General features: G+C 35.6%; 3 protein-coding genes, 1 long non-coding RNA gene and 6 other non-coding genes across 12 annotated transcripts; 3 read left to right on the top strand and 7 right to left on the bottom strand.

Annotated features, from left to right (window-relative positions):
- Positions 1–20985: 20985 nt before the first annotated feature.
- LOC111907357 (probable serine/threonine-protein kinase PBL7) lies at positions 20986–23137 on the top strand. Of its 3 annotated transcripts, none has more exons than XM_052769188.1 (6): positions 20986–21346; positions 21578–21819; positions 21904–22039; positions 22148–22406; positions 22491–22623; positions 22703–23137. In XM_052769188.1, exons 1-6 carry the CDS (start codon positions 21199–21201, stop codon positions 22943–22945), a joined length of 1161 nt encoding a protein of 386 aa, XP_052625148.1. In that variant the 5' UTR covers positions 20986–21198; the 3' UTR covers positions 22946–23137. The 3 variants fall into 3 exon arrangements, with proteins under 3 accessions (XP_052625148.1, XP_023758896.1, XP_023758894.1); XM_023903128.3 differs by having other exon boundaries at positions 21575–21819; positions 22175–22406; XM_023903126.3 differs by having other exon boundaries at positions 20988–21346; positions 21575–21819.
- Positions 23138–33143: 10006 nt separating this feature from the next.
- LOC111907404 (small nucleolar RNA R71) lies at positions 33144–33250 on the top strand. The gene has a single exon (XR_002855562.1). It is a non-coding gene; the product is annotated as a small nucleolar RNA R71 (small nucleolar RNA).
- A 6338-nt stretch (positions 33251–39588) lies between these two features.
- On the top strand, positions 39589–40200 carry LOC111907318 (uncharacterized). The gene has a single exon (XM_023903087.1). It carries the CDS (start codon positions 39589–39591, stop codon positions 40198–40200), a length of 612 nt encoding a protein of 203 aa, XP_023758855.1.
- An 8819-nt stretch (positions 40201–49019) lies between these two features.
- On the bottom strand, positions 49020–55629 carry LOC128132581 (uncharacterized). The gene is made up of 2 exons (XR_008230667.1): positions 55191–55629; positions 49020–49177 (listed from the first exon to the last, which is right to left on the bottom strand). It is a non-coding gene; the product is annotated as an uncharacterized LOC128132581 (long non-coding RNA).
- LOC111907407 (small nucleolar RNA Z101) lies at positions 54428–54522 on the bottom strand. The gene has a single exon (XR_002855565.1). It is a non-coding gene; the product is annotated as a small nucleolar RNA Z101 (small nucleolar RNA).
- LOC111907406 (small nucleolar RNA Z159/U59) lies at positions 54716–54804 on the bottom strand. The gene has a single exon (XR_002855564.1). It is a non-coding gene; the product is annotated as a small nucleolar RNA Z159/U59 (small nucleolar RNA).
- Positions 54949–55043, bottom strand: LOC111907408 (small nucleolar RNA Z101). The gene has a single exon (XR_002855566.1). It is a non-coding gene; the product is annotated as a small nucleolar RNA Z101 (small nucleolar RNA).
- Positions 55180–55267, bottom strand: LOC111907410 (small nucleolar RNA snoR14). The gene has a single exon (XR_002855568.1). It is a non-coding gene; the product is annotated as a small nucleolar RNA snoR14 (small nucleolar RNA).
- On the bottom strand, positions 55344–55427 carry LOC111907409 (small nucleolar RNA U61). The gene has a single exon (XR_002855567.1). It is a non-coding gene; the product is annotated as a small nucleolar RNA U61 (small nucleolar RNA).
- Positions 55630–63801: 8172 nt separating the features above from the next.
- Positions 63802–67097, bottom strand: LOC111907358 (ribose-phosphate pyrophosphokinase 1). Its single transcript, XM_023903130.3, has 8 exons — positions 66808–67097; positions 65550–65708; positions 65175–65423; positions 64959–65102; positions 64721–64888; positions 64516–64585; positions 64364–64445; positions 63802–64223 (listed from the first exon to the last, which is right to left on the bottom strand). Exons 1-8 carry the CDS (start codon positions 66937–66939, stop codon positions 64043–64045), a joined length of 1185 nt encoding a protein of 394 aa, XP_023758898.1. The 5' UTR covers positions 66940–67097; the 3' UTR covers positions 63802–64042.
- Between the last annotated feature and the right edge of the window lie 4992 nt (positions 67098–72089).

The raw sequence follows: 72089 nt of genomic DNA, 5'->3' as shown, positions 1-72089 counted from the left end.
GGTCAGTAGATATCAAGGGAACCTTGGCAAGGCACACTAGACAGCGGTAAAGAACATTCTCAAGTATTTGCGGAGGACTAAGGACTGGGTCCTTACCCTCGGAGGCAGTGATGACTTAAGAGTGGAAGGATATAGTGATGCTAGATTTCAAACTGATAGGGATAATTTCCGCTCTAAGTCAGGATGGGTCTTTATCCTAAATGGAGGAGCAATTACTTGGAAAAGTTCCAAGCAGGAGACGGTAGCTGATTCAACTTGTGAATCAGAGTACATAGCAGCAAGCGAGGCAGCAAAAGAGGCGATATGGCTAAAGAACTTCATCGGAGACCTTGGAGTTGTACCAGCTATAAAGGAGCCAATGGAAATTTTCTATGACAGTGAAAGTGCGGTTGCTTTGGCTAAAGAACCAAGAGATCATGGGAGATCTAGGCACATTGACAGAAAATACCATTTCATCAGACATAGAATAGAAGAAGGACTCCTCGTGGCAAAGAGGGTATCATCAGATGAGAACCCGACAGATCCCCTCACAAAGGGACTGAGCAGGGTTAAGCATTTACAGCATGCGAGGCGCATTGGGCTGAAGGATGATATTAGTTTCAATAATTAAATTCCTGAAACTTGTAAAATGTAATTGACATTTGATGATAAATAAAAGTTGTTATTTATTTATGAGTAAGGTGTTACTATATTGTGTTGATTGTTTACTATGTTTCAATTTTGCATGTTTTTACTTCCAGAATAATCATGTTATTATTCAAACCGTCCACAGTCAGTCAAACTTTGGAAGTAAGTATTGATTTAAGACTGTCATGAATCTGGCTTGTATGATTTGTCTAAAGTGCTTTAGACAATGCAAGGGTTGCTACAACATTCATGAGTAGTCATAAGGGCAGAGTATTGGATTCAACCCACGCTCACTTGCATCACTTCATGGAATTTATCTCGAGTGATCGTGAGACGGTAATATCATGTAAATCTTTAAACCTAGAGATATGAGTTGTTGACTATGAGTTGGTTATTCATTGATTGTACGAAAACGCATTGGTATCTCGATGTTATAAAACGTGCCTTTGTGAATAATTCAACAAGTAGTTAGTACAAGCATATCAGTTGAAGTTTATCTGTTCCTTCTAGAAATAGAAGTGATATTTGGGCCCCTCGATGATTTGGTTTTGACCTATGTACCGGGCCCGGTCAGAACCTAATTGATGTGTTCAATTTAGTTCTATGTCGAAACAAATCGAAGATCGAGAAACAAATTCTGGACAATAAGTAAGACCATGTTCCATGTGTTTGTCCAGCTGATATCATGAGAGCAGAGGATTATATGATCACTTATCTTAAATGGCGTATCATCATCATCTCAGTTCTGAGAGACTTTGAAAGAGCTACGATTGCTAGTCGGATTTTGAAGTCATATTTGCAAATATAGTTATTAGACTTATCCAAGTGGGAGACTATTGGATATAGTGTCTAAGTCCATAAATTTATTTGGTATGTACTTGACCCGACTCGGCATGGTCCATTTGGGTTGCATGGCATTGCAATACTTGGATAGACTAAATGAGAGAATAAGGGACTTATGATTATTAATATATTATAAGTTCTAATATATTAATAAGAAGTATTATTTGATTAGTATTGATCAAGTGTTAATCTAGTATTAATTTGGTGATCAAAGTGAGACTAATTAAATATATAGGGTTGATTATGACAATCATCAATTCTTTTATGGTGGATTAACGATCCATGGTTTATGGGTTATGGATGTAACCACTTGGAGCTCCATGGATAGTCCATGGGAGTTACAAACCCATGGGTCATGAGAAATGACGAGTCATGACAATTATGGGTCTTCATGATGAAACCCTAATTGTGACACCACTATAAAAGGGACCATTTGGCTAGCAAAATCGGGACTTAGTGTTACTAGAGAGGGCATAACCGATTTTTGAGTGTAAAAAGTATTCTCTCAAGTTATTCCAAGTTTTGTGGTGTTGTGTGAAGCATTTGAGGCACAACATTTGGGGTGCTAGGCTCACAAAGTCTTGAAGGAATCCAAGCAACAACAAGGTATGTATTTCTACTAGTTTTTATGTTTCATATATTCCCCATGCCATGCTAGTTAGGAAATAACCTTGAAAAAGAAATTTGCATGTATATAGAGAAAACATAGATTCAAGGTTATTAGGGTTGCATGTACACTTAGGAAGTGTTAGAATGCTTAAAACTCATCACTTTTATCACTCACTTTTTCAGTGTCACGTCAGTTTTCCACTCATTCGTCTTTCACTCACCCAAAGACAAGAAATCATTACCTTTCATTGTCTTTCACTTTTATTTTTAAAAAATAAAAATAAGTTAATTTTAAATTTTATAATTCAAAAAGAAAATAAAACTAATTAAAATGATTAATAATCATAAAAATTAATTAAAATATAATTATTGCACTACTTAAAAATAAAAATTACATAATATCCGAAACTAGAAAAAAAAGCACTTCACTCTGAATCGCCGTCCTCGTCATCGTCATCTGAATCCACGTTCGCGTCCTTGACGAATATATCTGAATCTTCATCTGATTTGTCGAATAAATCATCGTACTAATACTCTGCCTAGGGTTGCATGTGAGCCCTGTAAATGTGCACCTGCAAATCCGCACGAAGGGAGTAATGAATGTTGCGCTCATGTACTTCTCTTTTATTTTCCCTATACAGTTGTATGGTCTTTGAAGATTTGAAGGGTTCACGGCCCGATTTACGAAGATTCGAAGGGTCTGCGGCTGTGAACTCAAGAACAACAACTACGGATTTGGCGAAAAACGGATGTTTTGATGCTCCAAAACGTTTTCCAAGGTGGATAGAGTGATAGATGAAGATAAATATTGAGTTTTCATAGGTTTTCGGGTGAGGGTTCTTAGAGAGAGAGAGAAAGAGAGGGTGTTAGCAGCCAGAAAAGCATAAATGAGGGATTGGGGCACATATTTATAGACTGGGAGTATGGTCGGTGGTGGGGTCCAGCCGTGAACACCACTTGGGCCGTAAACTGCTGATTTTTTGAAGAAAATTCGGGTTTTCGCGTTAACTTGGTTTCGAATCTTATAATAAATTAAATTATATAACTTAATGATTTTATAAACCATAAGAATTTGACGGAACTAAATAAAACTTCAAAATTTAATTAACGGGAATCGGTTAACGCTAACGGAAAAAGTTTCAGGTTGTCACATCATCCCCCCGATAGAGGGAATTTCGTCCCGAAATTCAAACATAAAATACAAATCATGGACACGGAAAAAAATGAGGATACTTTTGTTGCATTGAATCTTCTCGCTCCCAAGTGAATTCAGGTCCCCGCTTGGCATTCCAACGGACCCTCACTATCGGTATGCGACTTTTTTTCGTTCGTTTGACTTCCCGATTCATGATTTCGACTGGTTCTTCCACGGAATTAAGGTTCTTGTTGATCTCGATCTCATGAAGAGGGATCCGAAGGATTCATCAGATAAACACTTTTTAAGGTTTGACACGTGGAAGACAGGATGAATGTTGCTAAGTTCTTGGGGTAAACGAAGTTTGTATGCTACGGGACCGATCCTAGAGAGAATCTCGAACGGCCCAATGTATCTCAGATTCAACTTTCCACGCTTTCCAAAGTGTATCATGCCTTGCCAGGGTGTGACCTTCAATAGAACATGGTCACCAACCTGGAACTCCAAAGGTTTTCGTCTCTTATCGACGTAGCTCTTTTGTCTATCTCTTGAAGCTTTTAGTCGATTTCGAATTTGTACGATCTTTTCTCTGGTTTCACGGATGATTTTCGGGCCTGTGAGAGTGTTGTCGGGGACTTGACCCTTATCTAGCTGCGTGTCGCCCACCTCAGACCAGCACAGAGGGGATCTGCATTTACGACCATAGAGGGCTTCAAATGGCGCAACCTTGATACTAGTGTGATAGCTGTTATTGTAGGAGAACTCGACCAAAGGCAAATGGGTGTCCCGCGACTTACCAAAGTCCATAACACATGCTCTCAACATGTCTTCCAAGGTCTGAATAGTTCTCCCACTCTGCCTATCGGTTTGTGGATGATAAGCTGTGCTCATATCCATCTTAGTTCCCAGAACCTTCTGCAATGAATGCCAAAATCTCGAGGTGAATCTGCTATCCCGATCAAAGATAATGTACACATGCACACCATGCAGACGAACTATCTATTAGATGTAGATTCGTGTAAGTCTCTTTGATTGGCAGAAAGTGGGCGGATTTAGTCAATCGATCGACAATTACCCAGATGGTATCGTACCCATTCAGAGACTTGGACAACTTAGTGATGAAATCCATCACAATCCTTTCCCACTTCCACTCAGGTATTTCGGGCTATTGAAGTAGACCCAGGGGATTTTGAGATTTTGATATTCTACCTTTGCCTTGGCACAAGTCAGACACTTGCCCACGAAGATAGCGATCTCTGCTTTCATGTTTGGCCACCAATAAATCTTTTGGAGATCCAGGTACATCTTATCCGAACTTGGGTGAATGGAGTATCTAGTCTTGTAAGCTTCGTTCGTGACAACCTCCCTGTAACCACCGAGCTTTAGGGTCCAGATCCGGTTCATGAAATAATAAATTTCGTCTCCCTTGATCTCTAAGTTCTTCTCCATTCCCCTCAAAGCTTCATCCATCATGTTCTCTGGTTTTAAGGCTTCCAGTTGAGCCTCTCTGATTTGTGCGGACAGATGAGAATGGATGGTCATTGTAAGCGCCTTCACTCTATGACCTGAATAGTGAATACTCTTTCCAGCTGAGGGCATCTGCTACCGCATTGGCCTTGCCGGGATGATAGCGTATTTCGCACTCATAATCAATGAGTAGCTCTACCCATCACCGTTGCCTCATGTTCAACTTTTTCTGTTCGAAAATGTGTTGTAGGCTTTTATGGTCGGTGAAGATGATACACTTGGTTGCGTATAGATAATGTCTCCATATCTTTAATGCGAAGACCACTGGTCCCAACTCCAGATCGTGAGTTGTATAATTAACTTCGTGTGCTTTCAGCTGTCTCGAGCCATAAGCAATGACTTTCCCCCGCTGCATGAGCATACAGCCAAAGCCCTGGTTAGACGCATTGTAATAGACAACAAATTCATCTATCCCTTCAGGCAGAGACAGGATAGGTGCGCTGCATAGGGTCTGCTTCAATGTTTGGAACGCAGTGTCTTGAATTTCTCCCCAACTAAAGGTTACACCTTTCTGAGTCAGGTCGGTTAAAGGCTTAGCAATCCAGGAGAAATTATGGATAAACTTACGATAGTAGCCAGCGAGACCCAAGAATTGACCAATTCTCAATCGCCTTGATTTTAGAATGGTCCACATGTATGTCTTCCTTGCTAACCATGTGACTAAGGAAAGTTACTTTTCTGATCCAGAATTCACACTTAGAGAATTTTGCATACAGTTTCTCCGCCCATAAAGTTTCTAGCACTAGCCTCAAGTGTTGTATGTGATCTTCCTCACTCCAAGAGTAGACAAGTATATCATCAATGAATACTATCATGAACTTGTTTAGGAAGGGGCGGCACACCCGATTCATCATATCCATGAATACCGCCGAAGCGTTGGTCAGACCAAAGGGCATCACTACAAAATCGTAGTGACTATATCGAGTTTGAAATGTTGTCTTAGGAAAATCACTTTCATGGACTCGCAACTAATGGTACCTTGATCTCAAGTCTATCTTTGAGAAGTAGCTGGCTCCATGAAGTTGATTGAAGAGGTCGTCGATTCGGGGATGAGGGTAATGATTTTTGATGGTAATCTTGTTCAGTTTGCGATAATCGATGCACATCCGAAAGGACCCATCTTTCTTTTTCAAAAACAAGACCGGGGCTCCCAGGGTGAGGAACTTGGTCTGATGAATCCCTTGTTGAGTAGTTCATTGAGTTGGCTGGATAACTCTTGCATTTCTTCCGGCGCTAGACGGTAAGGGGATTTGGCTATGGGGTAGCTCCGGGGATTAAGTCGATTCAGAACTCGACTTGGCACTCGGGAGGGACTCCGGGAAGGTCTTCGGGGAAGACATCAGGAAAGTTGCAGACCTCGGGGATGCTCTCGAGATCCTTAACTTCCTGTTTTTCATTAATGACATGGGCTATGAATGATTGGCACTCTTTCTCTAAAAGATACAATGGAAAAGTGACGATAAGTCACCTACATTGATCATGAATCGGATATTTTCGAGCAAGATATATCTTAATCCTACGGAAATAACAGAGATCTACAATAAAGGCTTACTAACATAAACAAGGAATTGCAGCTCTTTCATTTGTGAGGATTAGTACTACTTGTAATAATTATGTGCAGTGTTATAGAGCCATAAAATACCCCTATAGTATTTTAACTATGTGCTTCATTAGTACAGGATTTGGTGAGTTTTAGATTTTTCGCAACACCACAGTCACTCCCAAATACATGTTGGTCATATCTCGGAAAAATATAGTTGATCATGTTATATTGGCCCCACATATGACTACATAATTATCCAAGTTTAACCATAGTGTCCAACTCGCCCTAAATACTTTATGTATACTCGTATTCTTCTTATAAAATACTAATATTTTAAAGTATACTTTTAGTTTCAGAGCGCTTCGGCCCCTTTAGTGTTTATAGTTGTATACCATGTAAGGTTTGGTATACTTAGTTCACTATAAACAAGAGCTCTGATACCAATCTGCCACACCCCAAACCAAAACGGCGGAAACGTTTGGGGGTGGAGGACATCATGTATAGTATCAAAACAATTGCATCAGTAATCAAAGTAAGCAAAACCATTACATTGAATAAGTAAAATATTTACATTTTTTTATTCATATTTATATACATCAAAAGTATAACAAAATATAAAAGACGTGACTCTATACGCTCTGTCTTCTCAAAAGCTGCATCAGTACCTGTCTACTGATTTCCTGAGAATACAAGCGTTTTGAAAGAGTTTCAGCATTAAAGTTGGTGAGTTCATAAGTGTGTTTTTGAAGACGAAACATGTTTGTGATCTGTAAAAAAATGTTTACATGACCTCAAGAAAATCCAATATTCTCTTTAGTTTCGGAAAAAGTAGTCTTAACCCTAAGACCGAAGTGTAGGTTCGTTACTGTATACTATAAAACTATATGAAGTATTAGTTTGTATATCTGGATACCACCAGTTGTATTGTATAGTTTTATTTTACATGAAAACTATATTGTGAAAACCCTGGAATCATCCGGTATGTATAGTAGTTTTATTACTTTAAAATAAAACTAATTGAAATTGTTACCATTCATACATTAATCGTATTAATTAGTACCAAATTTATGAGTTGTTATAACCATACTTGACCATTGAATTTCCTGAACGACGTTCTTTAGGCGTTGGAATCGAAATGACTTTGTCACCCAGGCCTGCCGGCCTAACTGTAACTAACAATTATGGTGCGGGATTGTCAATCCCATATAGATCTATACACAAACTCGCATTCTCCCTTGAGGATACTCTGGTTATAATCTCGGGGCTTTTGTTAGTACTTAAGTAACTACGCGAAGATGCTCACTCATAACATGCTATACTAACGATTAGGTGTAGAATAAAATGAATCCACTGAATTTAAATTACTATTTATATGACTCATAAACTATTGTAACATCTGGATTTCCAAGGACATTATTATGTATGTTAATCTTGATATTGAAGGAGAGACTCGACGAGTTGAGGGACCAACTCGCCGAGTCGAGTCGAGTTGCTCCCGTAGATTTAATGAGTGGACTCGACGAGTCAGAGGAGGGACTCGCCGAGTAGGTGTTGGGCAAAGAAACCCTAATTGTCCGGGTTTGTGACCTATTTAAAGGCCCTTATGGCCTTCATTTGCAGCCACACTTTCCCTTGAGAGACCCTAATTGATCCAGAGAGCATAAAGAAAAAGAGGGAGCTAATTTTCATCATCTTGGTGCATTCTTGCAAGGAAGAAGGAGAGGGTTCAAGAGAAGCTAATTTTAGGGGCTCAAATCCTCTGCTATTTCATTCAAGGTTGTTGTTTAAGGTATGAATCCATACCTGTTTTCATATGAATAGTAGATCTCATGAATTTAGGGTTTCTTTACCCTCTTTTAAGTTGAGTTATGAAATATGTGAAGTCCCTTTGTGGCTTAGACATCAGATCTGGACCTTGAGAGGTGCAGAGAGTCCCAAGAACCCAACTTTATGCAGCCACATAAGAGTATTGAGCCTAAGACACCATTTTGGGGGTCATTTTATCAAATAGAGCTAGATGTGTGAGTCATGGACATAAAGATCGGACCTTTACGTGATTAATGAGCCTTGTGAGCATAGATCTGAAGTTTGGGAAAGTATCTTGCACTAAAATGGTCTGAATGCAAAAGATTCTGAATAGACTTGTTGAGTTGAGTCGCTGACTCGGCGAGTAGCCATGGTAGAATGATCTTTTACCCATCTGAGAGAGAGAGAGCATAGGAAGGGAATTGTCTAGCCTTTGAGAGCCATTGTTAATTAGAGGTAATTTCTGTATGTAATTAGGCGGAGGCTATATCGGTGTTTCGAGTTCGAGAACATCCGAGTTACCCGAGGTGAGTCTTCTCACTATACGTTACCCTGAGTGGTAGTTATGTGTGATCGGAAGGTCTTATGTGCTTACATTGAGTATTATGGCATCCTGCCTTATGTTTTATGTTGTGCATGATTTCTTTGTTATTTATGCCATGCGGAGCTTTACAGACCGGGCCAGAGGGTCCAACGATTTATGAGGCCAGAGGGTCCTCAACCAGACCGGACCGGAGGGTCCAACGAGCTAGACCGGACCAGAGGATCCAACGAGCTAAGGGATTGGAGGGTCCCGCTGAGACACATTGACCGGAGGGTCTTGCAGAGTATAGCCTCGAGTGGCGAATTTGTTGTATGTGGTATTTTGGGTAACTCACTAAGCTTTGTGCTTACCGTGTTATGTGATATGGCATCTTGCCTTATGTTTTACGTTGTGCATGATTTCTTTTTGATTTATGCCATGCGGAGCTTTACAGACCGGACCAGAGGGTCCAACGATTTATGAGGCCAGAGGGTCCTCAACCAGACCGGATAGGAGGGTCCAACGAGCTAGACCGGACTAGAGGGTCCAACGAGCTAAGGGATTGGAGGATCCCGCTGAGACACATTGACCGGAGGGTCTTGCAGAGTATAGCCTCGAGTGGCGAATTTGTTGTATGTGGTATTTTGGGGAACTCACTAAGTTTTGTGCTTACAGTGTTATGTGTTTCAGGTTTTCTCAGGATCGCGGGACAGCACCGGATTGATTGTACACACCAGAGAAGGAATTATGTTTTGAGGATCCTGGATTATTAATTAATTAAACATGGAGTGCATTTTGTAAATTAAACAAATGAGATTTATGAAATGTGTTATGAAGATTATATGATTTAAAATGAAAATTTTGTTTTAAAATTTTACTTCGTTACAACTATACTATATATAGCTTATATGTTCGATCGCATTGATTCTATGTTTCATACATTGATAAGGTAATTGTTCCATAAAATATACCTATTATAGCTTATATGTTCGTTAATGTATTCAATTTATGATTTACATTGAAAACTCTATAACTATGTTGAAATCTTCCTTTATGCTCAGCATATTACAAAAGGGATAAAATATCCAAATATTTTATAAAATGTGGGAACCATTCGATTGTATCAATTGCATCAGTTTTAAACATGTCGAAATTCTTTTGTATAAGTTCACAAAACTATTTGTGTTTGGCTTGTATTCCCCCCCCCCCTCCTGAAAACGTTAAAAATAGTAAAAGCATAGGGGTATGAACTCACAGATGGTAGCGTGAAAGTGTCGGACAACAAGACTGGAAATGAAGACCCTCGGGTTGATGTACGTGGCACTTAACGGGATCCGGGACTCGATCGGAGTGGAAAAGTGGGTCTGCATCCAAGATTCACGGCGTAGGGCTGTTTACGGCCGTGAACTGTTCTCAGCTATGAACGGTTTACTGCCCTTGAATGGTTCACGGTCTTTGAAGGTTTGAAGGGTTCACGGCCCCATTTATGAAGATTTGAAGGGTTTGCGGCCGTGAACTCAAGAACAACAACACCGGATTTGACGAAAAACGGATGTTTTGATGCTCCAAAACGTTTTCCAAGGCGGATAAAGTGATAGATGAAGAGAAATATTGAGTTTTCTTAGGATTTTGGGTGAGGGTTTTTAGAGAGAGAGAGAGAGGGTGTTTGCGGCCATAAAAGCATAAATAAGGGGTTGGGGCACATATTTATAGACTGGGAGTATGGTCGGTGGTGGGGTCCAGTCGTGAATGATTCACGGCCGTGAACAGTTCACGGCCGTGAACAGTTCACGGCCGTGAACAGTTCACGGCCGTGAACAGTTCACGGCCATGATCGGGTTCATGACCGTGAACACGACTTGGACCGGAAACCGCTGATTTTTTGAAGAAAAATCGGGTTTTCGCGTTAACTTGGTGCCGACTCTTATAATCAATTAAATCATATAACTTAATGATTTTACAAACCATAAGAATTTGATGGAGCTAAATAAAACTTCAAAATTTAAGTAACGGGTTTCGGCTAACGCTAATGGAAAAAGCTTCAAGTTGTCACATCTAGTTAATACTCCCTCCGTCCCAATATTATTGTCCACAGACAAAAAACACACAGATTAAGAAAAACATTAATTACCACTAAATTTATATAATAAAATGACAGTTTTGTCCTTACTTTGCATTTAATGTTCTATTAAATGCTTAGTTGGTTAAGTAATAATGAGAGGGTATTTTGGTAAAAATGTTCTTTATTTTTAGAAGTGAACTATTATTTTGGGACAAACCAAAAAGGAAAGATAGACTATAATTTTGGGACCGAGGGAGTAGTATAATCATATATACATATGTCGACATATTTTATGGTGAGTTGAGGCGGACCAACTTTGTACAGAAGGCCAAGATAATCAGACAAACAACTTAATGTTGAAGGTCGGGGAGTTGATGACAATACCAGCTAAAGTTTTGTAAGTCTAGATACTTGTTTCTAAGAGTTAATTGTAAGACCAACTAAAGTGTTGTTAGCCTAGATACTCGATGCTTGTTTGGGCGGATCGGTCTTGGTGCCGAGAGCCTTGTTTTTATACTTGTACGCTTATTGATGTATATGACATTGTGGGGAACTCACTAAGGTCCCGTTTGATAGTTTCTGACTGATAAATTGTTGACTGGGAAAGATCTGTCTGGGTAAGAAATCTTGAGTAGGTAAGAAACAATGTTGTTTGATTGTACATCCGACTGAATGCGCTGACTAATAAAAAATGACCATTTTACCCTTCCACAACTAATCACATACTACATATGAACATTTGACCCAAAAACAAAAGAGATTCTTCAATTTGCAAAATATACAACCCAAATTTGTAACGACCAAAAATTTATCAAGAAAATTTTCATTTTTAATTAATCAAACAAATCCCATAATCCATAGATTTTCAAGCCAATTGTTTTTCCAATTCACATTTATTACAATTTCATTGTACTTTTGAAAACATCAGAGAGTCCCAAGCACACAAAAAGAGAGGTAGAGTGCGCGCCACGTCATCACGCCTTGCCCTTGCCCTTAGGCTCCGAAGTACCTGAAACAATCAACAACCTGTAAGCGAAATGCTTAGTGAGTTTCCCAAAGCATACCACACACACACAACCACATATCACAAATCATGTTAGCTATAAAAGCTACACACATATCACGTAAGCCATCCATACATGAAACCTGAGAGAATGCCATGGGCTACCCCACATGGTCTTTACCTAGGAATGCCATGGGCTCCCCCACATGATCTTACATCCAATGGAATGGGCTACCCCACATGGTCTTCACCTAGGACTGCCATGGGCTACCCCGCATGGTCTTACATCCAATGTCACAGGCTTCCCCCGGGGTCTTCATACAAAACATGAAATCACATCACGACACAAAATGTCTATCACATATATCATAATCACATAATGGGCCGGCCTTGGTGCCTTAGACCCATAGGTATGGTGAGAAGACTCACCTGTCACGAATGCTGAACTGACACTTTGCGACCAAATATACCCCACAAGCTGCTCCACTCAACTGCCTAAAAAGTGTCATACAATATCCCGTCATTTCCTCAAAGCCAATCCTGGTCAACTACAGCCAAGATCAAGTCAACAGTCCATGTTGACCCTAACTCGCCGAGTGCAACTAGTGCCTCGACGAGTTTCCCGGGATAACGTCTACTCGCCGAGTCATCAAGGTAACTCGTCGAGTTCACACAATCTTAATTGATAATCTAAGATCATTCGTCGAGTTTCCTTGCTTGCCACTCGACACGACTATGAACATCCAATAATTGGGGAAATCTTACTCGACTCGCCGAGTTGTTCCTTCAACTCGTCGAGTTCTAGGTAATCTTCATCCGACTCACCGAGTTGTTCCTTCAACTCGTCGAGTCTAAGACGATATTCATCGGGCTCGCCGAGTCGTTCATCCAACTCGCCAAGTCCATGCCTGCCTTCATATGACTCGCCGAATCACCCCCTGTGACTCGCTGAGTCCTATCAGATCTTAGGCCATACAGACTCTTTTGATCCATGCAATGCTTCCAAACTACAGATCTAAGCTTCTGAGGCATGCTTTCCACGTAAAGTTGCAAACTTTACGTGCATGCAAGGCTTTAAGGCCCTAAAATTGCAAATCTAAGCTTGGAATGGAGTCATACACTAGAGGGGAGGCACAAGCTAGGCACAACTGATAACTTTATGCATCTAAAGACCAAAAGGAGTCCAGATCTGAAGTTACAACTTCAAATCTTGGCTTAAACACAAAATCCATTTCATAGAATCCATGCATAAGAGGGTTTTGGGTGGATATGAGCCAAGGAACAGCTTAATACCTTCAGAAAGTGCACCACAGAAGTAGATCTTGAATCCCCACGAGTCCTTTGCTTCCTCAAGTGTTTCCTTCACCAAATCCCTCCTTCAAGCTTAAAATCACCAAGAAACACACTCACACTCAAATCAGGGTTTTTGGGAGGTAAGGAGTTGTAAAGGGGGCTAGGGGAGGCTAATGAGCCTTTAAATAGGGTGCAAGGCCCCGAAATCTAGGGTTTCATCTGCCAGCATCTACTTGTCGAGTACCATAATGGACTCGGCGAGTAGATCATTAAACTTCGCGGATAAACCCGCTACTACTCGACGAGTAGGGAGGCCAACTCGACGAGTAGGTTCTCAAAAACCAAACCAAAATATCATTATTAATAGCTGAGGATCAGGGTGTTACAAAATTGTTCAAAAATATCATTTCCAACAAACACCAGCTTGTTTTCCAACATTTCCATTCGATTAATATAATCAATTTCCCAACTTTTATTCTCTTCACAAGTGTTCATATTTACTAAATACAAATTTCAAGTTAGAAATCATGCATAACTGAATAAATAGACTTGATGTAAGAGTGTTAAAACTGTAGAAAGATGATTCATCATATGAATATAAGATATAACTCGTATATAACAACGTTTAACAGCATAACAAACATATTAAAACCATGGTAAAATCATAGATTATCATCTGTCATTTTACACATACAAAACCTACAAAACACCTAACCCAAATTTTACAATGAAAACCTAGTATCCGACATCAGGCTCTAACATTTGAGATTTGTTGTTCCCCTTCAAACCAGATAAAGATGATAATGAAACAACATTGTAGATGCCAATTATTATGCAGGTTCCCTTTACTTCTGTATGGAATTGCTATCCATTATATGAACATGAATTCAAGAACAAGAACACTTTTTTATTTCAAAACCAAATTCAGATTTATGATTTCACAAATCATACACAAAGGAGAAGGAAAAACAATATTTTGATTTCATAGAAAAAAACGAGGAGAAAGGCAATTTTCTGATTTCACAGGAAAAAAACGAGGACGTACCTGTTTTGATGTCTTTCTCACGAGAGCTCGAATCGGAGGGAAGAGTGAGGCCGGTAGTCGAACTGAGGGAGGGACGACGACGATTGAGGGAGTTGTCGATGACGGCCAATACCTTTGTTGTTTCTCTTCTAGGTCACGATGGGAAGAAAGAAAAGAGAGGGTATGAAGGTCATTTTTTCAGTCAGCAACATCTCAATGTCTGACTGAGAAATCATATGGGCCAAATGTTTCTGACTGAGAAAGCGATTATCAAACACATTTCCGTCTGACCGAGTCACCTAAATCGCCGACTCGGTCCCAGTCAGACTATAACAAACAGACCCTAAGTTTTGGCTTACAGTTACTGATTAAATATTTTTCAGGAATTTCATCAGATTGTGGGGGAGGCGAAGGCTTGACTGTGCACACACATCATTGAGTAATATTTGTGGAATTCTGATTTTTTATTATGGTTTATGAACAAATAGTTTGTCTTAAATATATTTTCATGAAAATGAGTGTTTACTCTATTTTAAAAATGAAAATTATATTCTGAAATTGAGACGTTACAACCAAGACAATATTTCTTAAAATATATCATATTGATCTTTCGTTCATCATGCTTATTTACTTTATGATTTGGTCTTTCATTATTATTCTTCAATTGTTAAGTTTATTATTCTACACTTAAACTTTGGTCATTGAGTAATATTTTAGTTTATCACAATTTAATCGAGTTTTAGTTTATTTGATTCATTTTAATTAACTCTTCGACAATTTTAATTTTTACCAAACTAAACAATATTCGGTTTAATTATTTTTGGAGTATATCTTTTCAAACTATTTGGTTTGGTTTATTAGGTAAACCAAATGGGGTTCTATATGTTTATTTCATTCCCAAACTAGGAAATTGAAATAGTTTTTTGTTCACCCTACAGTTTTTTTTTGTCATTATTCCAACATAAAAGTAATAAAAGTAGTCATCAATGTAGTGATAAATGTTAACCAAGCAGATCATAGCAAGAAGCTATCAGAATTATAGTAACAATGGACATATTATACACAAATATGATAGATATTAAATCATTACATTAGTATAAAAAGAATAGAAGTACTTGTGGAAGTGAATTCCAATGATAAATATTAACTAGACAAAGGTTTGACATAACGAAGAGTGCAAATAATGAACTTTGTACATTAGATTTGGAAACACATTTAAGTTGCTAAGTTGGTTGTCTATCTAAATCAATGTATTTGGTTCAACTTTCGACTTGTTATTTAATAAGAAATAAATAAGATAAATCAAATCGAAATAATATACAAGTTTGATTTTCAAAATAATTAATCTATTAAAGAAATAAAATAGTATAATTTAATATCTTATTCATGTTATTCGATTAATAAATTGAAATACTTGAAATATTGATACTTGAACCAAATAACTCAAACCTTATTCAATTCATGTGAGTTATTCGGTTTTTGTTTTTGTGACAAGTTTAAAATTGTGTTTTCAAATGTATATCATGGCCATTTGTTGTCTATGTTTGCTCATGAATTAATGAGCAAAACTTGGGAAAGAAAATATTCAAAAAGAAAACAAATGATTTTTTTTGGAAGACATTGTAAACAACGATTTATTTCTAACAAGCTTTGCTAGGCTACATCATACAATTTCATACTCACTGTGCCTCACTAGATGTTATTAGTTAGGAAATTGGATTAGGAAGAAATGATGTGTGTTATATTGTAATGAACTACAACAATATTGTCACACCCCCAAACCGAAACGTAGGGGCGGACGCAAGATTTCACAGTAGGGGGTGAACGGGAAAGTCAGGGGTTGCACAATAGTAGAAAAAATAAAAATTTTAAAAATTTTCGAAAATTTTTCCACTGCATCTGGAAAAGTTAGGGGTTGCCGGTGCCACCGGTGACCCACCCTAAATCCACCCCTGCCGAAACGGCGGAAACGTTCAGGGGTGGAGGACGTCATGTACAGTATCACAACAATTGCATCATAGTAATCAATGTAAACATAACCATTACATTGAATAAGTAAAACATTTACATTTGTTTGATACATAGTTTGTATACACCAAAAGTATAACAAAATATAAAAGACGTGACTCTATACGCACCGTCCTCTCAAAAGCTACGGGAGTACCTGTCTACTGATTTCCTGAGAATACAAGCGGTTTTGAAAAGAGTATCAACATTAAGCTGGTGAGTTCATAAGAATGTTTTTGTAAAGAAAACCTGTCATTAAATTTGTAAAAAAATGTTTGCATGCTTCCCAAGAAAATCCAATATTTTCTAACATATGTGTTTGTTACTGTGTTCTGTAGTAAGGTAAAATGTACTAGTTCATATGTCTGGTTACCACCTGTTGTATGGTGTATCGTTGTTTTGAATGAAAACCCTTTTGTATGAAAACTCTTGTTATCACCAGTAATGTATAGTAGTTTCATTACTTAAAATATAACCATGTATTGTATCCTTTGGAATCCTCTAGTAATGTATAGTAGTTCTATTAATTAAAATAAAACTAATGAAGAATGAAATCCCGTCAACAAAGGTTATTTTATACTATTGTGAGTCGTATAACAATGCTTGATGTGACTGCTGACCTCTATGACGTTCTTCAGGCGTCGGACGGTATGATATTTGTCACCCCAGGCATGCCTGCCTAACTGTAGCTAGCAGTTTAGGTGTGGGATTGTCAGTCCCGAATAGATCTATTCACAAATCTCACGTTCTCCCTCCAGGAGACTCTGGTTACACTAAAAGATAGGATTTAGCCTGTACCCCGAAAGATACAATATAAGAGTTGTCTCACAATCTTGTATTAACTAGTTTACATATAGTTATCTATTGCTCTATTGTATTTGAATCAGTTTGTATACTTTGTAGAGTAATAACTATACTTAAATAATTATTTAGTAATGTATTCTTGTTGCCCGAGAATTTTCATTGAATGTCATAAACTAAGTCTATCATAGTTTATACGCTCGTAAATGTAAAACCGTGAATTGAAATCCCAAACTATACCTATTATAATTTGTATGTATGTTGTGTACTTGATTTATGTATTGATCAGAAAACAATGCAATTATGCTTGTAAGTTGTAAACGTCCCTTCTTCTCAAATGTTACAAAAGGGATAAAATATCTAAATATTTTATAAAAATGTGGAAACCGTATGGTTATATCAATTGCATCGATTTTAAGTGTGTTGAAATCCTTTTGTATAAATTCACAAAATCATTTATGTTTGGCTTATATCCCCCTCCCCCCCTGAAACGTTAAAATAGTAAAAGCATAGGGGTATGAACTCAATGTCAGTTGCATTAAGTGTCGGGAAACGAAACTGGAAATGAAGACCCTCGAGTTGATGTATACGGAACTTAACGGGATCCTAATAACAGTTAAATACATATACACATTTTATTAGCGAAACCATTAATTATAGTGTTGGAAAAACACTTGCTTTTGGTTTAGGAATGTTACTAGGACTCGATTGAATCGGAAAAAGTGGGTTTGCAGCCAAGATTCACGTTGTAGGGTAGTTTGTGGCCGTGAAGGGTTACCGGCCGTGAACTGTTTGCTGCCTTTAAAGAGTTTACGGTCTTTGAAGGTTTGAAGGGTTCACGACCTGTTCTTGGTGAAATATGAAGATTTGAAGGGTTCACGAACGTGGACTCAAGAACAGCAAATGCTCGATTTGATGAAAACGGATGTTTTGATGCTCCAAAACGAGTTCCAAGGCGGATAGAGTGATAGATGAAGAGAAATCTTGTGTTTTCGGGTGGTGATTTTTAGAGAGAGAGAGAGAAAGGGTGTTTGCTGCCAGAAAATATAAATGAGGGTAGCACACACATATATATAGAGGGTTCATGGTCGGTGGTGGGGTCCACCAGCTGTGAATGGTTTATGGCCGTGAACACCACTCAGGCCGGAATCTGCTGATTTTCGAAGGAAATTCGGATTTTCGTGCGATTTTGGTTCCGACTCTTATATAAAATTTAATTATATAAATTAATGATTTTCCAAGCTATAAGAATTTGACGGAACAAAATAAAATTCAAAATTTATTTAACGGAATCGGCTAACGTTAACGGAAAAAGGTTCGGGTTGTCACAAATATAGAGTAAACAGTTTCTACCAAATAACATTGCACATTGAGCGCTTCCATTGCACGATGCAACTATGTATTTTAAGCATTGTAATATCGTGGGTAAATATATAAACATCTACAAATATAAATACATTTTTAGCATTGCATGAAGAAAAAATTATTTTCTTTTATACGGGAACTTTAGGAGCCTATTACCTTTTATGCTAAGTAGGTGATTGAAATGAGGATGCTTAAGTGTGCACATTGATAGGTATATAGGTTCGAAAACAACATATTTGAACTACATGATTACAAGTAGAATGACATCATCAACCTACAAGAAAAGACATATACATGTACGAAATGACATTTTTGTGGTATATCATCTAGTCATACGATCATGGATTTTAGATCTAAGATACATAAAGGGCATGCATCATGTGCCATATCCCACTGAATGGGAATATCCAGATGAAGTGATGGAAGTTAAACCATCCCTAATGTATTGATGAACTCTATATTACGGATCATAGTTTGCATTTGTTCTGTTTTGCAAAGAAAAGCATATGATACAATGGTGATTACTTTTGGTGGCCACTGCAGAAATTTTGGAATTCCTTAATTTTTAGAAAGGTAAAGTCGAGAAAAGATAGGTTGTTTGATGACATAATTGATTAAAGGGTCTTTGAATTGGGTTGATTGATTGAAAAATCAATTGACTTCTACTTTAGTGATACCAAGTGTTTCCTCTCATCCTAGAGGTCGGGGATTTAAGTACCATGTAGTACATGTGGAAGTAGGAGTAGTAGAAGTGAACTACATTTGTTGTTTCAAAAAGAAAATGGTTGAAAATCCAACCCTAGCTTGTATGACTTTGTAGTTTTTGCTAATTTTTAATAATATATGTTGTTCAAATAAATAAATAAATAAATAAAAAACTCCAATTTGGATGTCCATGAAACCATAATAGTGTTCCACCATTAATGGTATATTTAGTCGCTTCCAAAATAAGGGCACACACATCTTACATGCCTATCTTAATTTTTGGACGAACTTACAACTCAATATCATCAAATAGGAATAAGTATAAGTCTATGATGAATGGTAGTCGAATACAAAGTTAAAGTTATTTCATATTTTATTTTCTTAACATGTGTATGTTTATCGAAGTGAATGTTATTTGGTGTTCACAAAGTTAACAATGTCATATTATTCATCTAAACGTGTACAATACTTAAAACATCATACTCATCATATAAATTAGGAGTAACACAATAAATGAATAAGGAAAATTAAATACTTTCATTGATATGTAAAGAAATACAATAGTCTAATCCAATTAAACGAAATACACTACATTCAATTAAATGCAACGAAAACCTCAATGAAACGTGACAAACTTGATGAGTTGGTGCCTTTATTACTAATGAAATAAATATGGAACCATTAGAACAAAATTTAACCCTAAACCCATGTGATGTTCCTCACAGATACACTAAGGTCTACAGGTCATAAGTAGTGTGAAAATCACCATTGATACAATGGAATTTTCATATACATTTTTGGTACGCGGTAACTTATGCTTCAATTTTACTACCATGTATCATTAATGCAAAAGACAAAGAGAGTAAAATTTTGAAACTTCTTATAAAACATGATTAAACTACTATAAAATTATGCTAAAAATTAATATGTAATACACCTGGAAACACTAATATGAATACTAACAACTCGATACATTTCTACATTGCATTTAACAAACAAGACGAGTTTGAAAATATGAAAATCTAAAGACTTGAACAAGTTTTAAATAAATATTTCATACTTTTCAAAAGCACTTCATACATTGGGATCGACCCCATGGATCATAACAATTAGACAAACAGATACAACGTTTCTTATATAAAAATATAAAGAAAAAAAAAGACATTAAAAGTATGAAATGTCAGATTTCGTCCTAAATCTAATAACAAGGTACAGAACAACTAAAATAGAATAGAAAAACTAAAATAGAATATAATCCATCATAAAATATGTCATTTACTTAAAGACCAGAGAGTTCATTAAAAGATTCCAAGCTTTTTATATAATTGAAAAATATACATTTTAAAAAACAATAAACGTATCATTTAAAAGATTCATGTTAACCTGTCACAAGGGTTATGTAAGAGTTTAATCGCAAAATACTAACAATATTTTATATTTTAAATGTATCAAAATTTAAACATAAAAACCTATATTGTGAAATTCCAGATTGGGGATATGTGCAGGCTTATGAGTTTAATCGCAAAATACTAACAATATTTTATATTTTAAATGTATCAAAATTTAAACATAAAAACCTATATTGTGAAATTCCAGATTTCAAAACCACTAGGTTCTCTTCATTGACGGATATTCATTTTATATATGAAAGTATTATAAAATAGTCCATTTCAGAATTATGACCATTTTGGTAAATATAAAAATATAGTCATTTGTATTATATTTATAATAATCATTTGGTATTTTTTGAATATCATTTAACAAAATAATAATATTAATTAATTAATATTTATAATAATACTTAATAAAATAAAAATATAAATTAAGGACAAAATGATGATTTAGCAATTTGAACACGAAGACAAATGCATGTTACCAAAACCACAGATGCCGTTCAAAAAAGAAGAGGAAAAAAAACCAAAACCACAAATAATCTTGAAAAAAAAAAAAAACTATACTTGAATTTGAAAACGATTTAAACTAAATCCAAAAACCTAAAATAAACGCCTATAGACTATAGACCATTATGTTGTTTTCTCATTTATTAAATTGTGAATAAACTAAAAAAAAAAAAAAAAAAAGTAAGCGGGCCAGGAATACGAGAGTGAATTTGCAAGAATCTTTTCTGTTTCCCGCGACTGTAGTAGTAGTGTAGAGTGTAGACAACGCAAACCGAGGCTTGAAGCTCTTCTCTTCTCTTCTCTTGTCCTTTCTAGTTTCCATTTCTCCTTTCATCAATGGCTTCCCCATTATTCACCTACACCAGAATAAGTCTTCGCTGAAAGTTTTAGGGCTTGAAACTAGTCTATTGCTAAATCAAATCTGATGGACTCCGACTACAAGAACAAGGCCAGAACAGCGCTCTTCACAATAATGGCATTTGCTTCTTTTACTGTCGTTTTATTGCTCCTCTCCTTCAGCTACTACTGCTATTTACGCAACAAAGTGTCCAATTTCTTGAAAAGCCCAAAAGGTTAATCCTTCCTCGCTTTCTATTTTGACCAATACATAGATAGATCTACATTTGCGTTTATGTACTTTTTACTTGTATGCTAGTACACATCACCATTATACCCACCATAGTCTTTTGAGCATCGACTTCCAACTTTTCAAATTTCAATAGAAAAATGCATTCCATTTTGTGATGCCCAATGTTAATTGTTTATGCTCCACATGACATTTGACATATTTCTCTGTTCAGAAGGAATCGATTCTGTCGAAAAGGGCAATGGAGACGCAAAAAATCAAGTTATTACCGAAAACGGAATCCAAGTTTTCACCTTTAAGCAGCTGCTTTCGGCAACTGGTGGGTTTGGGAAATCAAATGTAATTGGACAGGGTGGGTTTGGGTTAGTTTACCGAGGAGTTCTTCATGATGGGAGAAAGATAGCTGTGAAGCTTATGGATCAGACTGGAAAACAGGGAGAAGAGGAATTTAGAGTGGAGGTTTGGCCACAGATAACAACATACTATTTCTTGCATATTTAGCCCTAAATCGAAATGAACTGAATTCTATTGTGAATTGTTCAGGTGGAAATGCGGAGTAGGCTGCGTTCACCCTATTTAGTTGGTTTGATTGGTTACTGTTCAGAGAGTCATCACAGGGTGTTGGTATATGATTTTATGGCCAATGGAGGTCTCCAAGAACATTTATATCCAATCAGAGGTATGTATGATGTATGCTTTGCTTAATAAAAAAAAAAAAAAGAATTCGCCTTCTTTGATCTGATAAACCATAATCGAAATTCCAAATCGATGTAAAAAATCGCTGCAGGATCTAATGCGATTCCTTCCAATTTAGATTGGGAAACACGATTGAGAATAGGTCTCGAAGCAGCAAAAGGTTTGGAGTACCTTCATGAACATGTTAGCCCTCCTGTAATTCACAGAGATTTCAAAAGCAGCAACATCCTTCTTGACAAATCCTTTCATGCCAAAGTTTCTGATTTTGGATTGGCCAAACTCGGGTCTTATAGAGCCGGTGGTCATGTTTCAACTCGCGTATTGGGCACTCAAGGATACGTTGCACCTGAGTAACAACTAACAACTATTATTAATTAATATATAATAATAATTTATAATAAATAATAATATTTTTGATTAACTTATTGTTGAAGGTATGCTCTGACTGGGCATTTGACGACAAAATCAGACGTGTATAGTTATGGTGTTGTCCTTCTGGAGTTGCTGACTGGTAGAGTTCCTGTTGATATGAAGAGGTCTCCTGGAGAAGCTGTTCTTGTATCTTGGGTCAGTTTTTTTTTTTTTTTTTTTTTTTTTTTGATCTGTAAGATTGGTATATATGAGTTGTGTTGATTTGTGGAAACAGGCTTTGCCACGTTTGACTGATAGGGAAAAAGTTATTGAGATTATGGATCCAAGTTTAGAAGGTCAATATTCGATGAAGGAAATCGTCCAGGTGGCGGCAATAGCAGCAATGTGTGTTCAATCGGAGGCGGATTATCGGCCATTAATGGCGGATGTGGTGCAGTCTTTAGTCCCTCTGGTGAAGCAGCATCAGAGGATGTATTCTTCAAAGGTAAGTAGTGCTACGCAGTCTCCTAGACTATAACAACCTCAATCCATCAAATCATGACTTTCAATTAGTGACATGAAATCAAATTTCTACCAAATGTATTATTGTTGTCTATCTAATTAATTTAATGTAAAGATTGATGCATGATGATTATGTTCACAAAACTGATATTGTAATAGATATGTTGGATGTGGTATTAGAGTATGGTTAATAATGTGTTTGATTTCATGATCATGCTTGTCATTGTAAAGACAACTTCAACCGAATGTCATACACCAGTTTGTTCTAACCATGCAACAAAAACACTAAAATTTTGGTGTTACAAAAATACTAACGCACCAAATTTTGTATTATATTATTTGGACGTGTTTTGCAAAACTAACAGGTAGAGGGTAGCTAGCTGATACCATTTTGTTAAATGCTAAGTGAGATAACTTTTAGATTTGCAGTGTTATGTTTAAACTAAATGCTAAAAGTTTATACTGTCAAATCACAAATGAGACTTTTTGCTCAAAAGAGAGGGTTTTGTCATATATTATAACTATTAAGTTCTTAGAAATATATTTTGTAAGAATAAGTCCCTGATATAAATATATTTTTAGATCTATTTTATTTTGCTTTTGAATGTAACCCAAAAGGAAACTCCTATTTATAATAATATTATCGGTTTGTTATGGCTATACTTATTAGGAACAGCAGTGAGTGTCAAGAAAAGTCCTATTTATAATAAAATTACTCTAAGAGTATGACTGACTGTGGAAGTTTGAATAAAATATTATTCTTGAAGTATTTCTAAACATGCAAAAGAAGGAACACAGATAATATGAACAAACATTGAACTTATTATTAATAATCACCAAATCAGCAATATCTAATATGTTCCATAAGATCAAACTACAAAATTATGTAATTAAACTAGTTCACTAGCAAATCTAATTCCATTAGATCTAGTATGAGCATCATGCTTAATCTGTGACAATGGTTTGGTGAGCGGATCTAGGGGTGTTCTTTTGGATGGATTGGTTTAATCCAATCCAATCAAGTGAATCCAAATTGATTTCGGTTTTCAAAATGTGAATCCGAATAGTCCAAACTAAATTCAAATCCGATCCGATCCGATCCAATTACGATTCGGTTGGATCGGTTTTTATAATTCGGTTTTTAAAAACTAAAACATTTTAAAATGACATATAATTATAATATTACTGAGTTTTACACATGAAGCAAAACAAATTATTTAGTTACGATTTGAAATTTTGTAAACAACTATTAAGAAGATATATTATATTTTAATATTTTATAGATAAAAAAAATTAAGAGAAAATGCATATTAATATTTTTTATTAGATGAAAATTTTCAAACTTATTTCAAAAAATAAATTACAAAATGAATAAATAATTATCGATATATATTAAAAATAAATAAATAATAAACTGTTATTCGGTTTTTTTGGACTATTCGGTTCTTATTTTATAAACCATAACTAATCCAAAATCTAAAATAATAATTCGGTTTTGTCGAAAACCAATCCAAATATCCAAATATCCGAACCAAATAGTCCAATCCAAATTGTCCAATTGGACGATTCGGTTTTATCCAAATACTGAACAGCCCTAAGCGGATCAACTTGATTATCTTCTGATGGTACTCTGCTCACAATGATGTCTCAGTCTTCAACTAGCTTCCTTATATAGTGGAATTTTCTCTGTACATGTCTTGTGTGCTTGTGATCTCGAGGTTCTTTAGCTAAAGCAACTGCACTCTCGTTATCATAGTCGGTTCGTTCGGTTATGCTTGGAACAACACCCAAATCGTTGATGAACTTCTTCAACCACATTGCTTCCTTGGCCGCTTCGTTGGCCGTAATATACTCTGATTCTGTAGTTGGGTCTGTTATAGTCTCTTGCTTGGAACTCCTCCAAGTCACTGCTCATTCATTAAACATGACTACAAAACTAGACTGCGGTCTAAAATTATCTCTATCGGTTTGGAAACTTGCATCCACATATCCTTTGACACTTAGCTCTTCTTTACCACCATAAACCAAGAACATGTCTTTAGTCCTCCTAAGATACTTTAGAATGTTCTTGACTGTGATCCAATGACTTTCACCAACATCTAATAAAAAGTTATAAGCTCCGAGGAATCGATGTGAAAAAAAATTATGAAGAACCATTCCACGGAGCTACCTCCGAGGAATGGTTCTTCGGAATTTTTTTTTTTGCCACATCGATTCCTCGGAGCTTATACTCATTTCGCGGATTCGTCGGAGCTCACCTTCGTTGAATCTTGAATCCATGTCTATACCTGGAAAGTTTTTGTTGTGTTTATTTTTTGGAATTTAACCACAAAGAACGTCAATATTCAGCAAAATCCCTTAAATAAGAGAAGTTCAAGAGTTGTGGTGATTTCAAATGTATATAGTTCAAGATAAAAAATTTATCTTGAAACATATTTATTTGGATGACTTCTTTTATAAAGAAATTTGAATGAAAAAGATTTGACTATAAATTAAAACCGAGAAAATCACCTAGATAGTTTTTAGGCTTTCAAAACCTTGATTATCATATTCACCTTTAGTTTTCCCAACATATTTTATCATTTTCCTTTTTCTTTCATTTTGAGTAACCAAACATAAAATAAAATTCTTATATATGCAAACATTTCAATTAATAATATAAATAATTAACATAAGTTGCACGGTTAGGAGTTTAAAATGAATATGATTCAAGATATATGATTTATCTTAAATCATATTGATTTGGATGACCTCCTTTATAAGAGTAATAAAGATATCTAACATATTTCTTTGAATTTATTTTACATAATTAAATATTTTAACATTATTAGAAAGAATAAGAAAAGTCCTAAGTTTCGAATCATTATGTTGCAACTAATTTTTGCTTGTTTTAATATATATATATATATATATATATATATATATATATATATATATATATATATATATATATATAAAGTAGTATAAAAATAAAAGTATTTTCATTATTTTAAATAATGTTTTATAATACGATCTTGTTAACGTCTTAGTGCCAATGTGGGATTAGCCAATTTGGTAGAGCCTTTGCCTATTAAATTAAAGGTCTCTGAGTTCTAATCCAGACATATTTCTACTAACTTGGTGATACTAACTTTTAACCACTAATCAACCATTCAAAAAAAATAAAAAATATTAATGCCTTAATAGGTTGTTTGAATCTGAGAAATCAGTGTTGATTTTTTTTCGATGTTAAGGTTAAGAGGTGGCCCAAGTACGTTACAACAACAATATCCAAGTCTCGTGTATTAGAGATAAACCTTAATTATAGATAAAATTTATCTCTTCTCATTTAAACATGTATAATTTGTTATTAATTTGTATTCCTCATGTATTATATCTAGTAATGAAATACATAGAATCATTCAAGTTGAATATTAACTTCGTATATGGTATCAGACTAGGTTTTCCCCTCTTATCTTCTCATCATGGTTGGCGGCTCCTCATCCTCCGATTCTTCTCTTTCCCTAAACACAATCCTTCACATGATTTCTCGAAGTTCCAACTTAGCAGTATGCAGCCCAAAGTTTGAATATGAGATCGAGTGGTTTCTAGCCGAAACAATCTAAACGAGAATTGAAGATCTCGTCAACAGTAGTGCAACAGTGAAAGAAAGACGAAAACGGACGTCAGATGAAGAAGTTATGAATTTCTAACGGAGTTTTCCTGTCCTGGCCTAATAAAAATAATATAATAAAAATAAAGTCAAAATTAGCCGACGGAGTCTAAACGAGAGTTGTAGAGCATAATCTCACCTATGCGTGTATATAAAAAACGTTTAAAACAGAGCTCGTATGCGAAAGATATGAATTTTAGAAGTTCGGGGCACGAACCCCGACACTGTGTCAGAGTTCACGACGTGAACTCAGTAATAACGTCTCCTGGAGCCTGTCAGACTCAAGTTGCGATGACACACCTGATGATGACTGAACTCATGACGTGAATATTTGAGATTCACGACGTGAACCCAGAAAAATGGCCCTATAAATAGAAATCGAAGGGCAACCGATTTTGGTTGCTAATTCCTTCACTCTCTCACTCCTGATACCCTCTCTAGCCCTTTTGAAGCTTCCTTGAAGCCCCGGTATCATCCCGACACCCGAAGCAAGTCCCGACGCTCCGAAGATCCCGAGAAGAAAAGAGTTTTCGAGCCGAAGCTCTGCCCGCGAGAAGCTCGGTTCGTGAAGATATCTCGGTTTCATCGAAGAATACTACTTTAAGAGTCATAGTGCTTTCCGATAATCGTCTTATCAAGTGCTTGTATATTCCCTTTCATGAACATGGTTTTAATACAAGTATTGTTTGAATGTATTAAATATATGTTTTGTGTGAGTTATTTGATGATGTCTGAATTATGTGTTAAAGAACATACCTGATTGTTTTTTATAACTTAGGTTAAAGAGTAAACCTAAGGTTTGTTATAATGGTTATGGGGTAGTATCTCTTTATGAGTACGAGCGAGATATATACGGAGAATAGAACTTTAAAATATGTCATTGATCCAAAAGCATGGATTAGACATAGTTATTCGTCCCTAGTCCGAGAGTATGAATTGGACTTAGTTAATTGTCATTAATCCAGGAGTATGGATTAAGACTTAGTCAGTTGTCATTAATCCGGGAGTATGGATTAAGACATAGTCAGTTGTTCTTAGTCCGGGAGTATGGATTTAGACATAGACCAATTGTCCCTTATCCAGGAGTATGGAATGGGCACAATCATGGACTCGAGAATATGGATTAGATCCGGGAGTAAGAGTTAAAATTTAAGGTTCAAGGGTATGGATAGTCTCGTTGAGAGGATTGACGGGGTGGGGTAAGAGTTGGTTATATATATGGAGAAAATTTTATATTTTGTAAATTCTAAATTATATATATGTTATAACATGGTGGGATTGAAATCCCTATGTACTCACCAGACTTTCCAAACCTGACCCACTTAATATTTTTGTATCACAGGTATCGATACAAAGACACATTACACTGAGAGATTAAAGAGATGTATATCATTAGTGTAGATGAATGTAAGTTCAGTTTATGCTTATGTGTCTGTATTGACCAGGACATCCCAAATGTTTTAAAATGAATAAAATACATCTCTTCGGAGATGCTTGGATAAAGTATTTATCATGTTTTTTGGGAACAAATTCTGCAACAGTTTTCTTTAAAAGATTTCTCTGATTTTAAAACAAAACATAAACGAATTGATCTTTTCTGACCGTGAAATTTGGGGATGTCACATCTCTTCTCGAGAATCCATACATCCCTTATCAATGTATGGACAACTATCTCTTGAGCACAAGTTTAGGTTCGGCCTCAATGGGAAAATAAAATGGAGCACCTAACAACGCATCTTTACAGACCAAGAACTACGAGATCACCCCTTTAATTCTGGGGTGACGGAGGGATCATACCAATCGAGCCTTTTTTCATGCTTTTCCCCAAGGTTTGGAGAAAGCTGAAATCAATAGGATTTCCCTTATCCTCCCTTACCGAAAGGAAGAGCATGAAATTCTTTTTGCTTCCCGAAGGGACCAGGAGATTGGATCTAGTCGTAAGAAGAATGCTTGGTATAAATAACTCACTTCTTGGTCTTCGACCCCCTTAGTTAGTACGAACGCCCTCGATCGGTGCAATGGGATGTGTTTATTTATCTATCTCTTGACTCGAAATGGGAGAAGGTTTGAAAAAGGATCTTAGAGTGTCTAGGGTTGGGCCAAGAGGGTCTCTTAACGCCTTTTTTTTCTTCTCATCGGAGTTATTTCACAAAGACTTGTCATGGTAAGGAAGAAGGGGGAACAGGCACACTTGGGTTGTATGCTGCGTTCGGGAAGGATGTATCTGTAACGCCCGGGTTTCAGGGCTAAGCATTTTTGTCAATGTAATAGTCTAGGTCAACTCTTGTAACTCTTTTTGAAGTAATAAAGATGAAATATTTGAGTATTATGTGAATTATATGTGTTTATTATTTAATTATAAATGTATAATTAATAAAGAATAAAAATGAGCGTCAAAATTAAAGTGTGAGATAATCCCGATATCTCTACATAAAGTTGTAGAATATGTCTCAAGGTTTCCGTGCATATAAGGAACGCCGAAATCCGAGTTATAACGAAAAAGTTATGACCCGTCGAAGTTTCACGACAGAACCGGCACGATACCGGGAAGCGTGAATAGTGAATTTACGATAGAGCGAGATTTAGCCTTAGCAATCTAAACAAAAGTCATTGAATATGTTAAACTAAGAACATCGATAAAAAGAACGCCCAAATCTGACTTCGTATGAAGAAGTTATGAGATTTTAAACAGACCAATCCTGTCCCGGCCTGTTAAAAATATAACTTTAAAAATAAAGTCAAAATTAGCCGACGGAGTCTAAACGAAAGTTGTAGAGTACGTCTTCACCTACGCGTGGATATAAAGAACGTCAAAAACGGAGTTCGTATGAACGAGTTACAAATTATAATAGCATATTTACGTATTAAAATAAAGTATAAATCATGTATACGTACACATATATATACATATGTATATATCATTAGAAAGGTATCGACGATGCGGTCATTATAAGACTAATGTTGAGTTCTTTCGACATTAGTTTAGTACAAATATCATTAAATCCATTTATAATAGTATTATAGAGGGGTGTTTAGTTGTCTATATAATTAAAAGGTCATTAAGTAATTATGGAGGGTAGTTTTTGAAAATTCAATTAGTATAAATAAGAGCCTTGGGCTCTCATATTTCTTGCACCATTCTCTTGATTCAAGAGTCTTTCTCTCCTTATCCCCCGAGCATTTCAGTCCCTCGTGATTCGACTTCTCTTTCTGTAGCTTAGTATAGTAAGGTGAGCGCTGAAGCGCTGCACGAATCTTTCTTAGAAAGATTCAGCGACGAAGTTCTGCCCCTGCAGAGCCCGACTCCTAGCTAAAACCCCCTTGTAAGTAAGTTATGCTTACCTTATTTTAATATAGCTTATATTTAAAATTAGTATTGTTATTATGAACTTATAATAAATATTTGAGCTATTATTATAACTTATATAAGTGTCGTTATAATATTTTTTTTTAACTACTCGCGGTACGGAGAATCTGGTTTGAAGGGCCGCATAGGGTTGTTGGATTTCAGAAGTGCTATATGCCAAAATGGTCCTGCCCTCCGGTGTTTTATGTCTGGCCCCTGTCTGTACATAGTGGTTGGAAAATATTGTTTAACGCTTATATAATAATAATAATACTAAGACTAATAGTTGGTCATGGTAAATATTAGACTAAAATTTAGCGATAATAATGCTAGGTTTCGTCGAAGGAAAATAGAATCGTTAGAAGCAAGCGTTGCCTGATTTTGGAATCATCACCTTAACAAGTGAGTGCATAGTTACTTTCAACTTACACATAGATATGAAGTATTTTATATAAATTACGTGCTATGTGTGCATATTATCTGAATACTTGCTATCTATGCTAGATGAACGTTGTGATACATGTTTTCAATGATTTAAACTGTATATGTATTTTATATCTACGAAAATGTTGGGGTAAAACATGGGTAGATGCAATAGGTGATGTGTGATAAAATGATGAGAGGCCTCGATGTTGATGTTGTTGATTCTGTCATCTAGCGGAGTATGGATGACGACCACGGACTCTTCTAGACAGTCTAGTGGAACACTAGCAGGCTCGCAACCTGTAGGTGTTTGTGAACGATATGTTCACCGGTGTACTCCATCCCCCACATGGTTGCCTTTAGGACATTTATTGCTGAGGAATCCCCTTAGCAGTAGTGTCCGTCCCGATGATGATCCTTAGGCTAGGTCCCTTATGATAGGTGTTTAGGGATGTAAAGTGAGGATAACGGGAACGGGTAATCGGGTTATTGTTGATCGATGAAATTAATAAACTTATTTATTGTGGGTTGAAAACCCTATGTGCTCACCAGGCTCCCAAGCCTGACCCACTCAGTTTTATGTATTACAGGTAGTGGCGCATGAGCATAGGTGTGATGTTTTGGACGAGGGATTACGGATATAGGCCTGTAGATATGAAATAATGTAGTAAGGCTTATATTGTACTGTTTATGCTTTTGATCTGTACGAACATGACATCCCGAGTCTTTTAATGAAATACATTTCTATGGAAATGCTTTTGATAAATCTTTATCATATTTTTGTTTTGGGACAAATTCCGCAACACTTTCATTTAAAATGTAACTCTAATTTTTAAACAAAGCATAAACAAACTGGTCTTTTCTGGCCGTGATTTTGGGGATGTCACAATATCGCTCTCGAAAAGGAATCTATTGATTCTCTCCCAATTGGTTGGACAATAGGTGCGATGATTTACTTCACGGGAGAGGTCTCTGGTTCAAGTCCAGGATGGCTCAGCTGCGCCAGGGAAAAGAATAGAAGAAGTGTCTGACTCCTTCATGCATGCTCCACTTGGCTCGGGGGATATAGCTCAGTTGGTGGAGCTCCGCTCTTGCAATTGGGTCGTTGCGATTACGGGTTGGATGTCTAATTGTACAGGCCGTAATGATAGTATCTTGTACCTGAACCGGTGGCTCATGTTTTCTAAGTAATGGGGAAGAGGACTGGAACATGCCACTGAAAGACTCTACTGAGACAAAGATGGGATGTCAAGAATGTAGAGGAGGTAGGATGACAGTTGGTCAAATCTAGTATGGATCGTACATGGACGATAGTTGGAGTCGGCGGCTCTCCTAGGGTTCCCTTATCGGGGATCCCTGGGGAAGAGGATCAAGTTGTCCCTTATGAATAGCTTGATGCACTATCTCTCTTCAACCCTTTGAGTGAAATGTGGCAAAAGGAAGGAAAATCCATGGACCGACCCCATCATCTCCACCCCGTAGGAACTACGGGATTACCCTAAGGACGCCTTCGGCATCCAGGGGTCACGGACCGACCATAGAACCATGTTCAATAAGTGGAACGCATTAGTTATCCGCTATCATGTCGGTCAGTAAGGGTCGGAGAAAGGCAATCACTCATTCTTAAAACCAACGTTCTTAAGGCCAAAGAGTCGGTGGAAAAGGGGGAAAGCTTTCCGTTCCTGGTTTCATGTAGCTGGATCCTCCGGAACCACAAGAATCCTTAGTTAGAATGGCATTCCAACTCAACACCTTTTGAGTGAGATTTTGAGAAGAATTGCTCTTTGGAGAGCACAGTACGATGAAAGTTGTAAGCTGTGTTCGGAGGGGGGGAATTATTGTCTATCGTTGGCCTCTATGGTAGAATCAGTCGGGGGACCTGAGAGGAACGTCGTGATTTCGATTGTTCAACAACATTTTTGTCTTTAAGCTTTGTCTTCTTCGGCTTTGGTTCGGACTGCTTTGGCTCCACTTTTAATGCTTCTAGGAACTCAGAAATTGCCTCTTCTTCAGTCTCGATCATCATGACATGAGATTGAGTCTTTTTATCGGGAAATTGTGAAGATAATTTTTCGTTCACCAAAGTTGTTAGTTGACCAAGTTGAGCTTCGAGATTGTGGATTGATGCTTGATGATTTCTTAATAGGGTTTGCTGGTCAATCATCGTTGCCTGTTGTTCTTTCATCATTATTCTTTGATCTTTCAGTGATGCATCAGTATCATCATGCCTTTTCTCTGAAGCTTCCATAAAACGAACTAGCATGCTCTCCAAGTCAACTTTCTTCTCAACTGGTGGTTTCTCTTTTTGGTAGAAGCCTCAGCCAGTCTGCCTATATTTTTCTTCCTTTTGCTTCTTGAATTCATCATATGGCAGCCACTCCTTCTTTGGTTTTCTCCAGTCTTCATCAAATTTATCCCTACTAGAGTAGCAAACTTGAGCTCTTTTGTTCCCATTATCATCTAAGTGGCAGTCTTTGGTCAAGTGTGGACCATTGCACCTTTCACATCCAACTCTAATTTCATGGATTGACTGGTCCATCTTTGTCATTCTCCTATCCATATTATTAAGCATGGCCAGCACAACAACCATGTCTTCAGAACTTCCTCCCCCAATTCCTTCTAACGCCTTCATTCCATGGATTGTGGTACTCACGAGAATGCTTTGCGAACTCTTCAATTAATACCTTAATCTTAGCCGGATTTTTCTTAGTAATTGGTCATTGAGAATCAAAGAGTTGTCTTGTCATGACATTGACCCCATCATAAAATATGGACACTTCTTGTTGAATGTTAAGATCATGTTGAGGATAATTTCTTAACAACCCTTTATAGCGTTCCCATACCTCATAAAGTGACTCCCCTGGTTGTTGCTCAAAATTAGCTATCGTCTTCTTGAGTTTAACCATCTTCGATGGTGGGCATAATTGTTCCAAAAATTGTTCGCGCATATAGGCCCAAGTAGTGATTGCACTAGATAGAAGTGCTTTTAACCAATCTTATGCAGGTCCCTTAAAAGTAACGGGAAGCATCCTTAACAAGACTGTGTCTCTAGTGACATTCGGGACATTGAAATAGTCTGCAATGTCATTGACCTCATCTAGATGCTTAAAAGCATCCTCATGATCCTTTCCATAAAATGGTATATCTTTAAGTGTGGTAAGGATGTGTCCTCAGCTCGAATGTGACAGTGGCAGGAATTGCAGGTTGTACTAGACCCGGACCAACATCGTCTCTTATTCGCAATGTATGTCATCTCGTTTTTTGGCAGGTCTTCGGGTTCACTCCTATGTAGTTTGAATTCTGGGTCGGATTCGTATTCAGATTCTTTTGGATTAGGTATTTGATCAAAATTTTCAACCTTGCTCTTTTCCTTTGAAAATGTGCTTGAATCTCCCGTTTTCTTCCCCGTCTTTTTTCCAAAAGCAGATTTGAGGTCTTTGAAATGCGACTTCTTTGGTGTTTGGTTCATTCTTGCGTTCTTATCCATCTGCTTGTGAATGGCCGACTCTGGATCTTCAAGTAGTGGCACCAAAGGTGTGTTGGAACCTCTAGTCATGAACTACTGCAAAATAAACAAAAATAAAAATGTAAAACTGAACAAAAACAAAGAAATAGAAAAACGACTGGATTCATGTCATGAGTCTTAAAAGCTCACGTCGTGAGTTCGGTGCTGAACAAAAAAAAACTAAGCTGAAAAATAACTTTTTGCAGGTTTTACCCCACAAAAAGGATCGATTAACCTAAAGCAAATAAATTAACAACTAAAATGGTCGTTCACCGGCAACGGCGCCAAAAACATGATGCGGGCAAATAGCTACACCTAATTTTAAATTTATAACCTAACTAACTTAACTAACTAAATTGCACTTAGGCAGTGTTCCTAAACAAATTATAGATAGTGTAGGTAAGTTGGGTGTCGATCACATGAAACAGTTTTAACTAATTAATTTACCTACTATTAAATTAACCTAAGATTCTAGCAAAGTAATGGTTTTTATTTAATTTTGCAAGTTTAGAAAAAACTTAATTCCTTAACAATTATTCAATCAATTAACAAAAACACTTATGTTAGTTAAATCCACTTTCCCTCAATGGTTTTAAATAATACTTATGACAATTATGTTGGTTACCGATTAAGACATTATTAGCAATTCAATTCCAAATTAACTAATATTAAACTAATTCATGTAGAGCTATGTATGGTCACACATAATTTAACACATAATCAATTTATTAAATAGAATTGGAGCTATGTAAGATTGAATTAACAAACATAATTTTGGTCACAATATGAGTTCTCTAGCACAGCTAAATTTAACAATTCAATTCCTTAACTAAGATTGATTCGATCTTAGCTCTAATAATCTAATGCTCACTAAGTTACTAGGTATTCAAATTCATGCAGATTAACGGTCACTAACTACACAGAATAAGAAGTTTTAAGCAATCTAATTATCAAATCAAAACATGTTAGGTATAATCAATCAAACACAAGACATTAACCAACAAGAAAAATCTAAATTAATAGAATAAAACCATGAGTTCCAGCTTCGTCTAGCTAACAGAAACAACTAGATTTAGCTGGACATTCTAACAAATAAACACAAACAATTCATAATAAAAAAAAAACATGTTAATGTACCAAACTACAAAGTAGATTATGAACTTCTTCTTCTTTGGTGTTAGAACTAATTTCCAGGCCTTTCTCTCTTTTGAAATTTGACTTCTGAATCCTCTCTACAGTCAGCCAACCTCCCGAAAACGTAAGAATCAAGTTTTATTTATAATTTTCGAATTATCCACACTCACGTCGTGTGACATCCCCAAAATCACGGCCAGAAAAGACCGATTTTGTTTATGCTTTATAAAAATCAGAGTACTTCATTTTATAAAAAGGTTGCGGAATTTGTTCCCAGAAAAACATGGTAAATACGTTATTAAAACATTTTCGAAGAAACGTATTTATTTCATTTTAAAATGTTTGGGATGTCATCGTTAATACCGAAACATAAGCATAAACAGACTTACAATGATTTACACTAGTGATCTACATCTCTTTTAAATCTCTCAGTGTAATGTCACTTCACTTCGTCACCTGTGATATACATAAACTGAGTGGGTCAGGTTGGGAAACCTGGTGAGTACATAGGGTTTTCAACCCACAATAATATAATTATTATGTTCAATCAAACAATCAACCCAATTACCCATCCCCATTATCTTCTTTACTCTTTAAGGATTTAACCTAAGAGTCATCTATCCTGCATTCGTTTATTCCGAAGTCCCTTACTTCCAGGGTTATGGGACTGGCACTAAATCCATAGCTGTCAATGTTCGTTCATAAAGCACTAATTCCATAGCTGCTATAGTCTATTCATCGGGTACTAAATCCATAGCTACCAGTTTTTATCTAATAGGTACTAAGTCCATAGCTACCAATGTTCAACAGGTACTAAGTCCATAGCTACCAATTCCTACAGGTACTAAATCCATAGCTACCAACATCTAAAAGGTACTAAGTCCATAGCTACCGGTGTTTGTCCCATAGGCACTAGTCTGTAGCTGCCAATGTATACTCACGTCATCTTCTATCTCTCATCATTCATCTACCCATCTCATACCCAACATTTTCGTATATATAAAATACGTATACAGTTTAAGTCCTTTAAAACATGTATAAAACGTTCAACCAGCATAGACAGCAAGTATTCAGATAATGTGCACACATAGCACGTAGTTTATATAAAATACTTCATATCTATGTGTAAGATGAAAGTAACTATGCACTCACTTGAGAAGGTGGTGACTCGGTACTCGGACAACGCTTCGTTTACTTTAAAATAATTTCCTTCGACGAAACCTAGTATTATTACCACTAGATTTTAGTCTAATATTTACCGTGACTAATTAATAGTCTTATTATTATTATTATATAAGCGTTTAAACAATACTTTCCAACCACTATGTACAGACAGGGGCCAGACATAAAACACCGGAGGGCAGGACCATTTTGGCATATAGCACTTCTGAAATCCAACAACTCTATGCGGCCCTTTAAACCAGATTCCCCGTACCGCGAGTAGTTAAAAAGATATTATAACGACACTTATATAAGTCATAATAATAGCTCAAATATTTATTATAAATTTATAATAACAATACTAATTTTAAATATAAACTATATTTAAAATAGGGTAACCATAACTTACTTACAAGGGGATTTTAGCTAGGAGTCGGGCTCTGTAGGGGCAGAACTTCGTCGCTGAATCTTTCTAAGAAAGATTCGTGCAACGCTTCAGCGCTCACCTTACTATACTAAAACTACAGAAAGAGAAGTCGAATCACGAGGGACCGAAATGCTCGGGGGATAAGGAGAGAAAGACTCTTGAATCAAGAGAATGGTGCAAGAAATATGAGAGCCCAAGCCTCTTATTTATAGTAATTGAATTTACAAAAACTACCCCCCATAATTACTTAATGACCTTATAGTTATATAAACAACTAAACACCCCTTTATAATACTATTTTAAATAGATTTAAAGATATTTGTACTAAACTAATGTCGAAAGAACTCAACATTAGTCTTATAATGACCGCATCGTCGATACCTTTCTAATGATATATACATATGTATATATATGTGTACGTATATATGATTTATACTTTATTTTAATACGTAAATATGCTATTATAATTTGTGACTCGTTCATACGAACTCCGTTTTTGACGTTCTTTATATCCATGCGTAGGTGGAGACGCACTCTACAACTTTCGTTTAGACTCCTTCGGCTAATTTTGAATTTATTTTTAAAGTTATATTTTTAACAGGCTGGGACAAGATTGGTCCGTTATAATCTCATAACTTCTTCATCCGATGTCCATTTTCGTTTGTCTTTTTATTGTTACGCTACTAATAATGAGATCTTCAATTCTCGTTTAGGTTGTGTCGGCTAAAAATCGCTCGATCTAATATTCGAATTTCAGACTGTACACTGCTAATCCGAAACTTCGAAAAATCGTAACTTCTTCATACGAAGTCAGATTTGGGCGTTCTTTTTATCGAAGCTCTTAGTTTAACATATTCTACGACTTTCGTTTAGAGCGCTAAATCTAAATCTCGCTCTATCATAAATTTACTATTTACGCTTTCCGGCGCCGTGCCGGTTCCGACGCGAAACTTCGACGGGTCATAACTTCTTCGTTATAACTCGGATTTCGGCGTTCTTTATATGTACGGAAACCCTGTGACATCTTCTACAACTTGGTTAAGATTATTTATTCTAAATAATCTTTTTGTCGAAAAGTCGTTTTCGACCCCTATTGCCTCTAAATTGACTAGCCCGGATCTGCGGGCGTTACACGTCGTGAGTTTAGTAGTTATCCATGTTTGACAAGGATTCCTGATTCGAGATTTTTATCTTCTGGAAGGTCCCCAACTCACGTTGTGAGTGCATTTTTGGTGAATTTTCTATCTTTCAAGTCTTCATCCTCCAAAGTTCCATTCTTTGACACTTCTAGTCCTTTTTTTTTCAAAATGTCTTTCATTTGGCTGCAAGATACAGTTTAACCTTATATGTATCATTATTCCATTCAAATAACCAAAATAGTAATTAAAATGTACTTAAATATTGCCTAAAAATAAGTATAAATATGGCAATATCAAAATACCCCACACTTATTCTTTGTTTGCCCTCAAGCAAATCTAATTAGTTTTAATTTAAACATTCTTTACTAGCATCACATAGAACAATCCATCCTAAATAACTCACTCATTATACCAAGACCTCAATGCGTATAATTGTGTCTAACTCCTAATAACTCCTAATCCTAAATACTCACAATTCTTATGAAACTTCACCCTTTAGCTTATATGATACTCATTTCTGCAACGTATTTTTGGTAAAGCTACTCAAGCATACATAATCTAGAAATTACAACTTTAGATACCACAATGAAGCTCTTGGAATTCTTCACTTCTTTGATGTTTGATCTTTGATTTCTTTGAATTCACCACCTTTTTTATTTTGGTATCTTCAATTTTTGATTCTTTAGAATTTTTATCTGTTGATTTTCATACTTGATAGCTCTAAAATTCTTCAACTTTTTGGTAATTTATCTCTCTTTTTTATATAACTCGCTTTTTTCGCTTAAAACCTACATGCTTAAGCAAGGGAGTTTAACTTCAATCTTTATTAGCTAGAGGTATTAGTCTAAGTGCAATGACTACATAAGTTCTTCAGGATAGATTTCAGGTACAGACTGCAAAACTTATTATTCCATATAAACTACCAAATTACCTTTTCATAACTCATGACTTTTCATTAGAAATTGGAAGCCACAAATATACTATAACATATGTTGGCTCAATTAAATATTTGGGCTCGCATCAGATCATCCCACATAACACTAGCAACTTAAGTTTTTAAATTATAACTAGATTTAATTTTAAATTATTGTTTCAAATCTATGTCTAAAAGATTTTAAATTTTTTAATTTTTTTAATTTTCTAGCAATTTTTTTTCGACCCCCTATCCACACTTATTACATACAATGCCCTCATTGTATGCATACAATAATTTAAAAGCAATAAAATGGAGAAAAATGAACAGATTACCCTGGGTAGTAGTGACGAGATCAAACTCCAAATATGTGGATAAATTATGCATCTTGAATACGGACTTCTTCTAATAAGGAACTTGGATCTTGAACACATTAGATATGCAAATATGCCGACAAAAATTTGGAATCGAGCCTTCAATCTTCAACAAATGTGGTGCAAATCTCCAAAACATAAAGAACAATGTGGGAATGAAAACGCCACATCGCATGGTTGAGAAAATGAGCCATAATTATATTCATAATAATCCCAAGAAGAATGGTGGTGACCCATGGAATAATATGTAAGAATGATTTTTCTATTTTGTCAAAATTACCGATTCACGACGTTATTAGCGTGTATATTATTAGTTGTAAATTGTATATTATTAGCTGTAAATTGTATTTAATATTCGCTTATCTATTTTAGGTTAGTACCTAGAAATATGTGATTATCCCTAATTACAGGGAAATATGTTCCTCTTTTGTAGCTAGCTTTCCTGTATTTAATCGGTTGTACTCTGTTATGCTGTCAAGGAAACACGATTCCCTTTATGGTATCAGAGCCTAGCTCTCGTCTCTCTCAAACCACGGTTTGTTCTTCCTCTATCTTTCTGTTTTTTTTTCCCGTACCCTGTTGTCCATGGCCACCACACCTGCACCTGCTACCAAGCCCCTCCATCTCGTCTACACTGTGACCAACATTCAGCATAAGGTCCGCATGCTTGATGGAACGAAGGTATCATACTCTTCGTGGGTCAAGCTCTTTCAACTGCACGCAAAGGGTTACAAAGTCATGTCTCACACTGACGGGACACAGTCCCCGGCCAAAACAGATACAGAATACGAGGCCTGGGCTGAAATTGATGCCATTGTTTTGCAATGGATTTATGGAACATTATCTGACGATCTACTGGTTCGCGTTCTAGTCACCGAGTCCACTGCCTATGAGGCCTGGTCTCGAATCAAAGCCATATTTCTCAACAACAAGGGCTCTAGGGTTGCAGCTTTGGAGCATGAATTCAACAATCTCACACTAAAATCCATGTCATCTCTTGAAGCCTACTGTCAAAAGCTCAAAGAATTGGGAAGTCAACTCAATGATGTGGACTGTCCGGTAAATGATCAACAGCTTGTTCTTCAACTAGTTCGAGGACTACCCGCTGAATATGATATCATCACCTCGTACATCAATCAAATCCTTCCCACTTGGGAGACCGCCTGCAGCATGCTTGAACTGGAACATCACCGCTAATCGGCCCGTGAATCCATGTCCCATCCCACCGCCATGGTCGTTGTCTCATCTGAACCGCCACATGCCTCTCCTAATTATAACAACAGACGGCGTCCCAACCATAGGCCTGGACAGAAGCGCTCCAATAACCCCTTTAGCGGCTCCCCCTTAACAGGCCCCATACGAGGTACTGGTACACCTCAGTCCCCCTGGATGTTTCATCCCAACTGGCTACCCAACTGGGCCTATTGGACCCCGCCACCATGTCCCTTTCCCACCAACCCGGGTTGGACCTCTCCCTGGGTTGGGCCTCCTGTTGGATTAGTGTCTAAGTCCATAACTATTTTGGTATGTACTTGACCCGATGGTGCATGGTCCTTTTGGGTTGCCTTCACCAAAGCAACTTGAATGGAGAAATAAATAAAGAGAGAGAGGTTATTATGATTTATTAATATGTTATAAGAATAATATATTAAAGGAGAAATCATATTTGTTTAATTAATATTGGTCAATAATTAATTAAGAATTAACTTTGTGATCAAGTGTAATTAATTAAACTAGAGGGGCTGAATTGTAATTATGTGATAGTTACAAAATAAGGTAAGGATTATCTTATATATATGGTGAACGAATTTGAGGTGTAAATCCCTTAGAATTCGACTAGGATAAGGGTTTCTAAGACTTATCTTATGGTTGCTTGGTGGGCAAGCAACTAGATAAGGATAAGGACTAAAACCCTAATCTTTACACCTATATAAACCCCATAGGGCTTATGAATTCGGGTAACCCTTCCCAAGAGGTCCTAAGGACGAATTCTAACCTCCCTCCTCTCTCTATATACCTTCTCCACTTGCTTATGGTGTTTGTAAGCCATTAGAGGAGTGACACTTGTGACTCTAAGCCTTCCAAAGTCAATTCAAGGAGGAATTGGGATTGTTATTGCTACATAACAATCAAGGTAATATCTTAAACCTAATTATATGTTAATATTGATTTCCATATGCTAGAATTAGTGTTCATAGTCTTGGATTCAAAGCATGTACAATAGAGAAACCTAGATCCAAGCATTAGGGTTTGTATGAGCACATAGGATGTCTTATGACCAAAACCCATCAGTGGTATCAGAGCCTTGATTGGTTTCTATTGTATTGATGCTTGATATATCTAAAAAAAATCATTTTTTGGTGTTTTGGAGGCTGGACTCGCCGAGTCCATAGCTGAACTCGCCGAGTCCAAGGTGACTCGACGAGTCCAAGCCTGACTCGACGAATCAGCTCGTCAGATGGAGGGTACTTCGGGATTTCTTGCTGTTTTTGCTTATGGATAGTTACCTTATCATGTTAGATCATTATTAATCCGATTATATGATATATTTGACTATAATTTTGATCTAATTGAAGATATTTATCAATTAATAAGATAATTGTTTCCTTATAAGATAATTGGTTAATTATTTTGAGTAAATTGATAAATTGTTTTGCAAGAAATCATCAAATATGGATAATTATGTAATTAAATGTTAATTTGAATTATTTGTTATTTGAACCTTGTTGTTATGAAAAGCTTCATATTTGGCCCTTTAGGTTTTATAGTTTAAATTTGAACCCCAAAAGTTTTGTTGTTTTGAAATTTAAATAGTTGAAACCCTAATGTTTTGAAAAAGGTTTCAAAACTTGCCCTCAAGTTTTGGAATTTAAAAGTTGATTAAAAGTTTAATTGGGAATGTTAAATTCTAAAACCCTAGTATAGTTTTGAAAAAGTTCAAATCACACCCTTATGGTTTTATTAATTAATTAAGGAGTATAATTAAAAGAGGTTTAATAAATCCATAAAAGTTTAGGTTAACAATTTAATTGAATTAAAAGTATAATTGTTAAATTTAACCACCTAGTATTTTGAAAGTATAAAATACACCCTATACTATATATAACATTAAAAGTCTAACATTATATATATGTATGAGTAAAAGTCAGTCTTACCGTTAGTAGGCCTCATTCACGAAGCTGGTCTATAAGGGGTGTTTAAGGAAATTGCCTATAAAATGGCGATTGAATGGGTATCCACTCTTACCCACCGCACTCTTGACTAGTGGAGGGTCGTTAGCCAAACGGGTAGGATAGGACGAAACCTTCCATTATAAGTATAATGAATTACTAAAGTAACTAAATGTTTTCATAAAATTCCCAATCTTAGTTACTTAGGCAAAAGTGAATTGATGCAATTCCATGAAATTACACTTTGTGCCCTTGCGAAGACGTTAGTGGAGCGTGTGTGGTTAACCGGCACACTAAATGGGTCTAAGCAAAGGTAGCAAAGGGTGACTCAATGTTTGTCATAGTTCGGTGGAGTGTGTGTGGTTTACCGGCACATCGAATAGGTGACTGTAACATGTGAGGGCACCATGTAAGTTTGCATGGTTATTCACACCCGCTTTGTGATCCTCGGCATCCCAGTCACAAACAAGAGGGGAATATCGAGATTCAAACATGCCATTGAAAGTTCAATGAATCTCAAAGGATCTAGGAGTTTTCATAGATTTAAAACTTAAATTTCTTTTACGTTTTCATGGTGGAAATTAGTGAATCGTCATTCACTTACCTTCAAATATTCTGCAATTAGGGTTACGGCATCCCTCTCCCGAGTTGTAGAATATTGTGTTGGGTCCTAGCCTTAGTATCTCATTTGGGTGATTTACTAAGGACTTAATCAATCAACTAACTTGAATTCGTTTTTCTCCCGTTTTGTAGATGTCGAAGTTCGACAACTATGGTCTTCTTAAATCCCGTGGAACAAGCATTCCACATGAAGATGATATTCCACGATTCGATCGAGGAATAAGAAATCATGCTTCACTTCCTCTACCTCCTCCAATTATTCTCCCTAAACCACAAGTTCAAAGGCTTGAAAAGTTCAAGATCACTCAAGCCCTTTTGGCAAGTAAACATAAAGAAGGAAAGTCTGTGTGTGCACACGTCCTAGGGATGAAGTCACACATTGATAAGTTAAGAATGTTGGGATCCGTTGTCTATGAGGAAATGGCTGTTGATTGGGTTCTTCAGTCACTTCCCAACTCATATAGTGAGTTCGTAAGAGAGTACTATATGATGAACTACGACGTGATCCTTATAGATCTCACCTATATGCTTGTTGCTGCTGAATCTGCAATGATTTGGCGCAATAGAAAAGCAAAGTTGATTGGTGAATCTGCCTTCGAGACTTCTATGGATATAGACAATGGCAACGAAAGACATGCTATGATCGAAAAGTTTGATCATAAGAGAAAGGCGATGTCTGAAGTAGTTCCATGTCCTGTTCCAAAAGAGTCGATTTGCTTTTATTGCCAAGAGAATGGGCATTGGAGACGAAGCTGCCCCATTTACCTAAGAGATCTAAGAGATAGGAGAGTCGAAACGTATGGCTCTAATATAGGTAAAATCCATTTACTAACTCTTTTAAGCTTCTATTCTAGATTCTTAATACATAATGTAATAAGATTACAATTGATGTTTTGTAGGATCGAAGAAAAGAAAGGGAGCTTAAGGGAAGAAGTGAGCAGAATCTAACCGTGAAGGAATGGATTTCGATCGCGTTTCTCGAAGATTAGATTCTTGAGCTACTACTTAGAGTTAGAATTAGATTGCTAAGAAAGATGTATTAGCATAAGTTTTTCAATGAATTGCATTGTAAGGACAAATTTTTCCGCAATAAAATAATTTTGATTTTAAATTTTATTTATTTATCCTTACAATGGCGTGTATGAAAAATTGATGTTAAAATGTTTCTATTATTAGCAATAATGGATTTGGTTCTTATTATGTTATTTATGGAAAGTCGAGAATTTACCAAATAGGGAGAGTTTTCTCATCGTCCAAGTTTCAATTGGACAGAAATTTGGAATCATGCAACTTGGTTGCACGATGAATGAGAAATTTCGTATTTGGAAATTAGACTAATTCATTGACAAAGTGTCAAGTGAAGGACTAGAGATCGAGTACACAAAGTTGTGTGTCGATCAAAGTCAACCATAAGAGTAACAATGATATTCGTCATGATTTACTAAAGGTTTAGTAAATATGATTATACTTACAAGATTAAGTGTAACTTTTAATTGATTAAAGGGTTTAGATCAATAGCAGAACGAATAACAAGAATCAAGTAGGCAGAGAGATAAAAGTTTCTCCATTCTAAGAAGAAGGGAGAGTACCTTTTATGCTTTATGATAGGTCTTAATGATTAAGAACCTTATCTCAATTGATCCTCTAAGTGAGTCTTAGTACAATTGTATGTCTAAGAAGAGGAATCAAGAATTGAAGAAATGGTTAAATCAACAAGTCAGTCATACTTCGTTCCAATAACAAGTCTTAAAGTTAAGATTGTGACATTGAGTGAAAGGTATTAAGAAGGTTTGTAACTTTCATTAAATGTGGAAGGTTGTGATGTCTTGGATAAGACAAAGACCAACTAGGACCAATTTATGAAGTGTTCTGATAAAAGCTACACTAACTCTTGAATATTTGTTTGTCAAGAAATGGTTATTGACAAGAGAACCTTATATGTCAAGGAGTCAGTGGGAGTCTTAATTGTCTTGAAAGGTTTCAAGAACAAATCAAATAAACCTTATCGATCATCACTAGCACACAAGTTGAGGTTTACAACCTATCGTGTTGACATTATTTTGATTCTGTGCCAATCCAATCGAGTTAATTATGCATGTGAGTTCTATGAGTTCTCATTTTGAACGCATAAAAGGCAAAGCACCTTAATCAATGAAAGGTACATTGATAGGAAAGGATGAGCTGCTTAACTACTTGGAAGACATGGTGGGCAGCTGTGCTACCATAAAGGCAAGAAATCGAGATCAAGAAAGTTCGATCCATAAGAGTTTGAATTTGTCGTAAACTTTGGTTTTGACAAACTCACATGGATAGGAACACATACACCGCTCAAATCTAAGTGTCATAAGATTTCCTCCTTCATGAAAATGATTGTGAGGAAATGCTTTCACTAAGAAAGATTTAAGAAGATAGTGATTGTAAAATTGCATTCTCGAATTCGATTATGGTTACGGTATCCCTTTCCATAATTTGAATTGTGAGGTTTGGCAATTAGTCTTAATTGTTTAGACACACATATGAACTATCGAAGGCAAATGTGTATAAGTTCAAGAAACCTTGATAAAAGATTATCAAAGCACTAAGTATTAAAAACATGAACTTAAGAAATTCAATAAGTATTGTCTTTCTGGAAGTTAAGATGTTTATGAATACATGTCGAAGCTAGTGGGAGCATAAGTGTTATGTTTCATAATAATCATCATGATAGTGGGAGCATAAATGTTATGATTGTATGATTATTAAGGAAAGTATTGCAAGGTTAGCAATATTAATTATAGAAAACAAGAGTCATACTTTGCAAAGTTGTAAGAGTTGAAAGGTTGTTTTGCTATAATTAAGGGAGAGAATATTATGCTTCATTTCAAATCTAAAGGTTTAGGTTGAGAAATGTTAATAAAATTTAGTCAAAGGTACAAAGTGTGTTCTTAAAATTTCGATTATGATTACGGCATCCCTCTTCACAATTCAAATTTTGAGAACATAGCAAATAAAACATTATGCGTCGTGTCCCATACGCTTCGGGTATAGGATCGATTGCAAATGCTTTAATGTTTGACCATTCTAAAATTTTCCAAATGTCTAGCGCATTTAGAGGGAAAAGGGACTAGAATTGGTTTTGACTAAAACAATTAAACAACTATCAAAGGACAACCCAAAGTTCGACGAGGATTGGTCGCTTGTGAGTAGTTGGAAGTATAGTATTGGAAAATATGAAAATGTTTCCATATTGGATGGACCGTATCAACATCATTACAAATAGATAAGATTCTATTAAGAATGAGTTGTCATATGGAACATATGGAAGTGTGTCCATATTGGAAATTGAATATTGAGAAATCTATGACTAGATTAGAAACTTCTATGCAAAAGGATGTTCAAAGAATGTACTTTGAGTAAGAGACATCACGTCTATGGAATTGTCTTGTAACAATCTACGATAGAGGACTTTGTAATATCATTGGCAATAGTCTTTGTGACTTTGGTGCAGTGACATTACGAAAGGATAAGCTGCATAGAATGTTAGAATCTAGCATATTCTATAAGTAGCATGAATTTGATATTCTTTAACTTATGGAAAACGGATTTGGAGTTGTGAAATGAGAAGGATTGGAAATATGTTCAATGTGATCTATTTCACAAAGTAATAACCATAGGTAAACATTGTGTGCATGCTAGGAGCATGGGACAAGTGTAGAAATTTAAGTAAGAAGTTGATTAACCGAAACGACAAATAATGAGTAATCGATATGGTGATAAATAAAAGGTGTTTTATTTATACTCAAAGGTTTGAGGCCATATGGGATTAGTATTATTCTTGTGTTTCACTTTGCATGTTTTGACTTCCAGAATAATTGAGTTTATTAAGAATAATCGAATTATTCGAACGGGCCGCAGTCGTTCATATGTTGGAAGTAGATATGAATGAAGACTGTCGTGAATTGGTGTGTGGATTGTCTAAAGAGCATTAGACATAAGCAAATGTTTGCTGCAACGTTCATGAGTGCTTATGAATATGATTTGAGCATTGGATTAAACCCACGCTCACTTGGATCACTCCATGAAATTGTATCACGAGTGATTGGTGAGACGATAACATCTTATATTCTTGAAACCGAGATGTGTAAGTTGTATCTTGCGAATCGGTTGCACATTGATAATATGTAAACGCAACAGTAACTTGGTGTTATAAAACATATTGTTGTGTGTGATTTGGTGCGTGAGTGCAAGCGAGCATTGTATCAAAGTTTATCCATTCCTTTTATTCAAAGTAGGATAAAAGCGATATCTTTGGGCCCCTTCGATGGTTTAGTGATGACAAACGTAAATGCTCGGCCGGGCTAGGGCTAATTTGATTTGTTCAATTAGTCTGTCGTCATAAATCAGAAATCGAGAAGTAGTACAAAGAGAATGATTTGAAATCATATCTCATATGATATCTAGAATGGAGGAATATATGATCCCTTATCTAAGGACACACGTTTTTGATAGGATCAGAGTTGACAGCGGCTTTTGAAAGCTACGATTGCAGATCGGGATCCGAAGTCATACGCAGAATAGTTGTTAGACTTATCCAAGTGGGAGACTGTTGGATTAGTGTCTAAGTCCATAACTATTTTGGTATGTACTTGACCCGATGGTGCATGGTCCTTTTGGGTTGCCTTCACCAAAGCAACTTGAATGGAGAAATAAATAAAGAGAGAGAGGTTATTATGATTTATTAATATGTTATAAGAATAATATATTAAAGGAGAAATCATATTTGTTTAATTAATATTGGTCAATAATTAATTAAGAATTAACTTTGTGATCAAGTGTAATTAATTAAACTAGAGGGGCTGAATTGTAATTATGTGATAGTTACAAAATAAGGTAAGGATTATCTTATATATATGGTGAACGAATTTGAGGTGTAAATCCCTTAGAATTCGACTAGGATAAGGGTTTCTAAGACTTATCTTATGGTTGCTTGGTGGGCAAGCAACTAGATAAGGATAAGGACTAAAACCCTAATCTTTACACCTATATAAACCCCATAGGGCTTATGAATTCGGGTAACCCTTCCCAAGAGGTCCTAAGGACGAATTCTAACCTCCCTCCTCTCTCTATATACCTTCTCCACTTGTTTATGGTGTTTGTAAGCCATTAGAGGAGTGACACTTGTGACTCTAAGCCTTCCAAAGTCAATTCAAGGAGGAATTGGGATTGTTATTGCTACATAACAATCAAGGTAATATCTTAAACCTAATTATATGTTAATATTGATTTCCATATGCTAGAATTAGTGTTCATAGTCTTGGATTCAAAGCATGTACAATAGAGAAACCTAGATCCAAGCATTAGGGTTTGTATGAGCACATAGGATGTCTTATGACCAAAACCCATCACCTCCTGCGTCTTCTTTCTGTCCTACACCTACTGGCACACCTGCAACATCCAAATCTGGACCCAGATCCCCTGCTCCAGCAGCAAACCAAGCCAACCTTACTGCATTCGACCCTCTCGAGCCCACTCAACTTAGCGAAGCACTTCAGACAATGACTATGGACTCGGTTGATGATCAATGGTACATGGACTCCGGTGCCACAGATCACCTCACATGTGACCAAGGTAAAATTTCCAAACCCTCGTTCAATTGTCCTATTGGCTTCATCTTTGTAGGTAATGGTGCCTCTGTGCCAGTTTGTGGATCAGGTTCCTCAACCATTCAGACAACCACACGAAACCTTCACCTAACTAATATCCTTTACACAACAAATATCATCAAAAATCTTATTTATGTTCGAAAATTTTATGTTGATAATAATGTTTCCATAGAATTTGATCCTCATGGGTTTTCTGTGAAGGATTTTCCGAATGGTCGGATGCTGTCCCGCCACAATAGTTCCAGCAAACTTTATCCTCTCACTTACCCAGTCACAAATGTAGCCTTCCTTACCTCAAGTGCTCGAGATTTTTGGCATGATCAATTGGAACACCCCGGTCTTCTAGTTTTGAATTTTCTTAGTTTAAACAAGCTTATAACATGTAATAAACGTTCTAGATCGTTAGTTTGCAATTCTTGTCAAATTTCCAAGCATAAACGATTACCATTTTCATATTCAACTTCTACTATTTTACCGTTTGATATTGTTCACTGTGACTTATGGATGTCACACCCCAAAACCAGAACGGCGGAAACGTTCTGGGGTGGATGACGTCATGTCAAGTATCACAACATATGCAGTATAGTAATCAAAGAACAACAACCATTGCATTAATAGTAATAAATTTACATAGGTTACATTTCATAGCAACATCAAAGTAATACAAGGAATAATATAGATGCAGCTTGGTACTAGGTTGTCTTCACAAAAGCTCCTGGGATGAACCTATCTATCGCTGACCTGAGAATACAAGTTATTTTGAAAGCGAGTATCAGTATTTTATAATGCTGGTGAGTCCATAAGTATTTAGTGTCATTTGTATAAATACACATTTTTATTCAAAATAACTTTATGAAATATAGTAGTTTAGAATCTACGGTGTATTAGCGTCCTTTCCAGAAAATCCTATACTTTCTAAATAAAAGCAGTCTTCTACCAAAACTCGACCGATTTATGTTTTAAGGAGTAATTCTCCCCAAATTACTATCATTACCAAATACATAATTGACTTTAAAAGAGTAATGAGAAAATCCCAAGTGAAAATACTAGGGGAAAAATAGTATATATATACCTCAGCAGTAACATTGCTGACTAAAATAAGAGAAAACATAAACTCCAGGAGAGTATCGAATGAATGATACGCCTGGCTCAGTCTAACAAAAGGAAGCACAGACTCCAAACAGTATCGAATGAACGATACAGCTAGCAAAGTCTAAAACAAGAAAATACAGACTCTAGACAGTATCGAGTGAACGATACAGCTAGTAAAGTCTAAAACAAAGGGTGAATGTGAACCCGTGTGTAACCATGCTGATCGACGATAGAGTATCCGATGACCGTCCAGGTAATGCGTAGAAGTAGTGGCATTAGAGGTAGTGGCATATGTCACCCATGTGCCTTACCAGCACAGACTGTAGCTAGTAGTCTGGGTGTGGGAGTGTTAGTCCCGTATGGATCTATACACATGATGTTCGCTCTCCTTCCCGGAGACTCTGGTTACACGGTGTTGGCGCAATGAAGCGTTGTAGAGGGAAATAGTGTGTCACATTCTAAAGTAAAAGAGAGAGAGAGAGAGAGAGAGAGATAGAGATAAAGGTAGAGGTAGAGATAGAGTCTCCTAACTATTCCTATAATAGTTACTAGGGTTCCAGAAACATGAATAATAGAAGGATGTCTGTACTACTCAAGGCGATGAATTGGCTGAGAGAGAGAGAGAGAGAGAGAGAGAGAGCCTTTATGTCCAAACATGTATACATGATATATAATTAATGTTTAAACGACCTTCGGACGGATAACCGATACCCACCAGACTACATCCCAACGAGGAAAAGGAAATAGGGCGAACTAGCCTCTTCCTAAGTCCTTTAAACATTATTTATATAACTATACAAATATAGGCATGCATTTAACGAAATTAAAGCATAACAGAAACTTTGTAAAACATTTTGGAAAAACTTTATAAATAAGAATTTATGACTTGATGTCAGTTTATAAAACAAGTTTTGAAAACCTTTGGTAAACCTTTCATAAACAAGCTTTGAAAAATGATTTGATAACACAGTTTAAGTGAAGAAAACCTTTGTTTAAAATATTGTTGTAACAGGTTTTGAAGGAAAACATACAGCACGAAGGATAGTTTGAGAAAGATCTAAATAAGTAGTAACGTTTTGGAAAACCATTTGAAGTAATATACTTGGTAAAACAGATGAAAGTGTAATAAATCCTTTTGCATGCGGGTTATTAATCACCGATGATTGATATGATAACTAGCATGTTTCAACTAAGAGTACCAAGGGTTGCATATAAGGTGTGCATGGACTCACATTGGAGTTTACTCCTCAAATGGTAGTGTTTAGGGGTGTTTACTGTTTTGGAACCATATCCCCCATGAGTTTACGATCGTAAACTCAGGGGAATGGTGTATTTGTGTGCTTTAAGGCTTCATGCCTCACAAGGAAAGGTCCTAAGGTTGATTCAAGGGCTATGGAAGTGACTTGGGGCTTGAAATGGACACTTTATGGAGTTTACGGTCCTTGGACCACTCCCTTGGGAGTTTACAGCCGTAAACACATGGGTTTACGGTCGTAAACTCATGTTAGTCCATTTCTCTTGTTGTTTGGTGGTTCTAACTCATGCATGCAAGGTTCTAGTCCAATGTATAAGCCATAGAAGGAAGTTAGGGCACCATTTGACCACTAGTTTACGGCCCATGAACCAATCCTTGGGAGGTTTACGGCCGTAAACTCCTAGAGTCATGGTTTCCTTCAAGTTTACGGTCCCTAATGCAATGGAGGTTGGTTCTAGACATTATTCCAAGGCATAGGAGGTGTTTAAGGAGCATTTTAACACCTTAAAAGGTGTTTATGGTCCTTGAAGGTGTGTTTACTCCCCATACGTTAAGATGTGGTTTGGAAGGGTTTTTGGGCATCAAAACCCTCTTTCAAGGTGTTTACGGTTTTGGGATGTTCCCAAACTGTAAACTCTTGTTCTTGGGGTTTTTGGATGTTTAAGCCACGAATTTGCAAGTGTGATAAGCTAAACAACAAGCTAGGATGGTTAACTTACCGTTTTGAAGCTCGAATGGGCGATTTTTGGCCAAAACCCGATTTGTAGAGAGAGAAATTAGAGAGAGGTGTCTAAGGTGTGAAAAAGGTTGGGATGAAACCCACTCAACCCTTATATAGGGTTGTGTTTACAGCCTTGGTGGGGGTCCACCCAACACCAACCGTAAATGGGGTTTTTCGCGACTTTCGTTAAACACGGCAAAATTTTAAATTATACCTCCTTATTTTTGGTTCACTTGACGAATATTATTTAAAATATTCCAACGGGTTTAAATCCGGTCAAAAATATTTTGGGATAAATTTGACTAATTTTTGACGTGCTTAATTACGTCGTTAAAACAAACAGGAATTTCAGGTTGTCACATCATCCCTCCGTTAGAGGGAATTTCGTCCTGAAATTAGAGTTTAAGCAAAGAAGTAGGCGTGAACGCTTGGCGTTCCAGCGAACCTTCACTAACGGGATGCGGATTTGGTTCGTTCGTTTGACCTCTCAGCTCATGAGTCCTACAGGTTCCCTTACGAAGTTGGGGTTCTCAAAGATTCTTATCTCGACGAGTGGGATTTCGAGAGTCACGTCGGGCAAACACCTTGTCCATGCTAGAGAAGCGAATCGACTACGGCGAAATTTATGAAATTCCTAAAGTAGTCGTGGTCTAACAAGGGTTGGACCAATTGTTATAAAGAATCTCGAATGATCATAAGCTCTCGGAATGATAGAACTTTTCAGTACTTATAACGTAATGTACTTCTATGGCGAGATCATCACTGGCGTGATCGCCATGTCTAAGTCCCAAAAGTTCTCTCTTACCAGGGTGGGGTTCCGAGTTGGTTCTTAGAAGGCTCCTGTTAACTTCGGATTCGTACTTCCTACTGATTGGCTTTCGGAGGTTTTCTGGATCCTCAGATGTAATGGTTACTACCGGTATCTATTGGTTACGAGGCATCCATCTCGACCTAGTGCAAAATGGACTTGCACTTCTGACTCTTGAGGCGTCCCTAATTTTTCATCATCGTCTAACTGATGTCTCAGAGTCGGTGAGATGGGGTTTTACCAGACGATCGTTTAGAAAGTTTTAATTTTTCATCATCGTCTAACAGATGCTTTCACAGTATGATTCCTAGAGATTTTTTGAAGTGTTGGACTGTTTCGGGAGATGGTTCTACCATTTCTGTGTGAGATATTATCCTTGGAACACTTAGTAGTCCAATAAATCTCTAAAACATGCTCTATTCTCTAAGGCGTTGGTTTATTTCAGTCGCAAAAAGCGTGTGCTCTTGTATATATAATCCATCGACTAACACCTAGACTGATGTCAAGTCTATAATCTCTTCGGGATTGGGGTTATAAAGCTAGACGCAACATACCATTTTACTTTATTCAAGTATATCTTGGTTGCGAGGGTTATCATGTGGTTCTTGGCATTTTAATGCTCACTTCGGAGAATGCAGTCTTTCGTCTACAGGGTGACGATGACTATTCTCACATGGGTAGGCGGTGTCCTAGGCACTACTTGTCAGTAACGGGATGGACGAAGTGCCTGAGTAGTGTGAGTATCTTTGGCAACTACTCTTCCGGTGTTTCGGAGTTTCCTAGATTTAGATTATGTCTAGTATATGGTTCCGTCACTTAGAGCTTCTAATTTCCTCATCCACTTTTTCCAACGTTTAACTTATCGCGACTTCCAGGTTTCCAAGATATCCACTGAGATGCTTAATTCGTGGGATTAAGCGTGAATGGATGGTCGTAGTTAATGTCCTTGACTCTTACGACTCAAATTTCTTTACCAACTGAGGTGTTAGCTACTTACTATATTGGCTTAACCTGGATGACAACAAATTTCGAATTTGTAGTCATTATAATAGCTCAACTCACAATGGTTCTCTTGACTCTAGTTTTTATTCTTATGGGATAGGATGAAAGGTTTTACTATGAGGTACGTGGTATTAGCTCATACTTGGCTTAACCACTAATACTTGGTGTATGCAAGCCGTGAGATCAACAGGATATTCAGTTGTGCGAATCCACCCTAGACAATGAAGGTGACCTCATGACAATGAAGGTGGTTTCACATTGAGTCATAGCAAATAGTGACAATGATGTTAAACACCAACCCGAACAACAACCAAGGTCTCAAAGAAGAAACGATAGGGCTCAAGGAGAAGGGGGAGCACAACAAGCCACTCAACATTACACAACAAGCCACACAACAAGGAAAGTATACCGCCTACCCGTTCCAAAGTCAGATGGTTCTTATTTGGATAGTCTATGCAGTGGAGTGACTTATATCAATGTGGTGAGACCCACGGTTCCATGTCAAAAGGAGACAGAGTCTCAACGAGCAAAACACACGACAATGAAGATGATGATAGATCTTTTAATTTATTTTAGTTATTTTTATTTTGTATGATTAATTCTGGTGTGTTATAAAACTTCTAAGATATTATGTATGTTCTTTTTACTCTTTGGTTGTTATTTTCAGATCTGACAAACTACCCAATTCTCACGTCATGAAGCCTTACGTGAACGTCTGCAGTCATTTCTTAATGGTTTTCAAGCATACGTGTAACTTGGGAGTGCATGGGAGATGATTTTAGTTTTATAATATTTTTGTATTTATTTTAGATTCTAAATGTTCTATTCGGTTTAAATGTTATAGTTCTTTTAAATAATATGTTTTAATTAAATAGTTTATTGTATAAAATTATATATAATTTTTAATTACTATAAATATCTAAAAATGACGAAAATTAAAATTTATTGGTTTTATAATATGGTGTCTATTGATATAACTTGAAAGATCAAGTGGCATTAAGGCCAAAGAAAATAAGTGTTACAAAAAGAAGCAACCAAATCCTCTTTGTACATTTTCTCCGTTTTTCTATAGAAGGTTTTTCAAAGAGTTTAACCATCTATCCTATGACAAAAACGAGGCATCAGTTCTCCAAGGTGTTATAGCATCAAGGTATACTATTCAGACGCAAATTACCCATTTGTTAACTGAGATTCATCATGTGCCTCATTATTCATTATTCTAAGGTTAATGAAGCAGAAAGTGTTCCAAATACTTTGAATTGCGATTGCAAAGATACAAAAAAAAGTGACTCAATAAACTAAAAATTAATATAGAAATTTATTAAATGGCTACGTTTATTAATTTCTATTGCTTTTGAAAAAATAAATACGTAATCGAATACTGAAGTATTTAAAATTTTATCCTCTTCAGTTCAGGTCTCCAATAGTTGTTTCCGCATGGAAAATATCCTCGGAAGAACGAAAGTATTATTTGAATCATCATTAGAGGCATTCATAAAAAAACAGTACAGACTTCAAAAGGGAATAACGAGTTTTGACATCTCTTCAGATAAACTCTAATTTAACTAATCCCAGTTTAACAAAAACTTGACAGAAACCCGTCAAAAATATTACAGAAAAATAGTACATTTATAACAAAGCATCAGTTCTCCAAGGTGATATTGCATCAAGGTATACTATTCAGACGCAAATTACCCATTTGTTAATTGAGATTCATCATATGCCTAATACTAGAAATGTTCAAATGGGACAATAAAACAAATTTCTCTAAAAATATAGTTTTAGATGACAGAAACCATCATGGATTCAATCAAAATATATATTTTTTTTAAAAAAGGGTTGGCAAAATAAAAAAGAAGCGAGAAGCGATCAGAACCTGTCGGAATCCATAGTTTAACATCAATCGAAATGTCAGTAGGTCGATAGAACAAATGAATTGTATCTTCATCTCGCCATATGAATCGCTAAATACTTCGCCTTATCAAAACGAGAACAGTTTTTGGGTAAAACAAAATTTCCAAAAGATAAAGTGCTCAGAACTTCTTAGAGGATGCTACCATCACAAGCAAGATCAAATCTTGTTTCTGGAGCAATTTCTTCTTCCTCATGGCACTCATAACAACAAAAAAGATCTCTGAAACTAGTTATTTGACAAACAAAATCGAAAGTAAAGATTTAACTGAGAGGGAGTGAGGAAGATGGTTGAGTGGATCCAGCAAGATGGACGGATATAAATAATGAACGGGACATGTTGAGATAAAACCCTAATAACGAATCGATCGAAACCCTAACGGGCCTGTTCCTTCGAAAGCCAACCAGGCCACGGCCCATTAAACTTCGGGTAAACTTTTTATGTAGGACAGTAGAGGCCTCATAACAAAAACTCAAACCGAATAATTAATTTTAACCGAATACAAATAACCAAATGAGTTTTTAATCTAGTGTGCTGGAGATATAGGTGGATTTATACTTATTTCTTGAGTTTTATTAAGGACTTTTTTTTAGACTGACAAATTTAATCTGCCTTTGACCTAACATTCCTAATTTCACATATGTTAACAACTAGACTTGAACATTTAATCTCAAAAAGATAATCCAACACCAGATATCGATTGCTAGAATTTCTTTGGTATTTTAGCAAAGAAATTAAAGAAACGAAATAAAGTAAGAAAAAAAAATGAGTAAGGTGCAAATTTGGTCCTATGGTTTGTAAAAAGCTATGGGTTGAATCAAAAAGTTTTTTTCAACTTCCATCATCAGTCCAAAATGATAACTACTTTTTGGACCTAGTCTCTACTAAATTTTAAAAGAGTACCTTTTTAATTTGTTTTTACAATTTTAATATTTAGTTTGATATTTTTATAATTAAAAAAATAAAAGAAAATCCTGACCTCTAACACCCCCCCCCCCCCAAAACCGTTACCCACGAACCATAGTACCCCCTTACCTTTTCCACCTCTTTCTTTTTCTCTTTACCCCCCCCCCCCCTTTCTCTCTCTCTCTCTCTCTCTTCACAAATTAAAAACATAGTTAAAACCTTCAAGTTAAGAATATATTATACTTATGTGTTTTGGAATGTTAATAGATCCAGATCCCTTGATCACTGAGCTTCCCCACTCAAAACTTACTGTAACGCCCCAACCATGTCAGACACTACCGGGTCCCACCCTCACGAGTCATACACTACAAATTCATGATACATCATGACACCATTTAATCCACTTGAACGTTAAGATCGTAGATCACCCTTATCTAATCAACGGTCTGTCACTGGTTTGGGGACTTACCACCAATACTACATCCCCTTATCTTAACTTCAAATGTCCAAAAGGTCCGCTCACCCAAAATAACATAACTAATCGGACCTCGCCCATGGGTCCCACCCCTACTAGCCTAACCAAACAGGCCCCACCCACGGGTCTCACCCAAGCTAGTATAGTCAGACGGGTCTCACCCTCAATCGGGAGCTATACTAGTCTAACCATTGAAATGACTCCAACAGTCCTCATGCCTGAACAAGGAGCGGCTAAAAATAACAATAACAAGCCCGAATCAACCTGAATGAAAGGTGTGATCCCCCTACGGTCTTACAACCAATCTTGTCATGGTTTAACTCATCCTAGCAGATACTACGGTCCAACCTGTAGTCTTGCCATACATCCACTAAAGCATAATGCACTACTACTGATGCTTCATGTTCTCGGGCGATATAACATGAATCCTTATTCTTTGCACAAACCTAGACTCATACCACAACCAGAATTGGATCTCCACTCGACCTAGGATATAGAATTCCACATTGATTCACGCTTGAAAATATTCCAATTAATCCATAAGACTCTCCCCCACTTGGATTCAACTGCAGTATACCAGCCTTATAACCAATGGTTTTCCGAACCATCTCACAACCTTAATACTCCACCACTATCATCTTGAACTTACAAGAACTATGAATCCAATACCAACAAGATAGGGTACTCACATCCCATACCGGATTAAACACTTTGCCACTCCTAGTGAAAGATCGGCGTACCCAAAGAACTTTCCCCATAATATAATACCAAATCCTTGAACAACCCAACCAATGACAGAGAAAGAAATAAACCCAATATCAGAACATACGAATCACCAATCCAACAACTCACTTGCTAACAGGGGCGGAGCCAGGATTTTAGGATAATGGGGCTTGTAATATTAAAATTAAATCTTTACACTAAGACTAGAGGTATGCTTTGATTTTTGAAGTTGGCATGGTCCAAATTCAATATATAATCATCTATTATCATCACCTTGGTGACTTGGATAGCTTTAGATCGAAGTGGTACCAGTGATCACGAATCAAAGAATCTAAGTTTACCTCTCTTAAATTTGAAATATCATTTTTTTCAAATTCAATATTAATTGGCTCTTTCATATTACTATTCCTTTCAGATTGTGGGCATTTATTAAGAACATCTACCCGAATATTATCACTAACAAGATGTGGTTGTAAGTCGTGAACATTTCGTTTTTCGTTGGAAAAAAATAGACGGTTCTATTCTTGCTCATGTTTACCTTATGATTATAAGAATTAAAAACTCAATCATAATATTACCATCAATTACAAATTATAGTGTTCAAACAATGTTTTTTACCACAAATTACACAACACTTAAATATATATTAATTAACTACTAAGAATTGGAAATTACATTTTCTGGAAATTGATGTTGGTAAAAGACAGTGCCGATGAATATAATTGCATTGGCACTTTTGACGATGATTTGTAATTGCCGATTTTATAGTAGCTGACTTACATTAGGTCTGTGTTTTTTATTATGTGCATGTAATTCTGTATTGTCCAATAGAAAGTTAAAGAAATTGGGCTATAGAGGGGGTTGGTGGGCTTAGGATGATATTTTATGTTGAGCTTAAAAGTTCAAACAATTAAATGAGATTTATTACTAATACTATAGGAGAATAATAAACTATATAAGTAAAATAATCCAAATAGGAGAATGTTAGTCGGGGCAACACACCTGCTAGTCCCCTTACTCCCTCCGCCCCTGCTTGCTAAAAGATTGATGCTCCCAAAACATCATCAACTGATACAACTTGAACACTCTCAAACAATCTCAACAGTTGCGCAAATCCATGCAAAAATACACCACCCACAAATAGAGGTTGACAGGTCACAATCGCTATTACCTTGCTAACGAGAGCAATTTGTTCAACGAGATAATCGACTATTTAAATGGTATCCCACCTGAGCAGTACAAGCATCTCTTAACTCTATATTTGTTGTCCCATAAAAGACAACCATCTACAATGAGATCTTTGCCTAGAAGCCTCTGATGTGAGAACCACACGCACAACACCTGAAAAGCATGAAGTTTACAACAACTCGTCCTACACTCGCGTTCTGACCAATCCCTTATACCACTCAATAATGAAATATCTCAACCATTACGAATTCCAAAAATCTGATGAACCTACACTGTAACTTCCTCCAACCCATTGCGTTGAAATCATCAAATCAATTTGACTGTTGATAATGCCTATTTTATACATATAATTTTGGTGTTTTCTTATTATTTTATGCTATGATTTTATATTATCTAGAGCTAAAAGGTAATTATAATGCTTTTAATTATAATCACAACTATTAGTTGTTGACAGAGCAAAAAATAAAGGATTGGAACGGAATTCGGGCTTAGAAGCAAAAAGAAAGAAGTTGGTTGAAGGCAGCCCACTACGCCTAGCGAAGTGGGAATTATGCCTCGCGTAACACTGATATTTGGAGTACGCCCCACATAGTTAGTGAGTACGCCCAACGTACTTGGCTTGGGTATGAAGGCTTGATCGCGATGAGGTGGGGGGGGAACCTGACTTCTAACCTATCTTAGTCGACAAGTAACAATATTTAATCCGTTTTGAGGGTCTAGGAAGATGTTAAGCTGACAGGAGCGAAGATACGAAGGATAAGAGAGCTGATTCATGCCGGTAATCATGTGGTTCGTTGTTCTGACCAAGATTAATGTTCAAACACGAACCGAACACCCGGATCACTTCAATTACATTACTCTCACCCAAATGGGTATGGATCTCACCTTTTCAAAAGCCCTAAGCCTTATGATGACCGATATTTAGGCCACAACCTCAAATTAGGAATCGATTCGGAACATGGCATTACAGTGACTTTTGGTTGAGTACGTTGGGCGTACTCCCTTGGAAGCTCGATTTGGACCTTGAGTACACTAAGCGTACATGTTGAGTACGTTGGGCGTACTCAACCTAATTCAACTCGGTTGAGTTTGTTGGTTTTTGACTTTGACCAAGTTTGGCCTAAGGGTATTTTGAGTTGTATTTGAGTTTGGTCACTATTTGATGAGTATGTGACCAATAAACGTGATATTCGGAGCAATGTCTTGTTCAACGACCTTTTCGGACTGGGAGGTGAGTTTTTCTCACTGTACTTGTGGGTCAAAGGCACCAATGCCGACCCACTATATTATATATTATGGTATATCAGGTGTTGTTATGCAGTAGTGATCTGTTAGATATGTATTTTGAGATATAGGATGTTGCTATATGGTAGTGATCTGTAGATCTGCTTGTTTGTCTGAGTGGTTATATGATTATTTGTTTGCTTGATACATGTTATCTGTTATGTATATGTTGACATGGTATGGTTGGGTTGAGACAGTCCTGCTCTGTGCAGAAGCCAACAAACCTAGGAGCAAGCCAAACATAAGTTGTGGGCAGGAGGGCAAGCCAGACTTATGTTGTGGGCTCGGGAGCAAGCCGGACATAAGTTGTGGGCCAGTAAGGCAAGCCAGGCTTATGTTGTGAGCTCGGGAGCAAGCCAAACATAAGTTGTGGCCCAGAAGGCAAGCCAAACTCATGTTGTGGGCTCGGGGGTAATCCAGTCTGTTAGTTGTGGACCCATTATGCGTGTTGTTATATGTTTGTGTGGTGGTATTTTGGGGAAACTTACTAACCTTCGTCTTACAGTTGGTTTCACGTTTTCAGATGATCAGGACAAGGCGAAAGCTTGATCGTGCACATCCTTCAGATTTTATGATATTCGATCTTGGGACACTCTGATTTGTAATTATAACTTTTAGAAACAGTGTTTTGTAAACAGTTATTGTCATTGGGTGGTTTTTGAAAAATGAAAATTTTACCATGATTTTTTGGATGTTTCACTAATCCCCTAGAAATATTGTTTAAATATGGGAGGAAACCCTAAAATTATGGTCTTGGGCCAGAACAACTTCCACGTCGTGGCCAATCTATTGTCACACTATGACACTCATTAAAAAAACGCGTTCCATTTATTCCATGTCACGTCGTGGGAATCCTTGCACCGCGTCGTGACACATAGTTTTTCCCAAAAACTTAATCTTTGGTCCCTAGTAAATATTAAGCCAAACCAATCTAGACCGGACGTTACATAAAAATCACTACTTTGAAATATTTTCAGTTTAACCATTTGAAAATTTACTTTTTTATAATTGAAGTATTTAATCATTAAAAATTTGAACATTAAAAAAAACAACATTACCAAGGAAAATCTTCTTATGGTTGTTTTTGAGAAAATGCTCATAATATCCATTTCTTAAAACTTTTTCCACAAAATAGTCAAAAACCAAAATGACAATTTTAGCCATATTTTTCACAGATGGCGTCATGTGTGAAAATAATATTTTTTTTGTAAATTTCAAACCTTCATAAATCTTTCATACAAATCCGTTTTACCTGATTTTTTTTTTTCATTTTGCAACAAAGCGCATTCCATTGATATAATACACTCCAAATTTAGATGTCAGAAAGTCATAATTTTTTAGCTCCAGAGTAGGGTACTCGGTGAAAAATATTAAAAAAAACCAACTTCGAATTTTATAACTCTTTCTTACAAACTTTGTTTTAGCTGATTTTTTTCCTTGTGTTTTTTGTAACAAGGCCTTTACATGGATATATTACCCTTCAAATTTGGATGTCGGGAAGTCATACATTTTTAGCTCTAAAGTTGGCTTCTCGATGAAAAATATTTAAAAAAAACAAACATCGAACCTTTATAATTTTTTCATACAAACTTTGTTTGAGCTGTAATTTTTTTCATTGTGTTCTATGTAGCAAGGACTATCCATAGACATCTCACACTCTATTTCTGGAGCTCATGAAATAGTATTTTTTTAAGCTCATAAGTAGCATGGTTGTGTTATTTTTTGAATTTTCTAAATTAAAGTAGATAACACTTATTTCATTACCTTAACTTTCATTCAAGGTTAACTTTTCACTGTGAGTGGATGTGTGTTATCCGATGGTTGTTACCGAGTAAAGTATGAAGGTTAAATGGTAGTTAGGTTAAAGAACATAAGAGAAACACCAAGATCAGAAGATCACCCACAAAGTGCATCTCACCATAAGACACACAACTATGTATGAAAGGAACGAAGAGAGTTTAAAGTCGTTGACAAGCAACAGGGGGAACACAGTACATATTTCCATTCTTAAAAATTAGCAACAACTGTATTTTTTATAATAAAAAAATGTGTTATTTTTATAAATGATTTCTCTAGTAACAAAATACATTACTTTACAGTAATTTTCAGAAAAGTCACAATATTTTGATTATTGGTTAAAAATACAACAATATTAACAATCTTTTTTTTCGTTAATCCGGTTAACATATTCAGACTTTTCTGAAGATTGTTGTATTTTTAACCAATAACAAAAATATTGAGATTCTTCTAAATATTTAGCCGATATTCTGTCATTTAAAAAAAAAATTGTAAACCGACCCGAAATATTAAGACTTTATCGGAGGTTTCTCTTTAATTTGTTACTAATTTTTTAATTTGTTTTTGTTAGGTCGATCTAAAAATGGATCGTGCCAAGTTTTTTCAGTTCAAGCTCAGTCTAACCAGTTCAAACTCAGTCTAGCCAACCACGATATACAGAATGATGAACATTGGAGCCAAATTTGAAATTTAACAATATACCTACAATGTAGAAATTAGCAGTACATGTGTCGGTGGGTGCAATTTTGTTTCAAACACAACCATTTAAGAAACACAACAAAGGAACCACACAAAACAATTTTTAGTTAATTTCATATAAATCAGTGAAATATACAAGTAATATTTTCATAAAAATCCCTAAAGTTTAGTCCTATTAGGCCATGAAATATGGTTGTTTTTTTCACGCGTAATAATCTTATGTGGAGATGTTCACTAGTGAACATCGCTCCCAATGGATGTAGTGGTGGTGTCGACTAAAGCTAGTCATTGGTTCTGACACCCTATCGCAAACATTTGTCTTTATCTGTCTCTTCTGTTTCTTTCTTTATCTCTTTTGTTTACTAGTAAATACCACACCCAAACAATAGTAAATGAGTTGTGATTATGTATGATGATGTTGGAATTGTTTTCATCGCATATTGATACCCCATAACCTTATATGCATTCTTTGCAATTTCTTTTTCGTGCATTGATCATGGAGATTTGGAGCACTTAGCAATACTTTAAACACAATTTTTTTTTTTTTTTTTTTTTTTTTTGGGAATGAAAATTCTAAAACCAATATACGACTCTCCATTGTTTTGGCAATTTTTAGAGTGTGTTATTACCTTTATTCTTTTTGAATGGTCCTTTTAATTAATCACTTCACAGTTGCATCATGTTGCTGATGATTTTAATTCATGAACGATTTCAAACAAAACAATAAACCTTTTATGTGTGAGTGATGTCTTGATTGAACAAATTTATTATTATTCGATTATGTTTAAGTAAAATTTTTATTTATTATGTGGTGATAATAATTGTTTAAAGGTTGAACAGTTAGATTGCTACTGTCAATATTAAGCATAAAAGAAATAAAATTGATGACAGTGAGAGCTATTATATGGAAACAATGAAAGAAATGAAAGAGACTTTTAAGGAGGTTGGTGATAAACTCATTTCCATTTCATTGTTTAACACAACCAAACAAAGAGAAATGATTCTCAGAAACAATTATCTAATCAGTTCGTTCTACCAAATAATAGAATCAATTCTCTTTTCTGAGTTTAATTCTCTTTCTTTACATTTTCATTCTATGTTGCAATTCCGTTTCCCTATACCAGAAAAATCATCCATAATTTTTTACAATTAAACTTAGAAACTAATAAATGTTTGCTAAATGGCCTATGTACCTAAATTAATGTTTCCATTCATACGGTTCAATAGTTCACTTTAGAATTAATTGTACAAAAGAATTATATTTTCATATTTTTTTTGTTTAAACCTAAAAAGAATCATTATTATATATATATATATATATATATATATATATATATATATATATATATATATATATATATATATATATATATATATATATATATATATATATTAAATTTCTGGAGCAAAGGAACAGTTAAATGGACATACTTTGTCCAGATTTAGTCCCTTAATTTTGCCAACAATACAACATACTGCATTACGAATCATGAACACAAAAAGTGGCAATTTCAACTACTACGAGTCAAATATAAAATCAAATGTGCACAAGACTATCTTCACAACTATGGACTTAAAAGAAAATAAACTCCAGCTACAATTATGGCTGTGTATGTTTGTTTTCATATGCAAAAGATTAAGAAATGATATACTAAGTAATTGGTAGTATATAAAGAATACGATGGTGAATGAGTAGTTTGAAGCAAAAGCAAGAACAAAGAGCATTCTGCTTGTTTCTGAAAGCTCATGTGAAGATGCTACTTACAGAGGTATCATCATGAACACGCCAAATAGTTTCACCCAAAAGATTTGCCACTGAAAGAACAGTCAGCTGTGGGAAATAATGTTGTTCCTTTAAAGGAATCGTGTTCGTTACAATCACTTCTTGAAAAAGTCCACTTGATAACCTCTCAATCGCAGGGGGGCTGTAAAAAAATGTTTTAATTGGATAAACTGTGTTAGTCTTGTATACACAAAGTCACAGTCACAGTCACAGTCACAGTCACAGTCACAGCCAATGTCACAGTTACAGTCACAGTCACAGTCACAGTCACAGTCAGCTTACCTGAATACACCATGAGTGCAACATGCATAGACTTCCCTGGCTCCCTCTTCATGTAATAGAGCTGCGCCTTTAGAAATAGTTCCTGAAAGTAACACAAAAAAAAAGTGTTAATTTTGATACAGTACAAGTGGTTAACATCTTGAATGACTCACCAGCAGTGTCGATCATATCATCCAACATCACAGCAACTTTTCCTTTGACATCACCAATTAAATTCATCACCTAAAAATGTGTTACAATTTTTTCTGTAAACGAATCTGAGCGACACATGGCTTAATAATCACACATAACAGCAAGGCCCCTCTGCGACTTACAATGCCACAAAGGAAAGAGAAAGACAAAAAAAAAAAAAGGTACCTCAGCTACATTGTGTCCATGGCGTCTTTTGTCAACAATTGCCAAAGGCGCATCAGATAACTTTTTGGCAAAAGCACGTGCCCTGGCAACTCCACCAACATCAGGCGACACAACCACCAAGTCATTTGAGCAAATCGACTTGCTGGCAAGATAATCAAGAATCACAGGCTACAACATAATAACAGATAAACTATCAGAATTTAAAAAATAAAAAATAAAATAAAATTGAAATACTTACCTGACAGTAAACATGATCCACCGGGATATCAAAATAACCCATGGACTGCCCAGAATGAAGATCACAAGCAAGAACACGATCTGCACCTGCTTCAGTAATCAGGTTTGCTACTAGTTTTGCAGCAATAGATTCACGCCCTTGAGTCTGATGAAATATGAGAAAAATTAATTTTTTTAAAGGTTAATTTACTTAACTCTAAATGAAATTTAGGTTTACCTTTCTATCGGCTCTGGCGTATCCAAAATAAGGGATGACAGCTGTGATGTTTTTGGCTGATGCTCTTCTGCATGCATCTATTGTAACTAAAAGCTCCATGAGATTTTCATTTGCAGGAGGGCTGGTAGGTTGCACCAGATACACATCACACCCACGTACACTCTCTTGTAATTGAACATATATTTCACCATCTGCAAATCGCTTTATCTGAATCATTCCAAGATCAAGCCCCATGTAACTTGCAATTTCCTGAAATTTATTTTAGCCATGATTTATAGATAAGGAATACCTAATGACTAATGTTACAAGCAACATTTTGAGTTGCCATCTTATGAAGTTGAAGAAGTTATCATATGTTTTTAAAATGAATAATACCTGAGAAAGTGCAGAATTTGCTGTGCCAGAGAATATTTTAAGCTTCCCATTCATAACAGCATGATTCATGCGCCCAGCTTCCATGAAGTTGGACAGCATTCCATCTTTGATAATTGGTACACATGGTTTCCCATTTAATGATTTACTAATCTCACACCTCTAAAAAAACAACCAATCTTAATCAATCTTTGAACTTTTTAAACTGGAAACTTAGCAACTGAACTTTTATCTTAGAAGTAAAACCAGCTGGTTCTCTGATATAAACTTGTTAACCTAACATTTTATAAATATTTCCTAGCATATGTTATCAACCCTTGTTCTAGTTACAATGTTCCATGAAATATTTACAATCCACATCACCTTTAAAGTTGAAACATAGCATGCTTAATCTCCTTAGATTGGAATAGAACAAATCAACAAACGACTTCAAATATAGTATGCATACAAGCCATGTCCTAAAGAGTGCATTTGGCCCTTCAGATGTATGTTTCTGCTAAAATCTAATTGCTACATGCCCACACCGATTTACATTTAATAGTAGGCAGGGAGAAGGGGGATTTAAACCCATAACCTCCATGATACCACCATAAATACTCAACGGCATAAGTATACCGAATTTCAGTCTCTAAATAAAAACATATTGAGTTATTGACTTTAAGCTCATTATATTATCTCAGTAAGACAAGCATAGCAACTTACATTACGTTTAAGTAACTTAACAGTATGTATGTAGACTACTTCAATATGTATATTCAAAGACAACTGTTACTTCCAAAATTGGTGAAATCAAGCAAAACAAGAAGCCAAACAGGACTCCTGTGTTCTAGTCACTGAAGCATAACAATAGTTTAGGTACTAAAATCAAAATACAAGATACATTCATTTATTTAGACTCGGACCATCGAAATAAAACTTACGGGATAGATTGTAGATGGACAAAACGAATTGGATTTAATATCCAGATTGTCTCGGGAATTCAAAATGATGTTATCTGATATGAGAATCGGTTAAATGTTGAGCGAAAGATGAAAATTGTTCCAAAAAACTGTGAGTTCCGTTAATCATTTGGAAAATTCAAAAGTATCCAACCTAATAGAGGAAAAATGAGCAACACAATAACAAAAATACAAAATCAATTACACTACCAAACGCACAACATTATAATTGACAGAAACAAAAACATTCCTATCTTGCAATATCTCAACGATTTATTCATAGAATATAGGACTTAAAGCAAATATATAAACAAGCAACTTACGATGTTGTTAGCAGAAGCGGGAATACGAGCCTCGCTGTTAATGAAACCACGACTGAAAGAGCGCCGAGAAAACGGCGATGATGAAGAAGAAGTAGAGCATGATGATGGAGATGGCAACATTAGAGATGCCATTGGAACTAAGATTAGGGTTTATCTCAGCACTTTATGAGTTTTTTCCAGAAATGCAAATTGTATGGCGCATCTTCGTTCCTTCTGTATCTATATATGTAGGTATCAGTGGCAGGTGGCACACACGCAACGACGCCTTTTGTTTACCAAAAGGCCCTGAATAGAGCTGCTCAATTTCAACGAACCAAAAGATATCAAATGGTTTTTAGATTTGCATTTAAACGAATTATAAATATTAATTGTGATTTCATTTTTATCATACAAAATTAAAAGAAATAGAGATGGAAAAACATAAAAGAATTCAGATAAAAACAAGATGTAAACTGGCTTCAATCTTATTAAAAAATATAAAAACAATCAGATGAGCAATCTGATTAATTGTATGTGATTTTAACTCTCTGATCATCCAAATATTCAAATATTATAATTTATTTTAACTATATTGTTTTTTTTTTTTTTTTTTTTTTTGTTAATTTAAGAATTATTATCTTTAAGTTAACACATCATAATCCCTATTCTAATAAAAATATAGTTTTAATCTCCTTTTGACATGTGTCATCATATTAGGTCTCCTAATTAATATATATTTTATTCTTCTATTGAAATGTGTCATCCTATTAGGCTCCTAATTAATGCATGTCACTTATCAACCTATTAATTTTCAATTTCAAAATTCAAAATTTAAATTTCTCATTCTAATTACAATAAATTAATAAAATTAGAATAAAAATTAAAATAAAATTAATACAAATTATAGGATGATATAATTTCACATATTTATTCAAATTAATGATTATAATTTTATATAACAAAAAAATATCATTTAATTAATAATTTATTTAAATTAGTTGATTAATAATTTTAAATTCTCACTATTAAGATTTAATTAATTTTGTAACCATGATTTCCATATGTTATAAACTAGTAAATATATAAAGATTACTTTACATTTTTAATTATATAAATCTAATTGCCCACTTGAAAGAGAAAATGCGAACTTGTCAACTTGGGGATGAGATATGTTTGTGGATACAATTTTGTGGGGACTTTTAATTTGTCTTTTACCAACGTTATGCTTTTCATAAAGCAGATAATGGACATTTTTTTGTTAATATTATAGTTTCTCTCAATTTGTGATAGGTTACTTCAAATATAAATATGAACATATATTTTCTTTTTGCAGTATGTAAACATTTGGTATAGAAAAGCAATACTAAATTACTTACGAAAGGTATTAGTTAAAAATTATCAAAATACAATAATTTTCTTAGACATTTGCAAATATATTTGGCTCATTTTCACCAATATACTTGAAATAGTTTAGTATGGTGATATTTCCTTGAACTTTTAGTTTTATATACATTTTATTTTATAAATGTTTTAATATGTTCGTGTAAAATAAGAATATTGATTATTTGACTCAAGAAGTTCAAATTACAAATTTTCTTTTGAAATTACCTAACTAGATATGTACCAAATAAATAATAACGAGTTCAATGAATATTTTTTTTAATTTTTAAAGTTTATTTTTATCAATAAAAAACAAAAAATACAGAAATTCAGATTTTTTTTATCCTTTTTCAATGATATCAAATTTAATAAAAAAATTTACTTTTTTTCCATCAAATTCACAATATGAATCTATATAGATTCACAAATGTGAATCTGAATTCATACAGTGAATCTGAAAAACATATTACCATTCAAAATATGAAATTATGAATTTAAATATTTTTAATTTTTTTTTTTTGATAAAGAATAAGCTCTAAAACTTGAAAAAATATTTGGTTTATTAGAGAACCAATCATAATGGTTCTCTGTTAAAATTTTCCATTATATATATATATATATATATATATATTAAAATTAGATAAAAAGTTCAAATATTAGTATTAACATATTATTTTGTTATTTACGTGTGAAAATAAATAATCAAATTTATATAACCTAACAATAAAATTATAATTTTAAACGTAGTAAAATAAAAAGAAGTAAAATTAATCTAAAAAGGTACATAAATCTATATCTATTTACTCATTATGAACCAAAACAAAAATACCAATGTTATGTAATATATAAATCTATATATATTTATACTACCTAATAAATAAAAATCATTGATAAATGTCATTTATGCATCTTTTAGGGTAATTTTTATTAACATTTAGCATCATATTTTACACATTTGCATGTCATTATTTTAAATAATGTCCAGCTCATGTCATTCGTTAGAATTCTCGTACTGCTCATGTTTTTATGTTATTTTCAGATAATTCGAGTGGAGAAGTACTTTGAGAGCGGTTTTGGATGCGTTTGATGGAGCATTGGAGTTAATTGGAACTTGGAACTTATTAAGGACTCTGAGGAATGCTTTGAAGTTGTTTTGGTCAAGAAAAATCGATCGAATTGGTCATATGAAGATAGATTGCTACATTCTAAAGCCTAAAGGATATTTATGGCAACTTTGACCATCTGTCACCATATCTCATGATTCGTAACTCCGATTGACGAGATTCAAAATTGTCCGAAAACTAGACAGACTTTCAGACGACTTTCGTGTTTGCGAAAATTTAGAAAAATGGGATCATATGGGCAACAATGTGATCGCATAAATGATCGCATTTTTGTGTCGAGGTTCAAAAAATGTCAGAAGTAACATCGTACTTTGTTAAACGACAATTCGGGAAAATTTGGGGGAAAATACGATCACATTTTTGCATATATGCGATTGCATTTTTCGTAATCTTGCTCTAGAAGTTACATGCTTGCATATAAATATGACCCATTTGATCAGTTTGAAGCCTAGCCGATTCCTGAAGCTCTAGATGACGGAAAATACGATTTTTTAAGCAATTTCTCCCTGATTTCAATGATTTCTGAAAATATGAAAGTTGAGGATCATCTTCTACAATTAGTTAGCAAGATTAATCAGTTAGTTTCTCTTTTTACTAGTTATAATTCGTTTTTAGCCATGTATGGCTAAAAAGCTAGTTTTTAGGTCTGCAATAGACTAGTACTTTTCATGTGATCTGTTATTAGATTTGGTTTTCATTGTGTGCTTCTATATAGTTTTTTCAATTTTGAGCTTAATGAATGTTTGATTCTTAATTCTTGTTAGTTTGGTCACCTAGCTAGGGTTTAATCATTCAAGTTAATTAGTTAATAGAATTTGTGATTGATCTTGTCAACTGGTAATAAGTAACAAATATCAAATTTGTTCCATGTCAGGGGTTTAACTCTGATATAAATTGAAATTTCATATATTTACACTTCCGAGCTTGTGAGAAGTATTGGGTAATGTTGAGAATTTTACACAGATCTTAATGCAACTTTTTCTGAATTTAATCAAGAGTTTGTTTAATTGGATCAATAAAAAGTTAGGGTTAACTGAAAAGTTTGGTTTAGGTAATTTAACTAGGCAAAAGAGATTATACTAGAGCTTGTTAGTTTTTCTCAGTACCAACTTAGATAGAACACATTTTGAATAACCAGATCCAGGTTGATTGCATGGCTAGGAAAATTGTAGCAGAGCTGAATTTGTTTTTATTGTTAATTTCATTTAGTTAATTTCACTGCAATTTTTAGTTTTAGTTTTAAATAACCACCCCCAATTTTTTTATATTTTTTTTGTTTTAATGATTAGTATGTGCCTTACGCAAAGAGGCATTGACCATTAGGTTGTGTCCATGAGAATTCAATCAACAACGGTTTAACAATCACTAATTGTCAGGTGACACTTTTCTAGAGTATGATTCTAATGATGCCATGTGGCATCCTTAAAGATTAATTCATATTTAATACTTTAAAAAAATATAAATATCAATATTCATATTTTGAATTTTAAAAGCCAAATAAGGATTTAAATTTTGAATCATTAATCATTACCTAGACATCTTCTATCTCTTATAAGTAAATATAATAATGAATATGTCTTAGATTTATAACCAAAGTTTGAATATATATGATAAGTAATTAGGGATAAGAAAGTCCTAACACTTAAGAGTTATCTTTAATGCACAATATATATGATATATAATTAGATGTATGCCCGCGCAAAGTGGCGGCAACAAATAACTCTTTTGGCTAATTGTTTTGTTGTGCGGAATAACTCTTGACATCATATATTTTATGGTTATTATTAAAAATAATCAAATAACTTTAACAACATTATTGAGTAGTGTATAAAATAGAGATTGTATTATGGTTTATAGACCTCTGCCCTCGCACCCCCTATGGTATTGATATGTTTAATTATTCGAGATTTACTAGTATATGAACTCAACATTGATATGTTGTTCGGGTTTATGATTATAAATACTTGTAGTTAATGATTCCAACATAGTCACTTACGAAGCACTTAATTAATAGAATAGTTATCATGTTTATATTGATCGAACAATGTTAATTCATTGCATCCTTTTATCGTTAACCAGAACGGGATTATGGTCGGCCCGATCAAGAATGAGATTGTTATTCAGTGGGGGGTTCTGAAGTCCCCTTCGGAGATCAGGAGTTTTCTAGGATTAGCAAGGTATTATCGAAGATTCATTTAGGATTTCTCCAAGGTTGTTGTACCCCTCACTCATCTGACGAGGAAGGGCGTGGATTTCCGTTGGGGCCTGAGCAGCAGGCTGTATTCGAGACACTGAGGCAGAAGTTATGTGAGGCCCCAATGTTGACCCTTCCTAAGGGTGTTGATGATTTTGTTGTTTATTGTGATGCTTTCATCACTGGTATGGGGTAGTTCTTATGCAGCGCGGGAGGGTTATTGTGTATGAGGTTCAATATCCGACATATGATTTGGAGTTGGGAGCAGTGGTGCTTGCTCTCAAGATTTGGTTACATTACCTATATGGGATCCTGTGTACCATCTACACGGATCACAAGAGTTTGAGATATCTCATGGATCAGCCGAATCTGAACATGAGATAACATAGGTGGCTTGACATGGTCAAGGATTATGGCTACGAGATTCTGTACCATCTAGGGAAAGCGAATTTGATCACTGATGCCTTGAGCTACAAGTCGATTGGTTCTTCTGTTGGGATTTTATGCATGAGGATTTCGATTGATTTGCCACTGCCGAATTTGATTAGGGATGCTCAGGCCAAGGTATTCAAGAAGTAGAATTGGAAACAGGAGCGAATCAAGGG

This window comes from Lactuca sativa, chromosome 3 (genome assembly GCF_002870075.4).
Source record: "Lactuca sativa cultivar Salinas chromosome 3, Lsat_Salinas_v11, whole genome shotgun sequence".
Taxonomy (NCBI): Eukaryota; Viridiplantae; Streptophyta; class Magnoliopsida; order Asterales; family Asteraceae; genus Lactuca; species Lactuca sativa.
This window is presented reverse-complemented; position numbering and strand designations above follow the sequence as displayed.

Coding starts and splice junctions, on each gene's coding strand:
- LOC111907318 (XM_023903087.1), top strand. CDS start 39,589: ATGGCCACCACACCTGCACCTGCTACCAAGCCCCTCCATCTCGTCTAC.
- LOC111907358 (XM_023903130.3), bottom strand. CDS start 66,939: ATGGCATCTCTAATGTTGCCATCTCCATCATCATGCTCTACTTCTTCT. Junction 65,103..65,174: donor ACGCCAGAGCCGATAGAAAG/GTAAACCTAAAT, acceptor ATATTTCATCAG/ACTCAAGGGCGTGAATCTAT. Junction 64,224..64,363: donor TGCACTCATGGTGTATTCAG/GTAAGCTGACTG, acceptor ATTTTTTTACAG/CCCCCCTGCGATTGAGAGGT.
- LOC111907357 (XM_023903126.3), top strand. CDS start 21,199: ATGGACTCCGACTACAAGAACAAGGCCAGAACAGCGCTCTTCACAATA. Junction 21,820..21,903: donor AAGAGGAATTTAGAGTGGAG/GTTTGGCCACAG, acceptor TGAATTGTTCAG/GTGGAAATGCGGAGTAGGCT. Junction 22,407..22,490: donor CAAGGATACGTTGCACCTGA/GTAACAACTAAC, acceptor TTATTGTTGAAG/GTATGCTCTGACTGGGCATT.